The sequence below is a fragment of the Oncorhynchus masou genome, chromosome 23 (genome assembly GCF_036934945.1).
Source record: "Oncorhynchus masou masou isolate Uvic2021 chromosome 23, UVic_Omas_1.1, whole genome shotgun sequence".
Classification (NCBI taxonomy): domain Eukaryota; kingdom Metazoa; phylum Chordata; class Actinopteri; order Salmoniformes; family Salmonidae; genus Oncorhynchus; species Oncorhynchus masou.
The window spans coordinates 15,518,038-15,590,126 of record NC_088234.1 but is presented as its reverse complement, the minus strand read 5'-3'; the positions used below and the strand labels follow the sequence as shown (position 1 = coordinate 15,590,126).

General features: G+C 44.3%; 1 protein-coding gene and 1 long non-coding RNA gene across 4 annotated transcripts; both read left to right on the top strand.

Annotated features, from left to right (window-relative positions):
- The first annotated feature begins 17,620 nt into the window (after positions 1–17,620).
- On the top strand, positions 17,621–22,173 carry LOC135509917 (uncharacterized). Of its 2 annotated transcripts, XR_010451015.1 has the most exons (5): positions 17,621–17,833; positions 18,474–18,661; positions 19,727–19,881; positions 20,552–20,630; positions 21,725–22,173. It is a non-coding gene; the product is annotated as an uncharacterized LOC135509917 (long non-coding RNA). The 2 variants fall into 2 exon arrangements; XR_010451014.1 differs by lacking the exon at positions 21,725–22,173 and having other exon boundaries at positions 20,552–21,572.
- A 14,376-nt stretch (positions 22,174–36,549) lies between these two features.
- LOC135510406 (zinc finger protein 219-like) lies at positions 36,550–64,252 on the top strand. 2 transcript variants are annotated; one of them, XM_064931288.1, is made up of 7 exons: positions 36,550–36,707; positions 50,880–50,943; positions 51,384–52,904; positions 53,014–53,836; positions 54,257–54,403; positions 57,635–58,514; positions 58,665–64,252. In XM_064931288.1, the coding sequence occupies exons 3-7, from the start codon at positions 51,387–51,389 to the stop codon at positions 59,026–59,028; spliced, it is 3,732 nt and encodes a 1,243-aa protein (XP_064787360.1). In that variant the 5' UTR covers positions 36,550–36,707; positions 50,880–50,943; positions 51,384–51,386; the 3' UTR covers positions 59,029–64,252. The 2 variants fall into 2 exon arrangements, with proteins under 2 accessions (XP_064787360.1, XP_064787361.1); XM_064931289.1 differs by lacking the exon at positions 54,257–54,403.
- Positions 64,253–72,089: the final 7,837 nt, after the last annotated feature.

Genomic DNA, 72,089 nt, shown 5'->3' with positions numbered 1-72,089 from the left:
ACTGGGAAAGATAGGTGGCTGGTAACCTAAACTACACTCAAACGGAGAGAGACCCGTGGCTGCCACTGGCAACGAATTGTGAGCGTACTCAACCATAGAGAGTTGTTGACTCCAGGAAGAGGGATTCTTAGAAACCAAACATCGCAACACTCTCTCCAAATCTTGGTTGGCCCTCTCCGTTTGACCGTTGCTCTGGGGATGAAACCCTGAAGACAGGCTGACACTCGCTCCCAGTAACCTACAAAACTCTTGCCAAAACTTGGACACAAATTGGGGCCCCCGGTCAGAAACTACGTCCATCGGCAGGCCATGTAAGCAAAAGACGTGATCCACGACAGTTACCGCTGTCTCCTTGGCAGATGGTAATTTAGGCAAGGGAATAAAATGAGCCGCCTTCGAGAACCGGTCCACCACGGTCAAAACAACCGTCTTGCCCTGGGAGGGCGGGAGGCCGGTAACAAAATCTAGCGCGATGTGGGACCAGGGTCTCGAAGGGACCGACAGCGGTTGGAGTAACCCATCTGGGGGTCGATTAGAAGTCTTCCCAGTGGCACAAACCGAGCAAGCCAAGACAAAACTGTGAATGTCACGAGCCATCAGTGGCCACCAAAAGCGTTGCTTAACCAAAAAGCTAGTGCGGCTGACTCCTGGATGAAACGCTACGTTGGAGCAGTGCCCCCACCGAATAACATCGGACCGACACCCCTCCGGCACAAACAACCGATTAGGCGGACAACCGGGCGGAGGCGTTACCCCTTCTAAGGCCGTTTTGACCCTCGATTCAACCTCCCATGTGAGTGTGGAGACCACTAGGGCCCCGGGTAGGATGCACTCGGGAGTGGATGGGTGTTCGGAATGGTCAAAAATGCGAGAAAGGGAATCGGGTTTGACATTCTTGGAACCCGGGCGATACGAGAGAGAGAAGTCAAAACGTCCGAAAAAGAATGCCCACCGCGCCTGCCTGGAGTTGAGTCGTTTGGCGGTTCTGATATATTCCAAATTTTTGTGATCGGTCCAAACTATAAAAGGTACCCCCGAACCCTCTAACCAATGGCGCCACTCCTCCAGTGCTAACTTCACTGCCAACAACTCTCTGTTGCCAATGTCGTAGTTGCGTTCTGCAGGTGATAACCGATGGGAAAGGAACGCGCAAGGGTGCATCTTGTCGTCAGAAGAGGAACGTTGGGAAAGTACCGCACCTACCCCCACCTCTGAAGCATCCACTTCCACCACGAACTGACGCGAGGGATCGGGAGCTATGAGGATGGGAGCCGAAACAAAGCGGCTCTTGAGTTTGGCGAATGCAGCCTCGGCTGTATCGGACCACCTGAACGTCACTCTGGGGGAGGTTAAGGCGGTAAGAGGAGCGACTATCTGGCTAAAGTTGCGAACGAAACGGCGGTAGAAATTGGAGAATCCCAGAAACCTCTGTAGGGCCTTACGAGAATCTGGGCTTGGCCAATCCACCACAGCCTTAACCTTGTCAGGATCCATGCGAATACCTTCAGTCGAGACGATGTAACCTAGGAATGGAACGGATTGTGCATGAAAAATGCATTTCTCCGCCTTGACAAAAAGTCCATTCTCCAACAACCTCTGAAGCACTCGTCTGACGTGCTGAACGTGTTCCTGGAGAGAAGAAGAAAAAATCAGTATGTCATCCAGGTAAACATATATGAACTGATCAATCATATCTCTCAGCACGTCATTGACGAGTGCCTGGAAAACCGTTGGGGAGTTGGATAGCCCAAAAGGCATGACCAAATATTCGAAGTGCCCTCTGGGGGTGTTAAACGTGGTCTTCCATTCGTCCCCCTCCCTTATGCGAACCAAATGATATGCATTACGTAAATCCAACTTAGTGAACACGGATGCTCCCTGTAACCTTTCAAAGGCTGGGGACATCAACGGTAAGGGATAGGTATTCTTCACTCTGATGTTATTCAACCCACGGTAATCAATGCAAGGACGCAGAGATCCGTCCTTCTTGCCCACAAAGAAGAACCCCGCCCCCGCTGGAGAAGAGGAAGGACGAATGAATCCAGATGCCAGAGAACCAGAGATGTATCTCTCCATAGCCTCCCTCTCAGGAACAGAGAGTGAATATAACTTGCATTTAGGCAGAGACTCACCTGGCAATAATTCTATTGCACAGTCATAGGGACGATGCGGAGGAAGAGAAGCAGCACGGGACTTACTGAACACCTCCTTCAGGTCGAGGTATTCAACGGGCACGTTAGACAAATCCATTGCCTCCTCTAGAAACACAGAATCAGACACAGACGAACAAGCAGACACTAAACAGGACTCAAGACACTTGTTACTCCACATGGATATAGAGTTCTGACCCCAGTCAACTCTGGGGTTGTGTTGGGTGAGCCAATGGTGGCCGAGAACTAATGGTGCAAGGGGTGAGTCCATGAGTAGGAATGATAGTGTCTCAGTGTGATTGCCAGAAGTGATGAGTGTGATAGGTTCAGTGGTGTGAGAAATGTTGGGGAGTTCTTGACCATTGAGAGCGTTGACGGATATCTTGTGCATGAGTGAGGTGATAGGGATCTGGAGTTTGTGAGCGAGCTTGAAGTCCATGAAATTACCCTCTGCTCCTGAGTCCAGTAAGGCTTGGGTGTCGTGCGTGTGAGTGGCCCATCTTAGTCTTACTGGGAGGAGAGTAGATGATGAGGTCTTCTCTGTGGTGACACCACCCGATAGTAGCCTCATGTTTACTACCGGGCCTGATCTTTTACCGGGCAGGAGTGGATAAAGTGGCCTGCTCTACCACAGTAGAGACAGAGTCCTTGGGATCTCCGCCTCTCCCTCTCTTCCTGGGAGAGGCGAGCTCTCCCCAGCTGCATGGGTTCGTGAGCGGAGGCTGAACTGGCCGTGTTCCCACCGCTGGCATGCCAGCCCTCCGTGTCGTTATACGGTCTGTTAGGGCATGCTCGGCGGCCAATACGACTCAGACGAGCGTCGACCCTCAAGGCTAGTTCCACTAGTCCATTTAAACTCCTGGGAAGGTCCAGAACATAAATCTCCTTCTGGATCCGGTCCTCCAGCCCATGCAGGAACATGTCCCACTGCGCCTCCTCGTTCCACTGACACTCTGCGGCCAGAGTGCGGAATTGGATGGAGTATTCCGATACTGAACGGTCTCCTTGGCGAAGGTCAGCGAGTAGTCTGGCCGCCTCCCTACCCGCCACGGCCCGATCGAAGACCCTTCTCATCTCCTCGGAGAGTGTCTGGAAAGAGGTGCAGCATGGGTCCTGGTTCGCCAACACCGCCGTTCCCCAAAGAGCCGCTTTGCCTGATAGCAGTGTGAGTACGAATGCTACCTTAGACTGTTCACGGTTGAAGGTCCGTGGCTGCAACGAGAAATGCATGGAACATCTCGTAAGAAAAGCTCTGCAATAGTCAGGATCACCTGAATAACACTCTGGTGTCGGTAGCCGTGGCTCTAGCTGGGAATCCGGCTCTGGCGGGGCGGGTTGAACTGCCGGTGTAGGTGGCGCAGCGGAACCCCTCAGATGTTGCAATTGTTGGGTCAGCTGGGATACCTGCGTCGCAAGGGCTTGTACTGCCCGACCTGTGCTGGAGATGTTCTCCTCTTGTTGATCCATTCTCGTGATACTGCGGGAAATGAATTCGGTCAGACTCGTTGAACTCGCTGCATCCATGGTCTGGTCAGATCGTTCTGTGACAATACAGAGGCGGATGCAAGATGCAAGCAACGATGGTTTAATGAATATAGTTTACAGCAGCAACAGGACAGACAGACTGTACTCAGACGGAATCCGACCCAGGGACTCGGGCGCATCTTCCGATGATAGCGTGCTGAGAAAACCAGGGGAGTGTGTCCGGATGGGTAGGAAGGAGCACAGCAGATAATCCACACAAGGGAGGTGAGAGAAGAGCACGGACACACAACACAACCTCAGGGAAGAAACAACGATCTGACAACAAGAAACACTGGTTACAGAACATATAAAGGGAAGATAAGTGGTTCCAGCTGGCGCAGACAATCAGGCCGAGATTGGGAACCACGCCCACACAAACACGAGAGAGAGAGAGAGAGAGAGAGAGAGAGAGAAAGAGAGAGGGAGGGAGGCAGTGGATTCATGAACCGTGACAGTATTTGGATTGGGATTTGTAGTATTTCTATTGGTATGTTGATTGGGACTGGTAGCTTTTGGATTGAGACTGATAGTGTTTGGATTGAGACTGATAGTGTTTGGATTGAGACTGGTAGTATTTGCATTGGGACTGGTAGTATTTGCATTGGGACTGGTAGTATTTGCATTGGGACTGGTAGTATTTGGATTGGGACTGGTAGTATTTGGATTGGGACTGGTAGTATTTGGATTGGGACTGGTAGTATTTGGATTGGGACTGGTAGTATTTGGATTGGGACTGGTAGTATTTGGATTGGTATTTTGATTGGGACTGGTAGTATTTGCATTGGGACTGGTAGTATTTGCATTGGGACTGGTAATATTTGCATTGGGACTGGTAGTATTTGGATTGCTATTTTGATTGGGACTGGTAGTATTTGCATTGGGACTGGTAGTATTTGCATTGGGACTGGTAGTATTTGGATTGCTATTTTGATTGGGACTGGTAGTATTTGGATTGGGACCGGTAGTATTTGGATTGGTATTTTGATTGGGACTGGTAATATTTGGGTTGGGACTGGTAGTATTTGGATTGGTATGTTGATTGGGACTGGTAACTTTGGATTGAGACTGATAGTATTTGGATTGAGACTGGTAGTATTTGCATTGGGACTGGTAGTATTTGGATTGGGACTGGTAGTATTTGGATTGGGACTGGTAGTATTTGGATTGGGACTGGTAGTATTTGGATTGGGACTGGTAGTATTTGGATTGGGACTGGTAGTATTTGGATTGGGACTGGTAGTATTTGGATTGGGACTGGTAGTATTTGCATTGGGACTGGTAGTATTTGGATTGGGACTGGTAGTGTTTGGATTCGGATTGGTAGTATTTTGATCGGGACTGGTAGTATTTGCATTGGGACTGGTAGTATTTGGATAGGTATTTTGATTGGGACTGGTAGTATTTGGATTTGGACCGGTAGTATTTGGATTGGTATTTTGATTGGGACTGGTAGTATTTGGGTTGGGACTGGTAGTAATTGGATTGGGACCGGTAGTATTTGGATTGGGACTGGTAGTATTTGGATTGGGATTGGTAGTATTTGAATTGGGACCGGTAGTATTTGGATTGGTATTTTGACTGGGACTGGTAGTATTTGGATTGGTATTTTGATTGGGACTGGTAGTATTTGGATTGGGACCGGTAGTATTTGGATTGGGACCGGTAGTATTTGGATTGGGACCGGTAGTATTTGCATTGGGACCGGTAGTATTTGGATTGGTATTTTGACTGGGACTGGTAGTATTTGGATTGGTATTTTGATTGGGACTGGTAGTATTTGTGTGACGTAGAAGTCCGTCACTGGCCGCGGGCAGCATTTGGTTCTTTAACGCGCACACATATTCATCACTCCTCCCTGCGCCATTATAAGATAAGTTAACAATGTGGGTCGACACACAAATTAACTTCTGTCTTGGTGCATGCATTTCACAATTGTCAATGTTCATATTTGAGAGATACAATAATTATTATACTTATCAATGTTGTGGATGAGCGCATTGTTTGTTTGTTCTGTTCCTCTCTCTCCATCTCTGTAGCTTCCGGGTATGCTGGAAAAGGACCCGAGCTAAGGGAATTGGGTTGGCTTTATAGTGCCTGTCCCAAATGGCTCATTAATGCATATTGGCATATTGAAAGATATTGTCAGTAGTGATGTAATGTTGTAAATGTTATGTTGTGATATTGTTTAAAACTGTGTTGCAATGTATATCCTTTAGTATGTTTAGTTCATGGAAAATGTAGGTTTCTATTGTTAATTGATTAATTAATTAGGGTTAATTGTTCTGAGGGGAGGGGCTAGCCCTACAAAAGGAGCCTCTCTTTCAGTCATGGAGAGGCAGTTTTGGATTGAGCTGTGGATGGAGCAGCATTGTTTTTAAGCTGTCCCATAAGGTAGACGTTGATGGCAGTACTGTTGTTTTTTGTTCCGGAATCACTTGTAAATAAACACCTTTGCACAGAAGAACTTTTGCGGTTCCGCCATCTTTTTATTTTGATTGAGGTTAGGTTATCCAGTTTAGCCTTCTGGCCTACTCTACGTGACAATTTGGATTGGGACTGGTAGTATTTGGATTGAGACTGGTAGTATTTGCATTGGGACTGGTAGTATTTGGATTGAGACTGGTAGTATTTGCATTGGGACTGGTAGTATTTGCATTGGGACTGGTAGTATTTGCATTGGGACTGGTAGTATTTGGATTGGGACGGGTAGTATTTGCATTGGGACGAGTAGTATTTTGATCGGGACTGGTAGTATTTTGATCGGGACTGGTAGTATTTGCATTGGGACTGGTAGTATTTGGATAGGTATTTTGATTGGGACTGGTAGTATTTGGATTTGGACCGGTAGTTTTTGGATTGGTATTTGGGTTGGGACTGGTAGTATTTGGGTTGGGACCGGTAGTATTTGGGTTGGGACCGGTAGTATTTGGGTTGGGACCGGTAGTATTTGGATTGGGACCGGTAGTATTTGGATTGGGACTGGTAGTATTTGGATTGGGATTGGTAGTATTTGAATTGGGACCGGTAGTATTTGGATTGGTATTTTGATTGGGACTGGTAGTATTTGCATTGGGACCGGTAGTATTTGCATTGGGACTGGTAGTATTTGGATTGGGACGAGTAGTATTTGCATTGGGACGAGTAGTATTTTGATCGGGACTGGTAGTATTTTGATCGGGACTGGTAGTATTTGCATTGGGACTGGTAGTATTTGGATAGGTATTTTGATTGGGACTGGTAGTATTTGGATTTGGACCGGTAGTTTTTGGATTGGTATTTGGGTTGGGACCGGTAGTATTTGGGTTGGGACCGGTAGTATTTGGGTTGGGACCGGTAGTATTTGGGTTGGGACCGGTAGTATTTGGATTGGGACCGGTAGTATTTGGATTGGGACCGGTAGTATTTGGATTGGGACTGGTAGTATTTGGATTGGGATTGGTAGTATTTGAATTGGGACCGGTAGTATTTGGATTGGTATTTTGATTGGGACTGGTAGTATTTGGATTGGGACCGGTAGTATTTGGATTGGGACCGGTAGTATTTGGATTGGGACCGGTAGTATTTGGATTGGGACCGGTAGTATTTGCATTGGGACGAGTAGTATTTGCATTGGGACGAGTAGTATTTTGATCGGGACTGGTAGTATTTTGATCGGGACTGGTAGTATTTTGATCGGGACTGGTAGTATTTGCATTGGGACTGGTAGTATTTGGATAGGTATTTTGATTGGGACTGGTAGTATTTGGATTTGGACCGGTAGTTTTTGGATTGGTATTTGGGTTGGGACTGGTAGTATTTGGGTTGGGACCGGTAGTATTTGGGTTGGGACCGGTAGTATTTGGGTTGGGACCGGTAGTATTTGGATTGGGACTGGTAGTATTTGGATTGGGATTGGTAGTATTTGAATTGGGACCGGTAGTATTTGGATTGGTATTTTGATTGGGACTGGTAGTATTTGGATTGGGACCGGTAGTATTTGGATTGGGACCGGTAGTATTTGGATTGGGACCGGTAGTATTTGGATTGGGACGAGTAGTATTTGCATTGGGACGAGTAGTATTTTGATCGGGACTGGTAGTATTTTGATCGGGACTGGTAGTATTTGAATTGGGACCGGTAGTATTTGGATTGGTATTTTGATTGGGACTGGTAGTATTTGGATTGGGACCGGTAGTATTTGGATTGGGACGGTAGTATTTGGATTGGGACGGTAGTATTTGGATTGGGACGAGTAGTATTTGCATTGGGACGAGTAGTATTTTGATCGGGACTGGTAGTATTTTGATCGGGACTGGTAGTATTTGAATTGGGACCGGTAGTATTTGGATTGGTATTTTGATTGGGACTGGTAGTATTTGGATTGGGACCGGTAGTATTTGGATTGGGACCGGTAGTATTTGGATTGGGACCGGTAGTATTTGGATTGGGACGAGTAGTATTTGCATTGGGACGAGTAGTATTTTGATCGGGACTGGTAGTATTTTGATCGGGACTGGTAGTATTTGCATTGGGACTGGTAGTATTTGGATAGGTATTTTGATTGGGACTGGTAGTATTTGGATTTGGACGGTAGTTTTTGGATTGGTATTTGGGTTGGGACTGGTAGTATTTGGGTTGGGACCGGTAGTATTTGGGTTGGGACGTAGTATTTGGGTTGGGACCGGTAGTATTTGGATTGGGACCGGTAGTATTTGGATTGGGACTGGTAGTATTTGGATTGGGATTGGTAGTATTTGAATTGGGACCGGTAGTATTTGGATTGGTATTTTGATTGGGACCGGTAGTATTTGGATTGGGACCGGTAGTATTTGGATTGGGACCGGTAGTATTTGGATTGGGACCGGTAGTATTTGGATTGGGACCGGTAGTATTTGGATTGGGACCGGTAGTATTTGGATTGGGACCGGTAGTATTTGCATTGGGACGAGTAGTATTTTGATCGGGACTGGTAGTATTTTGATCGGGACTGGTAGTATTTGCATTGGGACTGGTAGTATTTGGATAGGTATTTTGATTGGGACTGGTAGTATTTGGATTTGGACCGGTAGTTTTTGGATTGGTATTTGGGTTGGGACTGGTAGTATTTGGGTTGGGACCGGTAGTATTTGGGTTGGGACCGGTAGTATTTGGGTTGGGACCGGTAGTATTTGGATTGGGACCGGTAGTATTTGGATTGGGACCGGTAGTATTTGGATTGGGACCGGTAGTATTTGGATTGGGATTGGTAGTATTTGAATTGGGACCGGTAGTATTTGGATTGGTATTTTGATTGGGACTGGTAGTATTTGGATTGGGACCGGTAGTATTTGGATTGGGACCGGTAGTATTTGGATTGGGACCGGTAGTATTTGGATTGGGACCGGTAGTATTTGGATTGGGACCGGTAGTATTTGGATTGGGACCGGTAGTATTTGGATTGGTATTTTGACAAGGACTGGTAGTATTTGGACTGATAGTATTTGAATTGGGACCGGTAGTATTTGGATTGGTATTTTGACTGGGACTGGTAGTATTTGGATTGGTATTTTGACTGGGACTGGTAGTATTTGGATTGGTATTTTGACTGGGACTGGTAGTATTTGGATTGGTATTTTGACTGGGACTGGTAGTATTTGGATTGGTATTTTGACTGGGACTGGTAGTATTTGGATTGGTATTTTGATTTGGACCGGTAGTATTTGGATTGGTATTTTGATTTGCACTGGTAGTATTTGGATTTGGACCGGTAGTATTTGGATTGGTATTTTGGTTGGGACTGGTAGTATTTGGGTTGGGACTGGTAGTATTTGGGTTGGGACCGGTAGTATTTGGATTGGTATTTTGATTGGGACTGGTAGTATTTGGGTTGGGACTGGTAGTAATTGGATTTGGACCGGTAGTATTTGGATTGGTATTTTGATTTGCACTGGTAGTATTTGGATTTGGACCGGTAGTATTTGGATTGGTATTTTGATTGGGACTGGTAGTATTTGGGTTGGGACTGGTAGTATTTGGGTTGGGACTGGTAGTATTTGGGTTGGGACTGGTAGTATTTGGGTTGGGACTGGTAGTATTTGGGTTGGGACTGGTAGTATTTGGGTTGGGACTGGTAGTATTTGGGTTGGGACTGGTAGTATTTGGGTTGGGACTGGTAGTATTTGGGTTGGGACTGGTAGTATTTGGGTTGGGACTGGTAGTATTTGGGTTGGGACTGGTAGTATTTGGGTTGGGACTGGTAGTATTTGCGTTGGGACCGGTAGTATTTGGATTGGTATTTTGATTGGGACTGGTAGTATTTGGATTGGGAGTTTACATTTATTCAAAGGGTAAAAATCTCAGAGTAGTCAGCAGTAGGTAGATACTGTACCCTTGATAATATATCTATGGTCCTACACTATGTATCTCTGCTTAGAGCATACCTGATTACAGTCCTTCATCCGCACTGGGACCATTTGACATTGATTATATCTTATTGACCTGCTTCTTTCTAGAGAGGGGAGAGGATTAAAACTGGTCCCAGATCTGTTTGTGCTGTCATGCATAATAGCACAAACCCATCTGGGACTAGGTTTACGTTGACTCAATCAGTCAGTCAGTAAATCTTTCCAGACTCTAAAGCCAGTCATTAAGGCCACATTACCGGTGATCCATGAACTCTAGTTACAATCATCAAGGATTAAACCACCTCTTCTCAGAAAATCACTCGGTTCTACAGCTTTAAGAGTGGATTTGGAGTTGTTTTTGTTTCTTAAGATCAGCGGAATCATCCATGCTACTGACCCCAGACAGCCTCTGCTGACCTATTAGTTACACTAGTTTGCGAGATGAGAAATCCTGTGGTGCAACTGTCATTTTATGTAACACAGTTTGTGCGCGCATTGTATCGCTGTTCTCTTGCGTTCAGTCTCCCTCTCTTTTTTTCTGCCTCATCTCACCTTCCTTCACCCTCTCTTCCTCTCTGCCTCTCATCTCACCTTCCTTCACCCTCTCTCTTCCTCTGTCTCTCATCTCACCTTCCTTCACCCTCTCTCTTCCTCTGTCTCTCATCTCACCTTCCTTCACCCTCTCTCTTCCTCTCTGCCTCTCATCTCACCTTCCTTCACCCTCTCTCTTCCTCTGTCTCTCATCTCACCTTCCTTCACCCTCTCTCTTCCTCTCTGCCTCTCATCTCACCTTCCTTCACCCTCTCTCTTCCTCTCTGTCTCTCATCTCACCTTCCTTCACCCTCTCTCTTCCTCTCTGTCTCTCATCTCACCTTCCTTCACCCTCTCTCTTCCTCTCTGCCTCTCATCTCACCTTCCTTCACCCTCTCTCTTCCTCTCTGCCTCTCATCTCACCTTCCTTCACCCTCTCTCTTCCTCTCTGCCTCTCATCTCACCTTCCTTCACCCTCTCTCTTCCTCTCTGCCTCTCATCTCACCTTCCTTCACCCTCTCTCTTCCTCTCTGCCTCTCATCTCACCTTCCTTCACCTCTCTCTTCCTCTCTGCCTCTCATCTCACCTTCCTTCACCCTCTCTCTTCCTCTCTGCCTCTCATCTCACCTTCCTTCACCCTCTCTCTTCCTCTCTGCCTCTCATCTCACCTTCCTTCACCCTCTCTTCCTCTCTGCCTCTCATCTCACCTTCCTTCACCCTCTCTTCCTCTCTGCCTCTCATCTCACCTTCCTTCACCCTCTCTCTTCCTCTCTGCCTCTCATCTCACCTTCCTTCACCCTCTCTCTTCCTCTCTGCCTCTCATCTCACCTTCCTTCACCCTCTCTCTCCCTCTCTTCCTCTCTGCCTCTCATCTCACCTTCCTTCACCCTCTCTCTCCCTCTCTTCCTCTCTGCCTCTCATCTCACCTTCCTTCACCCTCTCTCTTCCTCTGTCTCTCATCTCACCTTCCTTCACCCTCTCTCTTCCTCTCTGCCTCTCATCTCACCTTCCTTCACCCTCTCTCTTCCTCTCTGCCTCTCATCTCACCTTCCTTCACCCTCTCTCTTCCTCTCTGCCTCTCATCTCACCTTCCTTCACCCTCTCTCTGCCTCTCATCTCACCTTCCTTCACCCTCTCTCTGCCTCTCATCTCACCTTCCTTCACCCTCTCTCTTCCTCTCTGCCTCTCATCTCACCTTCCTTCACCCTCTCTCTTCCTCTCTGCCTCTCTGACTCTCATTGGACTGTTAGTCCTCTCCACTTCCAACCTTTTCTGTATGTTCAGACATATTCTTTCATAGTTTGTTTTTCTTTCCCTCCCTCCCTCTACGGTCCCCCTTTCCACTCTTTATCTCCCAGAAACCCCCTCTCTCCCCAGCCATCCTTTTCTTTTTCCAGACACAAATTTAACCATCCGTCCTTTCTTTCTTTGTGTCTTTCTTTCTTTGTCTTTTTTAAAACTAAAATCTCTACATGTTTTCAACCTCTCTGCATAATATGCTTTTTTCCTGTGAGGGGGGGGGGATCTCACTATAATTATTGTCAGATGACTTTGAGAAAGAAAGTAGGAGAGAGGTAAAATAGAGTATGGAGAAAAGAGGGGACATTATGAAATGAGAGAGGTAAAACAGAGTATGGAGAAAAGAGGGGGCATTATGAAAGGAGAGAGGTAAAAGAGAGTATGGAGAAAAGAGGGGACATTATGAAAGGAGAGAGGTAAAACAGAGTATGGAGAAAAGAGGGGACATTATGAAATGAGAGAGGTAAAGAGTATGGAGAAAAGAGGGGACATTATGAAATTAGAGAGGTAAAGAGAGTATGGAGAAAAGAGGGGACATTATGAAATGAGAGAGGTAAAACAGAGTATGGAGAAAAGAGGGGGCATTATGAAATGAGAGAGGTAAAACAGAGTATGGAGAAAAGAGGGGACATTATGAAAGGAGAGAGGTAAAACAGAGTATGGAGAAAAGAGGGGACATTATGAAAGGAGAGAGTTAAAGAGAGTATGGAGAAAAGAGGGGACATTATAAAATGAGAGAGGTAAAGAGAGTATGGAGAAAAGAGGGGACATTATGAAAGGAGAGAGGTAAAACAGAGTATGGAGAAAATAGGGGACATTATGAAAGGAGAGAGGTAAAGAGAGTATGGAGAAAAGAGGGGACATTATGAAAGGAGAGAGGTAAAGAGAAAACATGGATAGGAAGAAAATGTTTGGGGTTGCCTTGCCAACAGTCCTGTAGAAAAATAAAGACTGTGTTGTTGTGTGCTCTCTTCTCTGTCACCTTCCACCTCTTTGGCAGAACTACATGGTGTGTGTGTGTGTGTGTGTGTGTGTTTTTGTGTGTGTGTGAGGGTGCATAAGTGTGTGCGTGCGGTGCAGTTGCCATACTAGGTTGTGATACAGCCCGACAGGATGCTCTCGATTGTGCATCTGTAAAAGTTTGTCAGGATTTTCGGTGACAAGCCACATTTCTTCAGCCTCCTTCTTCACCACACTATCTGTGTAGGTGGAACATTTCAGTTTGTCTGTGATGTGTACACCCAGGAACATAAAATGTTCCAGCTTCTCAACTGCTGTCCCTTCGATGTGGATAGGGGGGGTGCTCCCTCTGCTGTTTCTTGAAGTCCACGATCATCTCCGTTTTGTTGTCTGAGAGCTTGTTTTCCTGACACCACACTCCGAGTGCCCTCACCTCCTCCCTGTAGGCCGTCTCGTCGTTGTTGGTGATCAAGCCCACTATTGTTGTGTCGTCTGCAAACTTGATGATTGAGTTGGAGGTGTGCGTGGCCACGCAGTCGTGGGTGAACAGGGAGTACAGGAGAGGACTGAGAGCACACACACTTGTGGGGCTCCAGTGTTGAGGATCATCGAAGTGGAGATGTTGTTTCCTACCTTCACCACCTGGGGGCGGCCCGTCAGAAACTCCAGGACCCAGTTGCACCGGGAGGGGTTGAGACCCAGGGCCTCCAGCTTGATGATGAGCTTGGAGGGTACTATGGTGTTGAATGCTGAGCTGTAATCAATGAACAGCATTCTTACGTAGGTATTGTTTTTGTCCAGATGGGACAGGGCAGTGTGCAGTGCGATGGCGATTGCGATTGCGATCTGTGGACCTGTTGGGGCGGCAGCTAGCCTAGTAGCTAGAGTGTTAGACTTGTAACCGAAAAGTTGCTAGATTGAATCCCCGAGCTGACAAGGTAAACATTCGTCTTTCTGCCCCTGAACTAGGTAGTTAACCCACTGTTCCAAGGCCGTCATTGAAAATAAGAACTGACTTGCCTAGTTAAATGAAGGAAAAAAAACACACAAAAAACAACGGTGCACCTTGCGCTGGGTACAAAAAAAGGCCACTCAAAAGTGTGCCGTTTTGCCATGTCAATGCCCCAGAAAAAAACTGAAATGGGTCTAGGGTGGCAGTGAAATGATCCTTAACTAGCCTCGCAAAGCACTTCATGATGATGGCTGAAATGTGTCTTCCGCATTTAACCCAACCAGGGAGGTGCGGGGGTGCGGGGGACTGCACCAGAGAGGTGCGGGGGTACGGGGGACTGCACCAGAGAAGTGCGGGGGTGCGGGGAACTGCACCAGAGAGATGCGGGGGTGCGGGGGACTATACCAGAGAGGTGCGGGGGACTGCGCCAGAGAGGTGTGGGGCTGCGGGGGACTATACCAGAGAGGTGCGGGGGACTGCACCAGAGAGGTGCGGGGACTGCAACCTTTTGGTTACTGGCCCAACGCTCTAACCACTAGGCAACCTGCTGTATAGACTGAATAAACATGTATAGACTGGATAAACATTTGTAGACTGGATAAACATTTATAAACTGTATGTATCGAATTGAATAAAAGTTCATTCATCACATGCACAGGATACGGCAGGTATAAACGGTACAGTGAAATATTTACTTGCGAGCTCCCCTCAACAGTGCAGTACAAATATCAATATTAATATTAATCACTTGTAATCAATAGTAATCAATAGTCAAATCCCCAAAATATTAAGTTGTAATAAAAGTAGCGTACAATGTTTACGTGTAGAGATTTGTTTATGTCTGTGTCACAGGACGTTGGTGGCACCTTAAGATGGGCTCGTGGTAATGGTTAAGATGGGCTTGTGGTAATGGCTAGGACGGGCTCGTGGGAATGGCTAGGACGGGCTCGTGGTAATGGTTAAGATGGGCTCGTGGTAATGGCTAGGATGGGCTCGTGGTAATGGCTAGGACGGGCTCGTGGTAATGGCTAGGACGGGCTCGTGGTAATGGTTAAGATGGGCTCGTGGTAATGGCTAGATGGGACGGGCTCGTGGTAATGGCTAGGACGGGCTCGTGGTAATGGTTAAGATGGGCTCGTGGTAATGGCTAGGACGGGCTCGTGGTAATGGTTAAGATGGGCTCGTGGTAATGGTTAAGATGGGCTCGTGGTAATGGTTAGGACGGGCTCTTGGTAATGGCTAGGACGGGCTCGTGGTAATGGCTAGGACGGGCTCGTGGTAATGGCTAGGACGGGCTCGTGATAATGGTTAAGATGGGCTCGTGGTCATGGCTAGGACGGGCTCGTGGTAATGGCTAGGACGGGCTCGTGGTAATGGTTAAGATGGGCTTGTGGTAATGGTTAAGATGGGCTCATGGTAATGGCTAGGACGGGCTCGTGGTAATGGTTAAGATGGGCTCGTGGTAATGGTTAAGATGGGCTCATGGTAATGGCTAGGACGGGCTCGTGGTAATGGTTAAGATGAGCTCATGGTAATGGTTAATAAGGGCTCGTGGTAATAGCTGGAGCGGAATAAATGGAATGGTATCAAGTATATCAACCACATGGTTTCCTTTCCTTTCGCTCCGTTCCAACCATTATTATGAGCCGTTTTCCCCTCAGAAGCCTCATGTGGTCAGTGTGTATTTGCCTTTCTGTACATGTTTGTGTGTGTGTCAAATCAAATCAAAGTCTATGTGTCACATGCGCCGAATACAACAGTGAAATACTTACTTACAAGCTCTAACCAACAATGCAGTTAAAAAAATATATATAAAAAAATACCTTAAAAAAAAGAATAAGAAATAAAAGTAACAAATAATTCAACAGCAGCAGTAAGACAACAATAGCAAGGCTATATACAGGTAATGAGCAAGCAATATAGCCACCGGTCTAATGTCTATTGCTCATGTTTCTTGGCCCAAGCAAGTCTCTTCTTATTGTTGGTGTCCTTTAGTTGTGGTTTCTTTGCAGCAATTCGATCATGAAGGCCTTATTCACGCAGTCACACACTCACTCTCCTCCTCTATCCCCCCACACACACACACACTCACTCTCCTCCTCTATCCCCCCTTCAACCACACACTCACTCTCCTCCTCTATCCCCCCCCCCCACACACACACACACTCACTCATTCAGAGTGGTCTCTCTTTTCATTGTCAGCGGAGCATGAGTCATGATACTATATTTTTCCATATGTGACTCCTGTGCACTTGGAGAAAGGGAGAAGAGAGGGAGCGGATGAGGAGAGAGAGAGAGAGAGAGAGGAGTTGGGTGCAGGTCGTTTCACTGTGTTAGTGGGAAAGTGTGTCATGACTCATGCTCCGCTGACAATGAAAAGAGAGACCACTCTGAATGAGTGAGTGAGTGTGTGTGTGGGGGGGGGGGGATAGAGGAGGAGAGTGAGTGTGTGGGTGAAGGGGGAGATAGAGGAGAGTGAGTGTGTGGTTGAAGGGGGAGATAGAGGAGAGTGAGTGTGTGGTTGAAGGGGGAGATAGAGGAGAGTGAGTGTGTGGGTGAAGGGGGAGATAGAGGAGAGTGAGTGTGTGGTTGAAGGGGAGGATAGAGGAGAGTGAGTGTGTGGTTGAAGGGGAGGATAGAGGAGAGTGAGTGTGTGGTTGAAGGGGAGGATAGAGGAGAGTGAGTGTGTGGTTGAAGGGGAGGATAGAGGAGAGTGAGTGTGTGGTTGAAGGGGAGGATAGAGGATATCCTGTCACAGAAGTGGCCATTGCAAAGATAGATGAGCTCTCTAGTACATATCCATGACCCTGTCCCATCAGTGTGCCAAATTAAAATGTAATTAAAATTGCTGATCCTATCATGGAGATAACGTGTGAGAAATGTATTTGAAAACAGTTCCTATTATAAGACATCAATCTTCTATCTCTTTCATTAAATCAATTAATCCTAACTTACACTAAGTAAAATATTAACTGAGTCATGTGATGTCAATGGGAGTGAAAATTTGACTGAAGTGGAAGGATTCACTCCTATATAATCATATCCTTTATGACCTTTGAACCCTGTGCCCCTCAGGGCTGCGACCTCTAACCTCTATGATAGTGTGGACAATGCCCTCCACCGCCTCGTACATGTGTCCAATCACAGAGGTAGCGACCTGGAAGTGCTCGTCGATTGGCTGCCATGGTGGACAAACTGGAAAAGGTAGGAGAGAGGGAGGGAAGATCTGAATGAAATGGAACACTAGTATAGCGTTGTACTGTGTTGTGTTGTATCACAGAGGGAAGACTGGAGAGAGAGGGAGTAGGTGGGGGGATGGGGGAGGAGGAGTGCAGGGGGATCCCTCTCTTTACTCCTTCCCTCCACTTTCTCTCTTTCCCCAATCTGTCATCCCTTCCTCTATCTCCCTCCATCTCTTTCGCTATTCCTCTTCCCTTCTTTCCCACTTCCTCTCTCTTTCTGATTCCCCCTATTTACCTTTCTCCCCAACCCCTTCTTTCTCCTCCTCATCCACTCCCTTCATCCTCTACCCCCCCGTCTTTCTCCCCACAGCAAGCTCTATCTATTATGGTGTAGGATGCTGAGTTCAGGGAGGCAGTATGTGGCCATGTTAACGGGTGTGGAGGAGACCTACCTGCCCCTCTTGGAGGGTCCAGGCACCCCGTCCCCCCTCCGGGGGGAAGCAGACATCCTTTTCCACAACTTGGCCAGCTTCAGCGCCTTCCACTCGCAGTACCTCCTCCCAGCCATGGAGGGAGCTCTACTGCAGAGTCTGCTGAAACAGGACCTCTTCAGTAAATGCGTGAGTGGGTCGCATAGAGTTGGATAGAGGGATGTTTTAGCATGGGCAGCGCCATCGAGAAGTAGAAGAAGAAGAAATTGACTACTTTATTCTGTCTCTCCCCCTCTTTCTCTCTGGCTCTCGCTCACTCTTTATCCCTCTTTCTCCCTCTCATACAAAGAGAGGTGTTTCTCCAGTACCCTCACTGCATATAGTACTGACCAAACCAGAAGTGGACTCCTTGTTGGTCACTTAGGCTGCAGATTTCTTCAAGGTAAGAAAACGTTCCATTCAAAAAACATTATTACAGCATCAATGGAGGCTGGTGAGGGGAGGAAAGCTCATAATAATGGCTGGGATTTTGAGCTGTTTCATATAGTAAAGGCAATTAGCACTGCATTGTATACCCTAAAATAACTCATTAATATTGGATTACCCTAAAACCAATCAGCAGACTTTCAATATATTATAATAGCCCGTCTGATACACACACAGGGCAACGTCTGATCACAGCTTTAAACTGAGTAAACAAGGAGAACATCACACAGATGGTATTAGCAGAGATCTGAGGGTAGAATGTTCACTGTAGTTATCTAAAACGACCACAGGGTGGCAGTAGAAGATGCCTAAAAGTACTGTATCATGAAAATGATGATGTGAAAACAATGATGATGATGATGATGATGATGATTTGGTGGGAGGCTTGGCCAAATCTGTATATTTAAAAGGATTTCTTTTGCATTTGTAGTTTTGTTGTATGGACTGGAGTTGCATGTATTGCACTGTGTTTGTTATGTCTGTACTGTTTGTTGATAATTTTTATGTTATGTGAAGAAAAAAATTAGATTGATGATAATGACCATAGATGTCTGAAGTCCTCTCCTTCCCCTCTCCTCCTCCTCGTCCCTCCCCAGCTCAGACTCCTTGCCACCCCTCCTCTCTCCCTCCTGTTCTTCCCCCACTGTCCCCAGTCCCCTATACAGACTGGAACAGTACTGTGATATTTCTGGAGGAGCTGGGAGGGCTAAACCACGCCTCTGACTCCTTCCTCTCCGTCGTCAGACACGCCCAGCGGGCCAGCGACCTCATCGTCGGGTGTCCGGTGAGAATGCCAGATTTAGATTAATCTAGATTAGATTAGATTTAGATTAGTATAGATTAGTCCCAACACTGGTATAACGCTCCCAGACTAGTGACAAGGTTTCAACCCTAAACTATTGTGTCTCAAATGGCACCATATTCCCTATATAGTGCCCTTCTTTTGATCATAGGGCTCTGGTCAACAGTAATGCTCTATATAGGGAATAGGGTGCACACAAACACTCACACACATACATACACTCACGCACATGCATAAACATAGGATGGCGTGTTAACACACACTCACACATGAAGACATTGAGACTCTCACACAGAGAGGTAGCTAGCTAAAGAACTGAGTGGTGGAGAAAGTTTGACACACAGATCTCCGAGAGGTAGCTAGCTAAATAACTGAGTGGTGGAGGAAGTTTGACACACAGCTCTCTGAGAGGTAGCTAGCTAAAGAACTGAGTGGTGGAGGAAGTTTGACACACATATCTCTGAGAGGTAGCTAGCTAAAGAACTGAGTGGTGGAGGAAGTTTGACACACAGATCTCTGAGAGGTAGCTAGCTAAATAACTGAGTGGTGGAGGAAGTTTGACACACAGCTCTCTGAGAGGTAGCTAGCTAAATAACTGAGTGGTGGAGGAAGTTTGACACAGCTCTCTGAGCGGTAGCTAGCTAAAGAACTGAGTGGTGGAGGAGGTTTGACACACAGCTCTCTGAGAGGTAGCTAGCTAAATAACTGAGTGGTGGAGGTTTGACACACAGCTCTCTGAGAGGTAGCTAGCTAAAGAACTGAGTGGTGGAGGAGGTTTGACACACAGCTCATATTACATGACCCTCACATCACTGGACAGGTGAAAATATAACATAAAGCGGTTTGGGGGACAGTAAACTGTGCATGTCTGTGTGTGTAAGTGTGGTAAATTATAGGTCATGATCTGACAGTCAGTATGTTGTTGTAGTGTTTACATGACACGTGTGTGTGTTTTTGTGTGTGTGTGTGTGTGTGTGTGTGTGTGTGTGTGTGTGTGTGGGCGTTCCCTTACGTGCGTGTGCTTGCCTATGTGTGTGCGTCTGTTAGGTCCCGGTGGCGGAGCGTGGAGAGCTGGTGAGTCAGGTGTGTGGGAGGACCAGCAGGAAGAAGACCGGGGTGTGTTCCTCTATCAACCCCTCATCGTCTTCACCAAGCAGAAGAGCCTGGGACACACCGCCTACAGCTTCAAACACAGCACCAAGGTAACAGACACCGACTCAGACATAGGAACGCTGTATGCAAACACACACACATACATGCAGTACAGATCCACGTGCATACGCACACATTCACAATGACACACATGCTCACACACACATATGTTCATAAATAAACACGACACCTACAGAGAAATGACAGAGTAAATCCATAACTTCAAAACTGCAGTTATATGAGAAAAAGATGCATCCACTGTATGTATGTCCCTCTCTCTCTCTATCTCTCGCTATCTCTCTCTCTCTCTCTCTCTCTATCTATCTATCTATCTATCTATCTATCTATCTATCTATCTATCTATCTATCTATCTATCTATCTATCTATCTATCTATCTATCTATCTATATCTATCTATCTATCTATCTCTCTCTCTCTCCATCTCTCTCTCTCTCTCTCTATCTATCGCTCTCTCTCTCTCTCTATCTCTCTATCTATCTATCTATCTATCTATCTATCTATCTATCTATCTATCTATCTATCTATCTATCTATCTATCTATCTATCTATCTATCTATCTATCTATCTATCTATCTATCTATATCTCTCTCTCTCTCTCTCTCTCTCCCTATCTCTATCTATCTCTCTCTTTCTCTCCATCTCTATCTCTATCTCTCTCTTTCTCTCCATATCCATATCCGGGACTGCCTGACCCTGCAGTGTCAGAGTGGAGAGGAGAGGGCAGCCTGGACACACGATATCACTCAGCTCCTTTGGACCCACACCATACACAACACAGGTACGACCTCTAAACCCTGGCTTTACCCTCTCAGTCACACTGTTGTCATGACTGGCCTGCTCGTGTCAGGTTACCGTGGACCACAATCCAACAGAGAGATCTCTGACACTCATCAGAGGGAAAGAGATCGAGAGCCATTGAGGTGGGGGGGTTTTATGACACCTCACGCCCATTGTAAATCTTAAGGCAGCAGGCAAAATTCCTTTGTCCTCTCGGTATGGAGAACCGGCCTCAGAACATTAACATGCAATAACTGGACTTTGGGACAATAGGTTTCGTCAGCCACAATGGTGGTAATGACGATAGATGGAATACGAAAATGAATGTCATTTTGTTATATTATTAAAAGTTAAAGGACGACGTTATAATGAAAACTTTGTAACTAAGAGTTTTCCTAATATGTGCCTGATGTTTGCATATCGTACAGTTGTGTGGAAAATGTTCAGAAAAAATATTATGTTTTTGTAAAGAACAAATGTGAAGTTAGTTGTCTAAATTGGAGCTGAGTAAAATCCAGACCTTGCCTCATAACTTGGTACGCCCAGAGAATTGCCCTGAAGGGGGAAATGCCCATTTCTGACCCAAGGGTATAAAACCTGTGGGTTAAGAATTAACATATTAGACTAAGTGACCCTGAGCTGCAGCCAAGGTCTGAGTGGTCAGCAAACCCAAAACGCAACACAAGGTTGAGGAGGACAAAATAACCTTTTTACAACCTATTCCACGGACAAGTAGCCGTATCTAAAGGGGGTGAATTCAAGCAGGACCACCCGGTCACCACTCTCCAAGGAATCGTGTGTCTACACTGTTTTCCTTCCCACGCTGGAACCATCCACACTAAAAGAAAGGACACTGACATCGTGAGGAGAAACAGAGAGTTACACCCGGTAACCGAAGATGTATGTATATTGTATGTATAAGTCTCTCTCTCTCTCTCTCTCCCTCTCCTCTCTCTCCCTCTCCCTCTCCTCTCTCTCTCTCTCTCTCTCTCTCTCTCTCTCTCTCTCTCTCTCTCTCTCTCTCTCTCTCTCTCTCTCTCTCTCTCTCTCTCTCTCTCTCTCTCTCTCTCTCTCTCTCTCTCTCTCTTCTGATAGAGACCATGTGTATTGGTCTGTCCAGTAAGATACTGCTAGATGTCACAGGAGCACCAGAAACATCTGAAATGGACTCTATCTACAGTCTGAATGACAGTGTCATGTCTTGTTATGTCTGTTCCTGTCCTTTCTCTTCACTCTGTCTCTCTCTGCTGGTCTTTTTAGGTTACCTTCTCTGTCTCTCATTCTTCAGCTGTTCTACATCTCCCCTAACTAGCTCATTCACTCTTTCACACCTGTTCTCTCTTCCCCCTCTGATTAGGTCTCTATTTCTCTCTCTGTTCCTGCTACTTTCAGTGTCTGATTCTTGTTTGTGTTTTTGATGCCAGAAGCAAGCTGTCGTCCCGTTTGCTTCCACCTTGTCCTATCCTGTCGGAGTCTGCCTGGCAGGTGCATCCTGCATTATTCTAACGTTCTTTTTGTTCCATTGACTACGTTGGAAGAGGATTTATGCCATTCCTGTTTTTCATTAAAGAACTCTGTTTTCTGTTAAAACCGCTTTTGGGTCTTCACTCAAGTACATAACAGACAGAGGTACAAATGCACTCACACACACCTTAATGGACCATATGATTACCTTATGTGTATTGTAACTCTATCCACAGTAAAACAAGATACTTTACCTACACCTTAGCCAACTACATTTAAACTCAGTTTTTCACAATTCCTGACATTCAATCTGAGTCAAATTCCCTGTCTTAGGTCAGGTAGGATCACCACTTTATTTTAAGAATGTAAAATGTCAGAATAATAGTAGAGAGAATGATTCATTTCAGCTTTTATTTATTTCATCACATTCCCAGTGGGTCAGAAGTTTACATACCCTCAATTAGTATTTGATAGCATTGCCTTTAAATTGTTTAACTTGGGTCAAACGTTTCGGGTAGCCTTCCACAAGCTTCCCACAATAAGTTGGGTGAATTCTGGCCCATTCCTCCTGACAGAGCTGGTGTAACTGAGTCAGGTTTGAAGGCCTCCTTGCTCGCCCACACATGTTCTATAGGATAGAGGTCAGGGCTTTGTGACGGCCACTCCAATAGCTTGACTTTGTTGTTCATTTTGCCACAACTTTGGAGGTATGCTTGGGGTCATTGTCCATTTGCAAAACCCATTTGCGACCAAGCTTTTCCTTCCTTACTTCCTTCCTTTCCTCCAAACATAATGATGGTCATTATGGCCAAACAGTTCTATTTTTGTTTCATCAGAGCAGAGGACAATTCTGCAAAAAGTACGATATGTGCAGTTGCAAACCGTGGTCTGGCTTTTTTATGGTGGTTTTAGAGCGGTGGCTTCTTCCTTGCTGAGCGACCTATCAGGTTATGTTGATATATCGATACTTTTGTAAGTTTCCTCCAGCATCTTTACAAGGTCCTTTGCTGTTGTTCTGGGATTGATTTGCACTTTTCGCACAAAAGTACATTCATCTCTAGGAGACAAAACGCGTCTCCTTCCTGAGCGGTATGACGGCTGCTTGGTCCCATGGTGTTTATACTTGCGTACTTTTATTTTTATTTTTACCTTTATTTAACCAGGCAAGTCAGTTAAGAACAAATTCTTATTTTCAATGACGGCCTAGGAACAGTGGGTTAACTGCCTGTTCAGGGGCAGAATGACAGATTTGTAACTTGTCAGCTCGGGGGTTTGAACTTGCAACCTTCTGGTTACTAGTCCAACGCTCTAACCACTAGGCTACCCTGTCGCCCCTACTATTGGTTATACAGATGAACGTGGTACCTTCAGGCATTTGGTATTTGCTCCCAAGGATGAACCAGACTTGTGGAGGTCTTGGATGATTTCTTTTGATTTTCCCATGATGTCAAGCAAAGAGGCACTGAGTTTGAAGGTAGGCCTTGAAATACATCCACAGGTACACCTCCAATTGACTCAAATGATGTCAATCAGCCTATCAGAAGCTTCTAAAGCCATGACATCCTTTTCTTGAATTGTAAGGGGTGCGTACTCGCGGGCAGAGAAGTTGCAGGAGGGCAAAAACGGTGTTTCTAACTGCGCAGTTTAATAATAAAAACCACCGGAAAACAGAACAATCAATAAATGGGTACAAAACCAGACGCACACCAGACATAACGTGCACAGGCATTTACAATAAACAGTACCGGACAAGGACATGGAGGGGGGGGTGGCAGAGGGTTAAATACACAACATGTAATTGATGGAATTGAAACCAGGTGAGTGGGAAGACAAGACAAAACAAATGGAAAATTAAAGGTGGATCGGCGATGGCTAGAAGACCGGTGACGTCGACCGCCAAGCTTCGCCCGAACAAGGAGAGGGACCAACTTCGGAGGAAGTCATGACAGGAATTTTCCAAGCTGTTTAAAGGCACAGTCAATTTAGTGTATGTAAATCTCTGACCCACTGGAATTGTGATACAGTGAAATAATCTGAAAAGTACTAGTGTCATGCACAAAGTTGATGTCCTAACCGACTTGCCAAAACTATAGTTTGTTAACAAGAAAATTGTGGAGTGGTTGAGAAACGAGTTTTAATGACTGCAACCTAAGTGTATGTAAACTTCTGACTTCAACTGTATCTCCCTGTGAATAGTAATATTTCACTATAGAATTGTCCTCTGTCTTTCTGCGGTGATCCAATTTTTATTTCATTATAAACACCACCTCTCTATCTCTTTTTCTTTCCCTCCCTCCCTCCCTCCCTCCCTCCCTCCCTCCCTCCCTCCCTCCCTCCCTCCCTCCCTCCCTCCCTCCCTCCCTCCCTCCCTCGCTCCCTCCCTCCCTCCCTCCCTCCCTCCCTCCCTCTGTTTCTCTTGCTCTCTCTCTGTCTCTCTCTCCATATCCCTCTTTATCTCCCTTTCTCATTCACTCATTCGCTCTCTTGCTCTCCCTCTCTTTCTCTCACTCGCTCTCTATAGTTCACAGTAGCTGTTCAGACTCCTCCTCTGTTGGCAGTCAGAAGGAGGGGGAATCCCCAGCATCTGGGAGGGGACACACACAGGTGAGTTACACACACTCATACCCACACTCCCTCACTCACTCACACACACATACACACACATATACACACGCAACCACATTCACACTGTGCTTTAAATGCTATGGTTGCTGTTTGTCTCTACAGCATCAGTCTCCTTCCACTGCAGTGTAATCTTGATCTCAGCGATCTTATCTTACACCTACTGTCATCTCTTTCTGTTCCTCTATATCTCATTTTCTCTTCCTTTCCTTCTGCCCTGTCAACCCGCCATCCCCCCCTCTCCTTTTAACTTCCAAACCAGCTGCCTTGTAATCTACATTCTCTTCTAGAGAAGACTGTATTGAGATGACTCAATCCTACTCTACCTGAATACACACATGATGTGCCACAGAACTCTTTCTGGCAAACATCTAACACCCAAGCCTTTCTCAACCTCTCTCTGTTAACTCTCATCCCTTTCTGTCCAGAAACTGGATTCCGGACTCCAAAACAACTTACATTTTACATTTACATAAGGGTGAAACTGAACATAAAGCAAACAAAGAGACATTACGGCTCTAACTAACCCAGGATCTAGCATCAACAGAGCCTGCTGTGGGTGGCCATGTTGGATCGGCCGGACACAGTTGCTCGCAGAGTCATTGATACCGTGGACACTCCAGCCACACAGAAGGAGCATTGTCCTCCCTCTGCGGCTCCCCGCTAGGCCAAACCACTCTGTCTGAACCACTGACTGGCAGCCATGGCCTAGTGTGTGTATGTGTGTGTGTGTATGCGTGTGTGTGTATGCGTGTGTATGCGTGTGTGTGTGTGTGTGTATGCGTGTGTATGCGTGTGTGTTTGTGTGTGTATGCGTGTGTATGTGTATGTGTGTATGCGTGTGTGTTTGTGTGTGTATGCGTGTGTATGTGTGTGTGTGTGTGTGTGCACTATAGCGTATAGTGGCTTTATTGGACTTCATTAAAATATATCCTTTCACGATGCCGTTTATACAGTGCAGGTTGGTTGGGATGTTAGTAGTGTAGATTCTGTCTGTGTGACCGTATATGTGGTATAGCCTAGACTAGGTGCGATTGGGATCTATGCAAATTAGTATGTCCGGCCCTGGATGCATGAGCACACACAGTATGCAGAGTGTGGAACACACACACACACACACACACACACACACACACTGCCGACAGTCTTATTGTGGTATAGACAGTAGAGTACTGTTCTGACACTGTGGCCATCGTACAGCTCAGTACAGTAGCCTATAGACCAACCAGGTGACATATATGAACCAACGACAGGAAGGGCACTCTACTATCCATAGGCCTAGCCTGGACCAAATAATAACACGGAAAGATAATGTAAACATTGTATAAGAACCGAACTATTCATCCAAGCACCTAGAATCAAATCAGCTGTTAAGGCTGTGAGGAGAGACTACCGAACTATTCATCCAAGCACCTAGAATCAAATCAGCTGTTAAGGTTGTGAGGAGAGACTACCGAACTATTCATCCAAGCACCTAGAATCAAATCAGCTGTTAAGGTTGTGAGGAGAGACTACCGAACTATTCATCCAAGCACCTAGAATCAAATCAGCTGTTAAGGTTGTGAGGAGAGACTACCGAACTATTCATCCAAGCACCTAGAATCAAATCAGCTGTTAAGGTTGTGAGGAGAGACTACCGAACTATTCATCCAAGCACCTAGAATCAAATCAGCTGTTAAGGTTGTGAGGAGAGACTACCAAACTATTCATCCAAGCACCTAGAATCAAATCAGCTGTTAAGGCTGTGAGGAGAGACTACCGAACTATTCATCCAAGCACCTAGAATCAAATCAGCTGTTAAGGTTGTGAGGAGAGACTACCGAACTATTCATCCAAGCACCTAGAATCAAATCAGCTGTTAAGGTTGTGAAGAGAGACTACCGAACTATTCATCCAAGCACCTAGAATCAAATCAGCTGTTAAGGTTGTGAGGAGAGACTACCGAACTATTCATCCAAGCACCTAGAATCAAATCAGCTGTTAAGGTTGTGAGGAGAGACTACCAAACTATTCATCCAAGCACCTAGAATCAAATCAGCTGTTAAGGCTGTGAGGAGAAACTACCAAACTATGTTTCTTCAACTGGTTTGTTAGAGTGTTGGGTCTTTTCAGTGACTATTTGGTTGATTGATTTTGTTATCCTTCTCTTCCATATATGCTATACTTTTGTATTCAGCAAATGTACAAACGTTTTGTTTGCGATCATGAGCTAATAACGCAATATGACGTTGGTTAGGTATAGTGTGTAAAATGTGTAATGTGTTATTCTAAATAATACGCTTGCAGCTTTTATTCACAGTTTGCACCTCTGTCACTTGCCCACGTCGTTGCTTTTGTCATCAATGTTCTACAGATGCCGTAGCCATATTGATCCCCAACGCAGATTGAGGCACAGTCATACTGAACGGGGGCTGATCTAACGTACACTATAGTGGTTTGGAAATACGATGACAATGCTGAAGTAGGCAAGTGATTAGTAGGAAACAACTTTGCCATCATTATGATGTTGTCAAATTGACTTTAGAGAGACAACGATGTTGCCATTAACTAGCAAGTTTGTAAAAAATAGCTAGCAATGCTAACATTAGCAAGCTAAAATGCGGTGCTGTCCCCTTAATCTTAGCTAGCTAGCTAAAGTTATATTGCATCTAAAGCCAATCTGGTAACATCCCAATGATGACAAAAGGTTTTCCTATTTATTATTTGCCTCCTTTTGAGATGTCGTTGTGTTTCAAAGCCACTGTACTGCACTTTTGATTAAATCTTCATTAGCAGCAATTGACAATGCATTGAGTAGAACAGTCAGTCGGGCTTTAGTCCTAAAACAAATGTTCAAAACAATAGTGACAAAAAAATGTACTCCATGATGACGTTATTCAAAATGAATGAAAGTTTTCCACGAAATAGAGATGTAGGTTATTGGCCTTAATATTGTGTCATGAATTTATAGATTGTGTATTTTTGAAGGCAATATGCACAACTAGCCTATGCCTTCAACTTGTATTTATTTATTTTTTTATTTTACCTTTATTTAACTAGGCAAGGCAGTTAAGAACAAATTCTTATTTTCAATGATGGCCTAGGAACAGTGTGTTAACTGCCTGTTCAGGGGCAGAACAACAGATTTGTACCTTGTCAGCTCGGGGTTTGAACTTGCAAGCTTCCGGTTACTCGTCCAACGATCTAGCCGCTAGGCTACCCTGCCGCCCCAACTCAATACAATACAACGTGGGTTGGGTTCAGTTACAATAACTTACATGTATAATTAAGTATAAAAGTAATTCTAAGCTAGTTAAAGTTGGCACCAAACAGTATTTAAATCATGTTATTGTACAATATGCAGTAAGCTATTGATTGGAGACCATACTTAGGCAGCCCTTTTCCCTCCACGCCTAACATCCTCAGATAGCAGCCAGCTATCTGTCTCTCTCATTGTCTGGTTTCATGGGTCTCATAGGAACTCTCCATATCTAAATTCAAAAAGGATATTGAACCCATTGAATCGATATCTACAGTAATTTGTCAAACTGGAAGTCATGCAGTACCACACTACTAACTGGGTGCTACAAAATATATACTACATTATATTGGGAGAGGTATGTACTACACAATATACAATTCATTATATTGGGAGAGGTATGTACTACAGAATATATACTACATTATATTGGGAGAGGTATGTACTACAGAATATATTTTACATTATATTGGGAGAGGTATGTACTACAGAATATATATTACATTATATTGGGAAAGGTATGTACTACAGAATATACAATTAATTATATTGGGAGAGGTATGTACTACAGAATATATACTACATTATATTGGGAAAGGTATGTACTACAGAATATAAAATTAATTATATTGGGAGAGGTATGTACTACAGAATATATACTACATTATATTGGGAGAGGTATGTACTACAGAATATATACTACATTATATTGGGAGAGGTATGTACTACAGAATATATACTACATTATATTGGGAGAGGTATGTACTACAGAATATATACTACATTATATTGGGAGAGGTATGTACTACAGAATATATATTACATTATATTGGGAGAGGTATGTACTACAGAATATATACTACATTATATTGGGAAAGGTATGTACTACAGAATATATACTACATTATATTGGGAAAGGTATGTACTACAGAATATACAATTAATTATATTGGGAGAGGTATGTACTACAGAATATATACTACATTATATTGGGAGACGTATGTACTACAGAATATATACTACATTATATTGGGAAAGGTATGTACTACAGAATATATATTACATTATATTGGGAGAGATATGTACTACAGAATATATACTACATTATATTGGGAGAGGTATGTACTACAGAATATATACTACATTATATTGGGAGAGGTATGTACTACAGACTATATACTACATTATATTGGGAGAGGTATGTACTACAGAATATACAATTAATTATATTGGGAGAGGTATGTACTACAGAATATATACTACATTATATTGGGAGAGGTATGTACTACAGAATATATACTACATTATATTGGGAGAGGTATGTACTACAGAATATATACTACATTATATTGGGAGAGATATGTACTACAGAATATATACTACATTATATTGGGAGAGATATGTACTACAGACTATATACTACATTATATTGGGAGAGGTATGTACTACAGAATATACAATTAATTATATTGGGAGAGGTATGTACTACAGAATATATACTACATTATATTGGGAGAGGTATGTACTACAGAATATATACTACATTATATTGGGAGAGGTATGTACTACAGAATATATACTACATTATATTGGGAGAGGTATGTACTACAGAATATATACTACATTATATTGGGAGAGGTATGTACTACAGAATATATACTACATTATATTGGGAGAGGTATGTACTACAGAATATATACTACATTATATTGGGAGAGGTATGTACTACAGAATATATACTACATTATATTGGGAGAGGTATGTACTACAGAATATATACTACATTATATTGGGAGAGGTATGTACTACAGAATATATATTACATTATATTGGGAGAGGTATGTACTACAGACTATTTACTACATTATATTGGTAGAGGTATGTACTACAGAATATATACTACATTATATTGGAAAAGGTATGTACTACAGAATATATACTACATTATATTGGGAGAGGTATGTACCACAGAATATATACTACATTATATTGGGAGAGGTATGTACTACAGAATATATACTACATTATATTGGGAGAGGTATGTACTACAGAATATATACTACATTATATTGGGAGAGGTATGTACTACAGAATATATACTACATTATTTTGGGAGACGTATGTACTACAAAATATATACTACATTATATTGGGAGAGGTATGTACTACAGACTATATACTACATTATATTGGGAGAGGTATGTACTACAGAATATATACTACATTATATTGGGAGAGGTATGTACTACAGACTATATACTACATTATATTGGGAGAGGTATGTACTACAGAATATACAATTAATTATATTGGGAGAGGTATGTACTACAGAATATATACTACATTATATTGGGAGAGGTATGTACTACAGACTATATACTACATTATATTGGGAGAGGTATGTACTACAGAATATACAATTAATTATATTGGGAGAGGTATGTACTACAGAATATATACTACATTATATTGGGAGAGGTATGTACTACAGACTATATACTACATTATATTGGGAGAGGTATGTACTACAGAATATACAATTAATTATATTGGGAGAGGTATGTACTACAGAATATATACTACATTATATTGGGAGAGGTATGTACTACAGACTATATACTACATTATATTGGGAGAGGTATGTACTACAGAATATACAATTAATTATATTGGGAGAGGTATGTACTACAGAATATATACTACATTATATTGGGAGAGGTATGTACTACAGAATATATACTACATTATATTGGGAGAGGTATGTACTACAGAATATATACTACATTATTTTGGGAGACGTATGTACTACAAAATATATACTACATTATATTGGGAGAGGTATGTACTACAGACTATATACTACATTATATTGGGAGAGGTATGTACTACAGAATATATACTACATTATATTGGGAGAGGTATGTACTACAGACTATATACTACATTATATTGTGAGAGGTATGTACTACAGAATATACAATTAATTATATTGGGAGAGGTATGTACTACAGAATATATACTACATTATATTGGGAGAGGTATGTACTACAGAATATATACTACATTATATTGGGAGAGGTATGTACTACAGTATATATACTACATTATATTGGGAGAGGTATGTACTACAGAATATATACTACATTATATTGGGAGAGGTATGTACTACAGAATATATACTACATTATATTGGGAGAGGTATGTACTACAGAATATACAATTAATTATATTGGGAGAGGTATGTACTACAGAATATATACTACATTATATTGGGAGAGGTATGTACTACAGAATATATACTACATTATATTGGGAGAGGTATGTACTACAGAATATATACTACATTATATTGGGAGAGATATGTACTACAGAATATATACTACATTATATTGGGAGAGGTATGTACTACAGAATATATACTACATTATCTTGGGAGAGGTATGTACTACAGACTATATACTACATTATATTGGGAGAGGTATGTACTACAGAATATACAATTAATTATATTGGGAGAGGTATGTACTACAGAATATATACTACATTATATTGGGAGAGGTATGTACTACAGAATATATACTACATTATATTGGGAGAGGTATGTACTACAGAATATATACTACATTATATTGGGAGAGATATGTACTACAGAATATATACTACATTATATCGGGAGAGGTACACTACTGTTCAAAAGATATTCCATAAAAAAATCAGCCGTTTCCAGTTACAATAGCCATTTCCAACATTAACAATGTCTACACTGTATTTCTGATCAATTTGATGGGACAAATAAAGTGCTTTTCTTTCAAAAACAAGACCATTTCTCAGTGACATTTCTAAGTGACCCCAGACTTTTCAACGGTAGTGTAAATAAAAGTTGTTTTTTTCATGTGTTTTTGTAAGTGCCATCTTACATATGCAGTTTTAAGCACAAAATAGACTTATGTTTTTAAAAGAATTAGGAAATGCTTGTTCTGTTTGTGGTTCAATGTTTGCATGCTATGTGGTTGCAGGTATCGGACTTCAATTTTACTTACACCATTTGTACCTGTATTATTAAATTAAAACTGGAAGGAAGCCATTCAACTCAAATACCTGTATTGCTTGGTATCAGAAAATGTTGTCATGGGGGTCATACTTTGCATTCAAAGTGACATAAACCAATGTACAGTATTAACATTTTAGTAAAATAGGCAGGCACAGTGTATTTACAGTGTAGCTAAACATTGTTACATATGGTTACTACCGTAATAATATCTGTTTCCAGTTTGTGTACTTGAACAATCAATGCACAGAAATGCACTAATGTTTTTACAAGTGTATTTACTGTATTCACTGTGACTTCATCCCCATAGACCAGCAGCAGTTAAACACCAAACCCATCAACAAAACCTGACTAGACAACTATGCAGAGGGAGTGAAGAGAAAAAGGGGGAGAGAGAGAGAGAGAAAGTGGAGCGAAACAGGAAGGGGCTGATCGTCTGAGTGAAAGGGGGTCGCGACAGAGGAGAGGAGGAGAGGGACAGAAGACAGTAGAGGGGTATGATGGGAAAGGGGAGAGAAAGGAGAGAGGGCGAGGGGCAGACAGAGAGGCACAGAGAGGGGTGAAGAAAATGAGGGAGACGGGAGAAAAGAGAGGGGACTTTATAGAAACCCAGAGAGAGAACAGGGGAAGACACAAAGAACCAGGGTGGTATAGAGGTATAGGCAGGCAGAAAGAAAGTGGAGAGAGTTAGATAAAGTTTTTCTTTTTGCAAGGCAGAAATGAGCAGGGGGGAGAAGGAGGCGAGAGAGGGAGAGAGAGACTACGTGAGAAAGGGGCAGAGGGAGAGAGTGTGAGGCAGAGAGAGAGAGAGAGAGGGGCAGAGGGAGAGAGTGTGAGGCAGAGAGAGAGAGGGGGGAAGAGAGAGGGGCAGAGGGAGCGAGTGTGAGGCAGAGAGAGAGGGGCAGAGGGAGAGAGTGTGAGGCAGAGAGAGAGAGGGGGAAGAGAGAGGGGCAGAGGGAACGAGTGTGAGGCAGAGAGAGAGAGAGGGGCAGAGGGAGAGAGTGTGAGGCAGAGAGAGAGAGGGGGGAAGAGAGAGGGGCAGAGGGAGCGAGTGTGAGGCAGAGAGAGAGAGAGGGGCAGAGGGAGAGAGTGTGAGGCAGAGAGAGAGAGGGGGGAAGAGAGAGGGGCAGAGGGGTAAAGGGGGATGTTGACAAAGCAGAGAGAGTCTAGTTGAACAAAGAGAACGTGGAGAGAATGAGCCGGGTGCAACATCAAAGGGATTTTTCAGGCCTGGTTACCGGGACAACAGACATTTGCATGCGATTAGCTTTTTACATCATATTAAGAAGGGGAGGAGGGAGTAGGGGGGAGGGAGGAAAGGGGGGGCAGGGAGCTATAGATCATACAGGGTGAGTGAGAGAACAAGATGGTGTGGGTAAAAAGAGAGAGAGAAACATTGGTCATCTCCTGTGGTAAAACTGATTTATAGACTGCCAACAGAGAGAACCGTTTTTAAACCAGCATGCATGATTTATGCCATCAACACTTGGGTTGCATCTGAAAAGGCACACTTCTCCTGTGTAGTGCACTATATTTGACTGGGACCAATAGAGATCTGGTCAAAAATAGTGCACTATATAGTGATTAGGAATCTATTTGGGATGGATACCTGGAGAGATACGGTATATGCTAAAAGACATGTCAGCATTGATAAACATCACTGCCAGAGACAGTCTGACTGGCCAATGACCCAAACAATGCTCTGAGATAGGAAAAAGCACTATACTGTAAACCTGTATACTGCATACTGTAATACATAAGTGCACACACACACACACACACACACACACACACACACACACACACACACACACACACACACACACACACACACACACACACACACACACACACACACACACACACACACACACACACACAACCTGTTCATGGTACACAAATCCAGACATTAACCAAATAATCAGACATCTTTCCTTCTCACTATACCTCCATTCTTTCTCTCCTCTCCATCACCACTTCTCTCTCATATATCTCTCCATCTCTCTTTCTCTCTCCGCCATCTCTCTGTCTCTCCATCAATCCCTTGCTTCTCCCCCTTCCTCCATCTTTCCTCTCCATCTCTCCCTTTCTCTATCTGATTCTTATTTTCTTCACCTCCATTTCCCACTTTCTCTCTATCCCTCTTTCTCCTCTCCCTCCCTCTTTCTCCTCTCCCTCCCTCCCTCTTTCTCCTCTCCCTCCCTCTTTCTCCTCTCCCTCCTTCTGTCTCTCTGTCCCATGTTGCCAGTGTGTGTGATGCCTCAGTGCCCTCAGTATTGTGGCTGGCTGCATTATGCCGGTGGGCGTCACTCTGCCAGTTGTCACGGCAGCATTGTGATGGGGGGGGATATTACAGTATCAATACCCTTCCACTGCAACAAAAGGACAGCAGCCACAGCCCATATATCAATCCACCTCTGCACTCCTTCTCTCATCCCTTGTTCCGTCTCTCTCCTTTTCTCACCCCTCCCTTCCCCCATCCCTCTCTACTGCACGTCAATTCCCCCCACCTATCAATTGATTTCCTTCCATCTCCCCTCTAAATATGTAGATATTGATCCTCCACCCCACTCCCTCCTTTATCTCTTTTTTTATTCTCGTTTTCTACTTCAGCATCTATCAGATTTCATTCTCTCCACCCAGAGACCTCCCCTCCACTCCTCATTCCTTATCTAACTTAATCTCTCTCTCTTTCCCTCCTCCTCCCACCTTCTCTCCCTCATCTCTCATTTCATCACCCATCCATTCTCTCTCACTCTTCCTCTCTCTCCTCCCCGCCTGTATTTTTTTGTTTGTCTCGTCTCAGTCACTCTCTGCATATTAATTGGTGTGTTTCTTCTGCAGCGGAGAAAACAATCAAAGTATCTCTCACACACAGACACAGACACACACACACACATACACACACACAGACACACACACACACACACGAAATCAAAGCATCAGAGGTGGGTGATGATGCCATTGTGGCAGACATAAACATGTACACATATGCTATACAAAATAGACACACAATCAGAAAGACACAATACAGACACACATATGCCGTGACTGTACACACACACTCACCTACACACACATAGTCACGTCCATTCACACAACAAATACATGTGTACTGCACATATGCCAATCGCAATAGATGGCAAGGTGATAGTAGATTATCATAGACAGCTGCACCTTCTCTAATAAATATATATACATGTAAAACTCTTATTACTATTATAGATCATTGCGGTGACTGTGATCTCTGGTTGTTTTACCTACACCTTAGTTGAATGCACTTACTGTATGTTTGCTCTCAATAGAGTGTCTGCTAAAAGACCAAAATGTAAATGTCAATTAGTTTATAGAATATTTTACAATCAAGAGCAGGTTTTATTAGTGTATATACTGAAGTTCCCTCATGGAACAAATAAGTCATAATATTCTATCCTATGCCATTATCTTCTATTCTATAGGTTTGTGAGAAAATAAGAGGGCTGTGTGATAAGAGCAGGAGAAATGACATGGTCAGTCTGCTATTTACAGTAGCACGCCACTAGACCTTAAGGGCACATCAGGTGAATGAAATGAGATGGAAAATACTCCTGTGTGTGCCCATGTGTTTAGGGGGTGATGAGGGGTAAAGTTCAACCTCACCATTGAATGTCATCTTGACTCCTGTCTTTTAAATATAGGTATTATTACAGTGTTATACATAATAGCAGAGAACTTACCCCAGTACCTGTTTTTATTGATATGCATGATAATAAAACATCTCAGACAGATGGTGAAGTCGCTGACTACCGGCTTCCGTGCAGGTATGCTCTTCAAGAGGTGCATTGTGATGGAGTGGCCTGTTAAAGGCAATGCACCTGCGCCTCCAGGAGCGCGAGCCCACGTGGGGTGAAGTTGCTTTTACCCACGTGTTGTGCTTCGGTGTGAGTTAGAATAGAAGCATGATTCAGAGAAATTCCGAGTTTAACGGGAAACTTCCGATTCGAATCATGATGAAAACGATTAATAGCCATACTTTTGGGTGGGAAACGTTTGTTTCAATTCATAGTGAAAGACACTTGTTAGTCACTTATACAATGAGTAAACCAAAACATTTATAAAACAGTGATAACCATATACATCTCCCTTCAACTTGTGTAACTATAAAACCACACGCTTCCGGGGTGGGTTATCAAAACAACATTTGGATACATCGCGTCAAACACATACTTTATAACATTTACGCACTTCGATAAGACACTTTCCCCAAAACTTATGTAGGCTATTTTTATATGTATGCTGTCAAATAGAGATCACTTGATAGTGGTGCTATATTGTGTCGTTATTTTGGACTGCAACTGAACTGTGCCCGAGCTGATAGACAGCCGCCCGCGTGTCAATGTTCTAAAATGGTGCTGTGAGATTATAATTACATCTGCAACCTACATCACTCTCACTCCCTCTCTCATCGCTCCCCTCTCTCTCGCTCTCTTTCCCTATCTTATTCTCTCACTCATTCACTCACTACTGCACAATAAATGGATCTTTGGAAAAAATGCGAGAGAGGGAGAAAGGGAGGAGAAGAGGGTGAGCTAAGGGAGGGGGGAAACGGCGTATGCTTGTATACAGCAACCCTGATTTCCATTTTTTCCCCCAACTCGTAATGTATTTAATTCAAGTGAAACGTAATCATGACGTGTCGTGTCATTAATCCGCCCGCCGCCTTTCCCGTAAGTACATAGAGTCTTACTTTCATCATAAATATCTAGTTAATTTACAATATATACTATCCACACGTTTACATGTGCACTTTTATATAGGGTGGTATGGAACTGCGGTTGTGTAGCACTATAGTAAAACCTCTCCAAAATTGTTGTATTTATCGCGAATGTTGTTGTCTTCATGAACAACAAATATGTGGCGACGACTTTTTTCTTTTTGGCGGGGGGGGGGGGGGGGTCAGATTCGGGTAATCATCATATAACGTTAGTTGCTGTGATTGAAGCTTATTACGTCCATTTTTATCTAGCATTTCATTTACACCTTGCAGTTTCCATGCGTTAGTATAGTGGGTGGATTGTTCAAAGTGATTGGCGTGTTGTACTCGGTATGGTGTGGTGTGTGTGTGCTGCATGTATGTTGCAGCACTTCGGCACTTTACTGTGTCATGTATGAGGCCGGTGTTGTATATGCGCGCGTGGCCGACGGTCTGCATGCGATAGCCCTATAAGCTACGGTATATCATGATGGAATAGTTTCAGCTATAACTTGGGGCCTAAAATGTCCTACTTGCAATGCCGGATAACATATTCGCCTACACTGTAAATTACTTTATTAGGTTTGAAGTGCACTAAAAGTCCACTAAAGTGAACGCACAAGTGTAGCCTATTAAAGCCTATTAATTGTACAACTTTGATTAAGTTCTATATTTGATGTATTGCTCTAAGTAGGCCTATTAAAATCGTACCCTAAATGCCAATTGCATTCAACCATGCATGCGCATCGAGTTTGGTTCACATTAAAACATAAAAACTCAGTTTTGACATAAATAAATTGCATATCAGGATCAAGCAGCATATATTTGATTCGCGTCTTAACGCTCGAGAACCTTTGATCTCCGCGGACATATTTCTTGGTTAACTGCATGTTCCAGTGTGATTTACAAAGCTGCAACGCGAGTACATTCCATTCAGAGACATTTAGACAGGTTTCTTATTTTGTTGGAGACACATTGCGTACGGCACATTTTTAAGATGACCAGTTTAACCAAATGTAGGTAGCCTCTATGTGTGCAGGCTAGGCTACACCTATCCAACTTTACCAAACGGTTTAAAAAAAATATCGTCCTCACTAGCCTACTACTATATTTACCAGGACGATTCGTAGGCTATACTATTACAACCGGTAAACTTGTTCTAGCCTCACCTTTCATGAGTATGAGCTTCACTGTAGCTATTGGCTACCTTTCACCTTCTTCGGACTACAGTTATTTCGCAAGAAAGTAGCAAGTGTGTTGCGTGCAACATTGTAGCACATTCTGAAAACGCAAGTTGATATAAAATAGGGGGATTATTTTACGTAGTCTTCCGTACGTGTACTAGACAAAATGTGAGAAGGTCTGATTTAGTTTTAGGGTGATGGAGGGGGGAGATTGGCAGCGAAATTCAAGATGAAATCCATGATGGCACTTTTCTCGTCCCCCGATCCCTCGTCGCAACACTCATGTCTTATATCTCCTCCCTTTCAATCTTTTGTTATAGAAAATGTAGGAACAAAATGGATGAAGCATGGGGGAGAGATAGAATAGCTACATGACAAACACAGAATAGACAAGGATCGCGACTCCTCAACGGTTTTGAGATTTAAAACAATCGCGTTACTATGTTCACTTAGAAGATTTTAAGATCATATGTTACAAGCTTAATGTCTGGAGACCAGCTGCGAACGGGACGCGTTTTTTTGGGGGGGACATTACGTGTGTAGGCTGTGCACCCGGGCATTGTTTATTGGTAGTTATTTATTTCATTACTGTGGCTTTTTAATTGAGATGGCCGCGAGAGAGAAGGCAGGGGTAAAGAACGACTGAAAATGGTTGCACGTTATTGACGCAAATCATCATAAAGGGCGAGGAGGAAATTCCTCTCCAGATAAGAGGCAGACGTGTCATCTGCGATGACCGGAGTAGCACAAAACACTCCGGTCGCAGCCGTTTCAAATCCCACAAATGTCCCGTTTTCACCCTACCTACCATAGTTTTATTGCACACTGAAACTATTGTAATATGATATAAGGTAGACTAACAGGCTACTGTAACACATTCCCTTCCTGTCCTTTTTGAATTTTCAGCTTGTAGTTTTTGATTTCCCCTCAATCAAACTATGTAGATGGATTTATAAACATGCTTCTGCAACCTAAAATATATTTTATAATTTCACATTTCTATACTTTTTTCAAGAAGTGTCAGTTTGAGGGAAAGAGTGTGTCATCTTTAGATGCTGTTATAAATCTAGATAGAATATTAGGGAAGGGATTCATTGGGAAGGTGACTTTTTATCGTCTTGCAGCCTACATTAAAGAGATTCTGCAGAACGTTTGTATACATTTCAGCCACTAGTTCTGAAACTAACTCCTGAGCCAAAAGTGGTCCCTGAAAATTTCGTACTACTTTACATCCCAGCTAGCACAGTGGATCTGGGCCAATTTCGGCTGAGAGTCCGACTCTGCCGATGTCATGTGGCCCGAGTCTGGGCCGCTTTTGGCAGTATTACTAATGGCTAGGATTTGGGGATTGCGCTTGGGCCGATTCCGGTGTGAGTTATCTGGCCCAAATGTATTACTTGGGGCTCGGGCCGATTCCGGTGTGAGTTATCTGGCCCAAATGTATTACTTGGGGTTTAGGCCGATTCCGTTGTGAGTTATCTGGCCCAAATGTATTACTTGGGGCTCGGGCCAATTCCGGTGTGAGTTATCTGGCCCAAATGTATTACTTGGGGTTTGGGCCGATTCCGGTGTGAGTTATCTGGCCCAAATGTATTACTTGGGGCTCGGGCCGATTCCGGTGTGAGTTATCTGGCCCAAATGTATTACTTGGGGTTTGGGCCAATTCCGGTGTGAATTATCTGTCCCAAATGTATTACTTGGGGCTCGGGCCGATTCCGGTGTGAGTTATCTGGCCCAAATGTATTACTTGGGGCTCGGGCCGATTCCGGTGTGAGTTATCTGGCCCAAATGTATTACTTGGGGTTTGGGCCGATTCCGGTGTGAGTTATCTGTCCCAAATGTATTCCTTGGGGCTCGGGCCGATTCCGGTGTGAGTTATCTGGCCCAAATGTATTACTTGGGGTTTGGGCCGAGGCTCCTCTCTGGCAGATGATTACACGGGCTGCTTTATACAATTAACATTTCATTATTTATTTTTCCATATTTTCTCATTGTTTCTATGATCAAAAAATACAATTAACATTTAAACAAAATTCTTTAAGAGTCCTGTATAGTATTTTAGTATTTTGATACTTTGTCCAAGTCAATTAATAAGCATGAAAACCTTTGTGGATGGAGCCTCCTGAGTAGGGCAGCAGTCTAAGACACTCTGCTCCGCAGTACAAACTGCACTGCTACAGATGCTGGTTCGAGACCTATGCCTGCCGCGACCGGGAGAACCATTGAAACGACTCACAATTGGCCTAGAGTCGTCCGAGTTAGGGGAGGGTTTGGCCGGCTGAGATATCCTTGTCACATGCGCCATAGCGACTCCTGTGGTGAGCCAGGCACATGCACGCTGACACAAAATGTTTTTTTGTTTTTTGTGGATGGGTATAATTTGTATGTATAAAATGTAAAATAGTCATATTTAAAATGACTAAAGTACACTGTAATTAAATGTGCATCGGGCCGCTTCTGGGGGGATTCTGGTAAGATGCCGGCAAAGTCGGCTGAATTCCAGTAGATGGATACGGCCTGATGTACTTGGGCCCATTCTGGGCAGTCATTCATTTTGATTCCCGGCCGAGCCCGACACCCGATTCCGGCCCGATTCAATCAGTTCCAGCCCCCCGGAAGAGGGCCGATTCCTCATTGCTAGCTGGGATATGTGCAGATATGTGCACCATGTCATTACTCTCTTGTTCTGCTGTGTGTGCTAGCAATCAGTCAAATGGCAAGGGGCTGAAGCTGATTGGCTAGAACTTGAATTGCTTGAGGTCTGGCCCATATGGGGACAAATGGAGGGACAGCTTCCAGAAAAACTGTCACTTTCAAACTAGGGATTTCGTGGCTAATTGAGAGAAGACAGTAATTCTGCTCATAGATTATGCATGTATGAACTACACATTTGACACATCCAGCCCAAAGCGAGAGGTTTAAAAGATACTTAGTAGTCGTCAAAGTTCTTGGAGCATGTATTTAATGCAGTGCATCTCCTCAGAACAGCACTTTAGGGGTGCAACATCTAGGTGCTCTCTCTCTCTCTCTCTCTCTCTCTCTCTCTATCTCTCTATCTCTCTATCTCTCTATCTCTCTATCTATCTATCTATCTATCTATCTATCTATCTATCTATCTATCTATCTATCTATCTATCTATCTATCTATCTATCTATTTATCTATCTATCTATCGGAGCGTCCCAACCAAGTGACTGATTTAATTGGGTCATGAAGGGTCTGTGGGATAGATAGATAGATAAACACCTGCTCGGCCTCCTTAGTGGCATTTAAAACACTTACAAGCAATAATTCTTAGCCCTTCACCAAGTTTAGAGTAGCATATTCCATCAACATTTTCAGCTCTCAAACCTTGTAAATGTTTTTGTAGAAAACAAGAAACCTAAGAAACCGTAATGGTGCAAGTAGACCTCTTAGAGTTAGTATTTCATAAGGTCTGAGATAACACATCCGAGAGAGAAAGTAACTAGTAATTACACTGTAATGAAGTTAATCTTACGTGTAGCCTCTACTCACCACATAACTGATGACTAAGTGTGGTGAGCGAAATATATGCTTGCGTACCAAATGGCACCCTATGTGGTAATAGGGAATAGGGTACCCTTTGGGATACAATCTATAAGTCAGTGTATGTTCACCGTTATAAGGGACATTAATTACAAGGGGCTCCCGAGTGGCACAGGCGTCTTAAGGCACTGCATCTCAGTGCTAGAGGCGTCACTACAGACCCTGGTTCGATTCCAGGCTATCACAACTGGCCGTGATAGGGAGTCCCATAGGGCCCAGAGTTGTTCTGGTTAGGGTTTGGCTGGGTTAGGCCGTCATTGTAAATAATAATTTGTTCTTAACTGACTTGCCTTATTACATAAAGGTTAAATTAATACAAATAAACTTACTCAAGCAGCAAGCTAGAGGCCAGCTTGCTGCTTGACCACCCAGTCTCCCAGACAGTGTCAATATTCATGATGTAATGGAATCTGTCTGGTCTGGCAGGCCAGTGGGGCTCAAACTACCAGTTGATTCAGCCCTTAAGACACACACATTCATGTTACAGAAGATGTAACACTTGTAACACATAAAAGTTACAAGGACACTTTTGAGGTTAGATTGGCCTAATTGCTATCATTTTATGAAGCGTTATGCCTTGATAGAGATGAGATCTGCACATTTGAAGTCTTGAGTGAGAGACTCATCTATGGAAGGTCTGCTAAGGAATCTGAGGTTTTTAATGCACACTAACATCTGCTTATAGTGTTACACTTCCAGTTCATACTCAGTCTACTTGTTACTTCTGCGTCATCGTATGTCCCTTTGCATACTTCCCTGGATGACAACTATAAAGAGGAAAAGGAGAAGAGGCAAGAACAGGGTCCTGTCCAGTAGACATAAATGTTGGCTTTTCTCTATTGAAAAAACGTTTTCTACGTTGTGTCCTACTGATCACCACCCAGTGGAAGGGGAAAGACCGAGTGAGAAGAGAGGAGGTGAAGAGGAGTAGAAGAGGTGAGACGAGGCCAAGAGGCAAGAATCAGAAGACTGAGTCAGAGAAGTCAGATACCCTCCCTCCTTCTTTGTGACGGGGGGGGGTAGCGAAAGAGTCCGATACAGATAGTTAGAGGAAGCGAGGTAGGGAGTAAAACAGAGAGAGGGGGTTCAGGGAAAGGTGAAATACAGGAAATTAATCCCGTCTGTGGGGAAGTTTTTCCGCGTGACCACGGCGATAAAAAACACACCAGGCTCTGAGTTACTGTTCCACACAGAGAGAACACACATACACACACACTTTCACTAATGCATTCACACTTAAACACATACGCTCTCAGGCAGACACTCTTTCACACTAACACACACTTAAACACAGGATCGATCACACACACCCTTAAAAACATCGGCCCTCACACACGTACACACACACACAGTACACACACACAAACTCTTAATTCTAAGACACATGTAAGCTTTAATGACACGCACACACACAAATCAAAATCAAATAAAATGTTATTTGTCACATACACATGGTTAACAGATGTTAATGCGAGTGTAGCGAAATGCTTGTGCTTCTAGTTCCGACAATGCAGTAATAACCAACAAGTAATCTAACTAACAATTCCTAAACTACTGTCTTATACACAGTGTAAGGGGATAAAGAATATGTACATAAAGATATATGAATGAGTGATGGTACAGAGCAGCATAGGCAAGATACAGTAGATGGTATCGAGTACAGTATATATATATATATGAGATGAGTATGTAAACAAAGTGGCGTAGTTAAAGTGGCTAGTGATACATGTATTACATAAGGATGCAGTCGATGATATAGAGTACAGTATATACGTATGCATATGAGATGAATAATGTAGGGTAAGTAACATTATATAAGGTAGCATTGTTTAAAGTGGCTAGTGATATATTTACATCATTTCCCATCAATTCCCATTATTAAAGTGGCTGGAGTTGAGTCAGTGTCAGTGTGTTGGCAGCAGCCACTCAATGTTAGTGGTGGCTGTTTAACAGTCTGATGGCCTTGAGATAGAAACTGTTTTTCAGTCTCTCAGTCCCAGCTTTGATGCACCTGTACTGACCTCGCCTTCTGGATGATAGCGGGGTGAACAGGCAGTGGCTCGGGTGGTTGATGTCCTTGATGATCTTTATGGCCTTCCTGTAACATCGGGTGGTGTAGGTGTCCTGGAGGCCAGGTAGTTTGCCCCCGGTGATGCGTTGTGCAGACCTCACTACCCTCTGGAGAGCCTTACGGTTGAGGGCGGAGCAGTTGCCGTACCAGGCGGTGATACAGCCCGCCAGGATGCTCTCGATTGTGCATCTGTAGAAGTTTGTGAGTGCTTTTGTTGACAAGCCGAATTTCTTCAGCCTCCTGAGGTTGAAGAGGCGCTGCTGCGCCATCTTCACATATGCTGTCTGTGTGAGTGGACCAATTCAGTTTGTCTGTGATGTGTATGCCGAGGAACTTAAAACTTGCTACTCTCTCCACTACTGTTCCATCGATGTGGATAGGGGGGTGTTCCCTCTGCTGTTTCCTGAAGTCCACAATCATCTTCTTAGTTTTGTTGACGTTGAGTGTGAGGTTATTTTCCTGACACCACACTCCGAGGGCCCTCACCTCCTCCCTGTAGGCCGTCTCGTCGTTGTTGGTAATCAAGCCTACCATTGTTGTGTCGTCCGCAAACTTGATGATTGAGTTGGAGGCGTGCGTGGCCACGCAGTCGTGGGTGAACAGGGAGTACAGGAGAGGGCTCAGAACGCACCCTTGTGGGGCCCCAGTGTTGAGGATCAGCGGGGAGGAGATGTTGTTACCTACCCTCACCACCTGGGGGCGGCCCGTCAGGAAGTCCAGTACCCAGTTGCACAGGGCGGGGTCGAGACCCAGGGTCTCGAGCTTGATGACGAGCTTGGAGGGTACTATGGTGTTGAATGCCGAGCTGTAGTCGATGAACAGCATTCTCACATAGGTATTCCTCTTGTCCAGATGGGTTAGGGCAGTGTGCAGTGTGGTTGAGATTGCATCGTCTGTGGACCTATTTGGGCGGTAAGCAAATTGGAGTGGGTCTAGGGTGTCAGGTAGGGTGGAGGTGATATGGTCCTTGACTAGTCTCTCAAAGCACTTCATGATGACGGAAGTGAGTGCTACGGGGCGGTAGTCGTTTAGCTCAGTTACCTTTCTCAGTTACCTTTCTTGGGAACAGGAACAATGGTGGCCCTCTTGAAGCATGTGGGAACAGCAGACTGGTATATGGATTGATTGAATATGTCCGTAAACACACCAGCCAGCTGGTCTGCGCATGATCTGAGGGCGCGGCTGGGGATGCCGTCTGGGCCTGCAGCCCTGCGAGGGTTAACACGTTTAAATATTTTACTCACCTCGGCTGCAGTGAAGGAGAGACCGCATGTTTCCGTTGCAGGCCGTGTCAGTGGCACTGTATTGTCCTCAAAGCGGGCAAAAAAGTTATTTAGTCTGCCTGGGAGCAAGACATCCTGGTCCGTGACTGGGCTGGATTTCTTCCTGTAGTCCGTGATTGACTGTAGACCCTGCCATATGCCTCTTGTGTCTGAGCCGTTGAATTGAGATTCTACTTTGTCTCTGTACTGACGCTTAGCTTGTTTGATAGCCTTACGGAGGGAATAGCTGCACTGTTTGTGTTCAGTCATGTTACCAGACACCTTGCCCTGATTAAAAGCAGTGGTTCGCGCTTTCAGTTTCACGCGAATGCTGTCATCAATCCACGGTTTCTGGTTAGGGAATATTTTATTCATTGCTATGGGAACGACATCTTCAACGCACGTTCTAATGAACTCGCACACCGAATCAGCGTATTCGTCAATGTTGTTATCTGACGCAATACGAAACACAGTCCACGTGATGGAAGCAGTCTTGGAGTGTGGAGTCAGCTTGGTCGGACCAGCGTTGGACAGACCTCAGCGTGGGAGTTTCTTTTTTTAGTTTTTGTCTGTAGGCAGGTATCAGCAAAATGGAGTTGTGGTCAGCTTTTCCGAAAGGGGGGCGGGGCAGGGCCTTATATGCATCGCGGAAGTTAGAGTAACAGTGATCCAAGGTTTTTCCACCACTGGTTGCACAATCGATATGCTGATAAAATTTAGGGAGTCTTGTTTTCAGATTAGCCTTGTTAAAATCCCCAGCAACAATGAATGCAGCCTCCGGATAAATGGTTTCCAGTTTGCAAAGAGTTAAATAAAGTTCGTTCAGAGCCATCGATGTGTCTGCTTGGGGGGGATATATACGGCTGTGATTATAATCGAAGAGAATTCTCTTGGTAGATAATGCGGTCTACATTTGATTGTGAGGAATTCTAAATCAGGTGAACAGAAGGATTTGAGTTCCTGTATGTTTCTTTCATCGCACCATGCCTCGTTAGCCATAAGGCATACGCCCCCACCCCTCTTCTTACCAGAAAGGTGTTTGTTTCTGTCGGCGCGATGCGTGGAGAAACCCGTTGGCTGCACCGCTTCGGATAGCGTCTCTCCAGTGAGCCATGTTTCCGTGAAGCACAGAACGTTACAGTCTCTGATGTCCCTCTGGAATGCTACCCTTGCTCGGATTTCATCAACCTTGTTGTCAAGAGACTGGACATTGCCAAGAAGAATGCTAGGGAGTGGTGCACGGTGTGCCCGTCTCCGGAGTCTGACCAGAAGACCGCCTCGTTTCCCTCTTTTTCGGAGGCGTTTTTTTGGGTCGCTGCATGCGATCCATTCCGTTGTCCTGTTAGTAAGGCAGAACACAGGATCCGCGTCGCGAAAAACATATTCTTGGTCGTACTGATGGTGAGTTGACGCTGATCTTATATACAGTAGTTCTTCTCGACTGTATGTAATGAAACCTAAGATGACCTGGGGTACTAATGTAAGAAATAACACGTAAAAAAAACAAAAAACTGCATAGTTTCCTAGGAACGCGAAGCGAGGCGGCCATCTCTGTCGGCGCCGGAAGAGCCGACATACCAACATACTTTGACTATAACGTGTAACTAAAGGCCATTAAGAAACTAGATGCAGAAGTCTCATACAACCCCTTTATCAAACATCTATCCATAGAAATCCTGATTCTCAGCTGCCTTCAGTAAACATGATGAGCCTCTAGACAATATTATAAATACATTAGGATCCACACCCTCGTATGAAGAATCGTAACGGCCATGCATGAACTTGCCTGATCGGTGTCCAGCTCACAACCACAAATACAGTACCAGTCAAAAGTTCAAGGGTTCAAGAAAAACATTTGAATGAGTAGGTGTACTTTATACATAGGTACATTTGTACATTCTTTCTACACTGAGATATAGTCTTTCAAATACACATACTGAGTTGTTAACACGCTGTACCGACACAGTCGTAGTGATATGATTGCATTGCATCTTTGATACTTGCAAACATGTACTGTATATGGCCCAAAAACTTGTCAACCTGAACAATAAAATTAGTTCATTCACAGTGGTGATTTAAATATTTTACTGTATTGTGTGCGTGTGTGTGATACTTGGGAAAACATGAGTATAATTTGAAGCTTTCACAAGTCTTTGTAAAATCAGTCAGTTAAGTGTATGCTTTATTACGGTTCCATTGGGATCATCTGCAATCCGATCAAGCACACATTCCTCATTCCTCAACAGAACAATTCAACAGATATTCATATTACAATGCCATCACATCAGACGATGCGAACACAGACACAGACACACTGTCTGCCATCTATCTCCACACCACCACTATGAATAGCCACCTACAACAAAACTCAGTTCACTATCTACCTGTCTCTTTTTTTCATATTTGAAAAGGACAAATCACATCACCATCAAATCACCATCTGATCTTTTAATTCAGTTACGGTTCATTATCTTTTTCTGTCTCTCTCTTTCTCTTCTAACTCCCTCCTCTCTCTATATATCTCTCTTTCTCTTCTAACTCCCTCCTCTCTCTATCTCTCTCTTTCTCTTCTAACTCCCTCCTCTCTCTCTATATCTCTCTTTCTCTTCTAACTCCCTCCTCTCTCTCTATCTCTCTCTTTCTCTTCTAACTCCCTCCTCTCTCTCTATCTCTCTCTTTCTCTTCTAACTCCCTCCTCTCTCTTCTATCTCTCTCTTTCTCTTCTAACTCCCTCCTCTCTCTCTATCTCTCTCTTTCTCTTCTAACTCCCTCCTCTCTCTCTATCTCTCTCTTTCTCTTCTAACTCCCTCCTCTCTCTATCTCTCTCTTTCTCTTCTAACTCCCTCCTCTCTCTCTATCTCTCTCTTTCTCTTCTAACTCCCTCCTCTCTCTCTATCTCTCTCTTTCTCTTCTAACTCCCTCCTCTCTCTCTATCTCTCTCTTTCTCTTCTAACTCCCTCCTCTCTCCCTATCTCTCTCTTTCTCTTCTAACTCCCTCCTCTCTATCTCTCTCTTTCGCTGTCTACCTCGGCCCTTCTTTCTCTCCTCGCCATTTTGGCAGGCCCCAATCTACCAGCTGATATCAGCATTCCCTGGCACCGTGCCAACTGGCTCCACCGCAGGACAGAAAGACAGAGGGAGTGAGAGAATGAAAGAAAATGAGTGAATAATAGAAGGAGGAGGGAGCGAGAGAGAGAATGAGAGAGAAAGAGAGGGGGATGGGAGGAGAATGGAATCACAATGAGGGAAGGAAACAGAGAAAGAAAGAAAGAGAGACGGGGAAAAGAAGGAACAACAATGGTGGATTAAGAAGGAGAGAGAGAAGAGAGGGAGCAGAGGGAAGAGAAGGGGGAGAAGGAAGAGACAGAGTATGATTGATACGGTGTGATATCCCTGTTTGTTATGGCGGAGCTAAAATGTCAACTGGCTTTTTGTGGTCCTGGCCCGCTGAGACACACACTCACACCGTATATGTGAACACACAGACGTACAGAGCGTACACAGATCTGCACACACAGATTGTTTAGCCATAATGATGATGACCTTGTATACGACCGTGTGTTTCAAGTGCTTCTTCTCTGATCTGTTACTAAAGTTGCGGGTGAAAACATGCCTGACATATAATTGGCGTCTGTTCTTGTAAACATTCAAATGCAGTGGCTTGTGTGTTTTTTGTGTGTTCGTATGTGTTCAGATTTGTGTGTGTGGTTGCTTGTGATTCTGTAGATTCTGGTTGCTTGTGATTCTCTGTGTGTGTGTGTGTGTGTGTGTGTGTGTGTGTGTGTGTGTGTGTGTGTGTGTGTGTGTGTGTGTGTGTGTGTGTGTGTGTGTGTGTGTGTGTGTGTGTGTGTGTGTGTGTGTGTGTGTGTGTGTGTGTGTGTGTGTGTGTGTGTGTGTGTGTGTGTGTGTGTGTGTGTGTGTGTGTGTGTGTGTGTGTGTGTGTGTGTGTCTGAATAATACCTGTGCATCAATCTAAGTAACATAATAAAAATGAAAAAGCTGTCCGTTTCTTTGCATGGGCTGCATCTGAATTCACTGCATCCGTCTTTGTCGGCCTTCCTCATCCCTGGTTGAAGGTTTACAAATGCTTATGCTTCTAGATCCAACAGTGCCGCAGTATCGAACAGGTCATATCTAACAATTCCACAACAAAAACTTATACACACAATCTAGTAAAGGAATGGGATAAGAATATGTCAAATATATGGATGAGTAGTGACAGAGCGGCTGAGATGCAATAGATAGTTAAGAATAGACAGTGAAGGATACAGTATATTATATACAGATGAGATGAGTAATGCGAGATATGTAAACATTCTTCAAGTAGCATTATTAAAGTGACTAGTGTTCCATTTATTTATTAAAGTGGCCAAAGATACAAAGTCTGTAGGTAGGCAGCCGCCTCTCTGCTAGTAGTGGCTGTCTAACAATCTGATGGCCTTGAGATAGAAGTTGTTTTTCAATCTCTCTGTCCCAGCTTTGATGCACCTGTACTGACCTCGCCTGCTGGATGGAAGCGGGGTGAACAGGTAGTGGCTCGGGTGGTTGTGGTCCTTGATGATCTTTTTGCCTTCCTGTGACATCGGGTGCTGTAGGTGTCCTGGAGGGCAGGTAGTTTGCTATGTTGTTTAATGCTGAGCTGTAGTCAATGAACAGCATTCTTACATAGTTATTCCTCTTGTCCAGATGGGATAGGGCAGTGGGCAGTGTGATGGCGATTGTATAGTCTGTGGACCTATTGGGGCGGTAAGCAAATTGAAGTGGGTCTAGGGTGTCAGGTAGGGTGGAGGTGATATGATCTTTGACTAGTCTCTCAAAGCACTTCATGCTGACAGAAGTGAGTGCTATGGGGCGATAGTCATTTAGTTCAGTTACCTTCGCTTTCTTGGGTACAGGAACAATGGTGGCCCTCTTGAAGCATTGGGGACAGCAGACTGGGATAAGGATTGATTGAATATGTCCATACACACACCAGCCAGCTGGTCTGCGCATGCTCTGAGGACGTGGCTGGGGATGCCGTCTGGGCCTGCTGCCTTGCGAGGGTTAACACATTTAAATGTTTTACGATCACTCTATGGAAAGAGACTCTCACAGGACTTGTCTGAATGTAACCGGTACTGGTATAAATAAAAAATGAATGGAAGTACGAAGGTCGTTTTGTGCCCACCCCCGAAAAAAGGGGTTGAATATGTGTCCAAAAAACAAAAATATTTCCTGAGCTTTATTTTATCTTCTAGATATAGGAAATACACTTAAAAACCTTATTCCTTATGATTTATTTATTGACTGTCTGTTTTGCCATTTATGACATCAGTACATTTCTATAGTAGTAAATGCCAAATTCAATATTATATCAAATAATGTTTAAAGTTAAAATATATTTTTTAATACTTACAGGGGTCCTGAAATTCTAAATCAAATTGCTAAATGATCATTGGTATCATCATCCTAAAACAATTCCATATGTTAGTTAAAGTAGGCTTGGACTTTTTTAAGCTGCTACTGTATGAGTACAGAGGAAGGGTGTGTGGGGAAGTCAAAACATCTCGCGCCCATCCTGTTTGGGACAGTCCGTGTCCTGTGGTGTGCTTAGCTCACACACACAATACACACGGCGTGAAATGAAAACACACACACACACACACACACACACACACACACACACACACACACACACACACACACACACACACACACACACACACACACACACACACACACACCCCAGTTCATATACACAGACATCAAACATATGGTTACGTTAACATCAAACAGGTGACCAACTGTTACATGTTTAAGCACACACCTGTAAAAAAGAGAGATAGACAGACTGACGCATGATACGCGCGCACACACACACACACACACACACACACACACACACACACACACACACGCACACACACGCGCACACACACACACACACCACATGGATGAACAATATGTTGTTGTTTTTTCGGTGTAATGGAGTATGCAGCAGGTGGAGTTATAATGTAAAATATGTGTGTTTTAACATATTTTTTAAACATGTGTGATAACATATTGACTGTGTGTGTTTCTCAGAGCACTAAAGGAGGCCCCCTCTGCCAAGAAACTGAAGCATGGCATAGCATCACACATACTACTGGTGAGTTCTGTACAGAACACCGGAAGAATTATCACTGAATCATCACAGTGAATTAGTGTAAAGTAGGTTTATGTTTAAATGAATCCCAAAAGGGATGGGTTGCCAACTAGCGATTTAACACGAAAATAAAATGTAATTCATTCGCTCTCCATACTGTCCAGCAATGAAGCGGTATGAGAACAAACTGTTCTTCATTGCCTTGCATCATGTAAATCAATATCCAGATATGAGGCATGATACCCTCTCCTGTACTTTCTTTCTGAATATGTAAAAATAATACAAATCAAGTCCTTTCCTTGTTGATCTCTAATGACAATTTGAAATTTTTCACTCTCTCAATCCGATACTGCCATGTCATCACCTGACTCTCTCTCTCTCTCTCTCTCTCTCTCTCTCTCTCTCTCTCTCTCTCTCTCTCTCTCTCTCTCTCTCTCTTTCAGAGAATGGATTCTCCTCCTGAGTGTGTGTCGACTCTGTCCTGTGAGCCGTCCCAGTCACCCCCTACACTACCATCTCTGGACCACAGTCCCCTGGCCTCCCTTCACTCTTGCTCCCAACTCTCCCCTTTACACAGCCTCCTGGACCTGCCTGTCCCCCTCAGTCCCACAGCCCTGTCCCACACCCCGACCTCCGACACCCCAGACACCACCCCCTACTCCCCCCTCTCCCCCTTCCCCCTCAATCACCACAATGAAGAAGAGGATGAAGAGAGGCTGTCAGTCCCTCTGTCCCCCACCCCAGCCATTGCTCTCTTCCCAGGAGGTCTTCGGGAGGTGTGTAGCCCCTCTCTGGAGAGCTCTCATCCGGCCACTCCGACATCATCAGCCCCTCTCTCAGGGTTCGGGGCCCTGGAGCTGGCTCTGTCCTCCGGGCAGCCGGGTGCCACCTGTAGTGATGAGCTGGACCTCCAGCTCTTCCATAAGGAAGGGGGGTGTCTGTCAGGATCAATTCCTGGGGTGGTGGGTGTTTCTGGGGGTGTGGCCGGGCTCAAGTTCCCCTGCTTGGTGTGTGGGAAGAAGTTCCGCTTTCAGAGTATCCTGTCGCTCCACGCCCGCGCTCACAGTCTAGACAGGGACCGCCGCGCCTCAGCTCTATACCGAACTGGTACCGCGTCCGGTAGCTTCATTGGGACGGGGTCCAAGACACAGCTCAAGACCCACCAGAACCACAAGGATGTCGGGCAGAACCACTACATCCACCGCCAGAGCCCCCCGCTGTCTAGATCTCTCACCCAGGGCCATAGAGGGGAGGACAGGGACGGGGAAGCCCTAGAGGAGGCTCTCCAGATGGATCACCAGACCCTCCAGCAGTTCCTGATGGACGACAGCACACAGCTGACCCCTCTGCTGACCGAGGAGGTGCCCCTCTCTCTCTCCCTCACCTCCCCCTACTCCTCCTGCGGCCTGGATGGTGTGGGTCCCACCATCTTGGAAAAAGCTACCGCCGTCACAGCGGCAGCACCCGCGTTCCGCTGCCATGCCTGCAAAGGTAAATTCCGCACCGCCTCGGAGCTGTCTCGCCACGTCCGGATCCTCCACAACCCATACAAGTGCACACTGTGTCCCTTCTCTGCCAGCCAGGAAGAGCGCCTGGCCGCACACCTCCAGGACTGCCACCCCTCCCTGTCCTCCCTGTCCTCCCTGTCCCTCTCCCCACCTGTGGACCTCCCCACCCTGCCCCCCTACACCCCCAGACACATCCCTATTGTAACCACCACTACCATCATCGCCACCCCCATTCCAGACGCACCGCTGCCCACCCCCACTATCACCCCAACCACAGCCCCGACCCCAGGGGCATCCCCTCTGCCTGCCTTCTGCTGTGAGACATGCGGCCAGCGCTTTACCCAGTCCTGGTTCCTGAAGGGCCACATGAGGAAGCACAAGGACTCTCTGGACCACAAGTGTCAGGTGTGCGGCCGTGGCTTCAAGGAGCCCTGGTTCCTCAAGAACCACATGAAGGTGTGTGACCTAGTGTGTGTGTGTGTGTGTGTGTGTGTGTGTCAGTATATTCTGTATTAGCAGCTGTCAAACTATTGAAGATGTGTTGTGACTTTAAACTTTGTTACAGGTGCACCTCAACAAGTTGGGCCTGAAGGCCGGTCTGGTGGGGCAGGTGGCCCCTGGGGCCGGGGCTGAACAAGGAGGGCCTAAAGGCTCAGTCACCAACCAGGGCCTCAACGCTCTCTACTCCAGCCTCCTGCTGGCTCGTGGTGGGGGTGGAGGTGGTGGTGGAGGAGGGAGAGGCGGACGAGGAAGGGGCGACAGGGACGGCGCCGGAGTCTCTAGTAAATCTGCCATCTTAGGCTACCTGGGGTTGCCTAGCGACGGCGGCGCCAGCTGCATGGAACGACTCCAGGCAGTGGCTCAGGTTGCGGAGATGGGGAACGGTAACGGGGGAGGAGGAAGAGGAGGAGGAGGAAGAGAGACAACAAATGGAGGAGACCAGATAGCCATGTGGCAGTTTGTAGCTCGTAGCCTGGTAGCAGCTCAACAGGCCCAGCAGCAGCAGCACCGAGCCCCATCCAGGAGCACCGTGGTGGGGGAATCTGAGCAGGTCAGGGCCTACCTTGGAGGTCTGGATCCCCGGGAGGAGCCGTCGTCTTCCGGAGCCCCATGGGAGTGCCCCGACTGTGGGAAGCTGTTCCGGAGCCTACAGCAGGTGGTGGCGCACGCCCGCGTCCACGTCCAGCGGCCCCAGAAGAGCCACGGTCACCCTCCGCGCCACACCGGGGGAGGAGAGGAGGATGGAGGGGGGAGCCGGGTTGCAGAAGGACGAGGAGGAGGGAGAGGAAGTAGTACTGAAAGAAGACAGGAGTCCAAACTTCAAAGTGGATCTCAGCATCAACAAGCAGTCGTCGGAGGGTTCCACTCAGTGATGTCACAGTTCCAAGGTACGGTGACATGACTTCACCCCACAAAACGTCTCCAATATGTCTTCCGTTTGTTTTACATTTTCATTAGAGAAAAACAGGACACAAATAAAAAGCTTGTAGAAAGAGTGGGTGAGTGTAGATAATAGCAACTCAATTATCTATCAATATCACTCGCTAAATTTCTCCCATTGTCAAATCTCTGATCCGTCTTTCTTATTCTCCCTTCTTCTCCCTCCCTTTTTCTCCCTCTCTCTCTCTCTCTCTCTCTCTCTCTCTCTCTCCCACTCTATCCTCCATTCTTCCCTCTCTCGCTCTCTCTTTCCCCCTCCCTTCTTCTCTTGCTCTCCCCCTCTTTCTCTCTCTCTGTCCCATCCTCTCACTCTCTCTCTCCCTTCCCCACCCTCCCCCCATCCTCTCCCTCCCTCTCTCTCTCTCCAGGAGAGAATGGTCTGTCTGGCTCTTCGTCAGGCTCTTCGGTGAGCTCTAGGGAGCGCGTGCGAGGCACGGGGGTGAAAGACTGCCCCTATTGCAGTAAAGCTTTCCGCTCTTCCCATCACCTTAAAGTGCATCTGAGAGTTCACACAGGTGAGCCTGCCACTAGCCCCCCCCCCCCACCAACTCACCTAACAATGGCTGGATCTCAAATCAACCCCTAGTCCGTAAACCCTACACTCTAGGGCCTTATGCGTTTCTATCCAACTTAGGGCCTAGGCACTCCTGTAGATCTGAGTTGATTGGATAAGATACAGTATAAGCGTTACGGTAATAACTTCATCTCACTTTCTGATTGGCTGTGTGGAAATGTCGCCATATCTTCCATCTTCCGCTTCCACCTGTTCAATGAGTACTCAAAGTGGCTAGAAAGTAAGGGGCTAGACATCCATTTGGATTTCAGACGAATAATAACTAACACTACAGTCTACTCTAGCACACTAAACTTCAACTAACCATAACTAACCCTAACCCTATATTGGGGACTTAACATCTAATTAAGTGCATACACCATTCATTAAATTCCTACTATTAAAGTTGCTGATTCTTAGACACAATCCTCTGCTCTGTCTGTTCAAATTAATTTGGCAAATAATTATACTTCAGTAAATTGTCACTAGCAGTATTTGCTTTTAACACCTCCTTTTGAGACTGATGGGGTATTACATGGAATGTCCTCCATGTCACTCTAGTAGGGACTCCCGAGTGGCGCAGCTGTCTAAGGCACTGCATCTCAGTGTAACAGGTGTCACTGTAGTCCATGGGCTGAATCCAGGCTGCATCACATCTGGCTGTGATAGGGCGGCGCAAAATTGGCGCAGCGTCGCCGGGGTAGGCCGTCATTGTAAATAAGTATTTGTTCATAACTGACTTGCCTAGTTAAGTACAATTGAAGCCAGTCAGGGTTCTAGATTGTGATGGAGCACTGCCATCTGTTGTTTGATATGTGTAACTACAACCTCATTTAATACTTTAATAACCATGTAGTTTCCTCTCATGTACTCTATTGGCTCTATTTTAATGAACCTAATGCAATGGTCAATCGAAGCGCTGGGCAGTAGCACTGTAGGTTCGGGGATGTGTAAGAAATATTTTTTCTATTTTCACAAGCACAATTATCGGCGCAGATGCTAATGTTGCCGCGAAAGGGTTGGGTTTTTCATGAGAAAACAAGTTGTGGGTGTGTCGAGGCGTTGCCAATCAGAAAGTGCTCCATGGCTGAATATGTGGTTGCTTCAAGTTGTGTATTTACGGTCTTTACATATTGACTTGGAATCAACTCTAATTCCAATGTTAGTCCATTATAGTTAGTTAAAGAGCTTACAGAAAAAATGTTAAAATGTAGACCTATCCCGTCTTTGCTAAATATATTATTTTGAATCTGTTTGCAGTCCACATTGTTCTAAGTATTTGCATGGCTTCAATGTCGATATATATATATATATATATATATATATATATATATATATATATATATATATATATATATATATATTCAATATATAATTTGATTTACACAACATGCCTACCACTTTGAAGATGCAAAATATTTTTTCTTGTGTAACAAATAAGGAATAAGACAATAAAAACAGAAAACTTGAGCGTACATAACTGTTCATCCCCCCAAAGTCAGTACTTTGTAGAGACACCTTCTGCAGCAATTACAGCTGCAGGTCTCTTGGGATAAGTCTCTATAAACTTGGCACATCTATCCGCTGGGATTTTTGCCCATTCTTCAAGGCAAAACTGCTCCAGCTCCTTCAAGTTGGATGGGTTTTGCTGGTGTACAGCAATCTTTAAGTCATACCACAGAATCTCAATTGGATTTTCTTTTTATTCTTTCTTTATTTAACTAGGCAAGTCAGTTAAAAACAAATTCTTATTTTCAATGACGGCCTAGGAACAGTGGGATAACTGCCTTGTTCAGGGGCAGAACAACATATGTTTACCTTGTCTGCTCAGGGATTCAATCTTGCAACCTTTCGGTTTATTAGTCCAACACTAACCACCAGGCTACCTGCCACCCCAAAGCCCAGATTGAGGTCTGGGCTTTGACGAGGCCATTCCAAGACATATAAATGTTTCCCTTAAACCACTCGAGTGTTGCTTTAGTAGTGTGCTTCAGGTCATTGTCATGCTGGAAGGTGAACCTCCGTCCCAGTCTCAAATCTCTGGAAGACTGAAACAGGTTTCCCTCAAGAATTTCCCTGTATTTAGCGTCATCCAGCGTTCCTTCAATTCTGACCAGTTTCCCAGTCCCTGCCAATGAAAAACATCCCCACAGCATGATGCTGCCACCACCATGCTTCACTGGATGGGGTGTTTGGGGTGATGAGAGGTGTTAGGTTTGCGCCAGACATAGCGTTTTCCTTGATTGCCAAACATTCTAAATGTTATTCTCATATGACTAGAGTACCTTCTTCCATATGTTTGGGAGTCTCCCACATCTCTTTTGGCGAACAGCAAACATATTTGCTTATTTTTGTCTTTAAGCAATATTTTTTTCTGGACACTTTTCCGTAAAGCTCAGCTCTGTGGAGTGCTCCAAGGGGGATGAAGGTAGGCTAGTGGTTAGAGTGTTGGGCCAGTAACTGAAAGGTTGCTAGATCAAATCTCTGAGCTGACAATATAAAAAACTGCTGTTCTGCCCCTGAACAAGGCAGTTATCCCACTGTTCCTAGGCAGTCATTGTAAATAAGATTTAGTTCTTGCCTAGTTAAATAAAGGTATGCAAATTAAAACATTGTTTGTCGTTGCAAGTCAAAACCTGGATAGGCTGTTTTTCCGCTGTCGAAATTCATGAAATAGCAACTGTGTTACCACTAGAACCAGCTTTTGGTTGGGCTTAAAATATCTCTACCAACCCTGCCTGAAATTAGCACTTTGGATCATGTGTTTAAGGACACGCCTAAAATATTTCCTTCCATCTGAGAGAAAGAGTGCTGACATAAGACAGGTCAAACCTGGCGTTAGGGATGGAAAATGCCAGTGCATCAGTTTTTACATGACGAAATTGCAAACTAACGTGCATTTGACACTAGTGTCACCTTAACGGCAGCCCAAAAAAGTGCCCTATATCAGAAATCCGGGCCTCAAGGTCCACAGAATTGTTGTTTTTCTTTACTCTGTGGAAAGAAACAGACTGTCCATAGTGAAGTTTGGGCAAATGCCAGATGGGCTGCTCCATCTTTAGTTCAGTGGTCTTTTCTAAATGTGGGTTTTTGAGCAGAATTATAATTATACAAATGTTACTATCCATCTACTGACATTCCTCCATTGTACCAGTGCCCTGATAACCACAACTTGTGTATGTATCTCTTTCAGGGGAGAGACCGTATAAATGTCCCCACTGTGACTACGCTGGCACCCAGTCAGGCTCTCTAAAGTACCACCTCCAGAGGCACCACAGAGAACAGAGGAACACCATGGGAGCCTCATCATCCACCGCCTCCTCACCAGGCCTCACCACCGCCTCCCTGGGCAGAGGGGGAGCTCCACAGGGGGAGGGGAGGGAGGGGATGGCCAAACAGCGCCGGCCCCAGAGCCTCAACCACAGCTCGGCCACCAGAGGCCCAGAGGAGACGCCTTCCTCCAGGCACAATCAGCACCAGCCCTGGATACTGGGCCTCCCCGAGCAGAGAGACAGGGAACACGCGAAGGCCATGGCGGGACTGAGAGAGGCAGATCTGGAGAGCCAGTACCGGTATCTGTCCGGGGTGATGGGAGCTTTGTACCAGGGAGGGATGGAGGGAGGGTGGACGGGGGAGTCACCAACCTCCACCCCCACCCCAACCCCACCAAAGGCGCCCAAAGTGTCCCGCCGCAAACCGCTCACCACCAGCCGTATGGTGCCAGCTAATGGGAGGGAGCGGAAGGGAGGGGGGTCAGCTCCTCGGGGTTCCCAGGAGGGAGGGTTGTTGTCCCAGCCCCTGGACCTCTCCCGCCGCCCCTCCCCTGGGCTCGGAGGTCTGGAGGAGGATGGAGTACCAGGAGGAGGTGGAGGAGCAGGGGATACCCTCAACCAGTGCCTGTTCTGTCCCTTCCGCACCTCCTCGGCCGAGCTCATGGCCATGCACCTCCAGGTCAACCACACCAGCAAGTCCAGGCGTAAGAGGAGGGCCCCCATCCCCACCGCCCTGGGTGACCATGGGCCTCAGAGGCCTCCCCAACCCCGGGCCGACCCCAACCCCCTGGCCCTGTGGAGGTAAGAGATGCTTTTAGTAGACACTCTTATCCAGAGCAACTTATAATCAGTGCATAGGAAAAAACACAATAGACTCTCAAGTAGACTCTTCTACTTATGACGTGTATGACATGGGTAACACTTCCTAAAGTTGATCCTGTCCCATCCTAGGTATCTGAGCGAGGCTGAAGACCGGGCCCCCCTGGAGGAGTGGGCCTCATCCAGGATGGAGAGGGAGAGGGGGACGGAGAACGGCCTCACACCAGAGGAAGGGGACCTCGAGGGTCGCTACGACCACCACCACCCCGAGGCTTCTAACCGGGCCTCCACCACAATCAGGAAAAAACAGAGTGGCCTCGCCGGTAGTAGGAAGTTGGATGAGGAAGAGGAGGAAGAAGAAGAGGATTTGGAAGGGGAGAGCATTAGTCCTGGGGATTCTCCTAGAGAGCATGGGATGAGGATGTCTCTCACCATGTCACCTTCCCTCGGCTCTGACCGTCTAACCAGAGGGGAGGAAGGAGTGATGGGGGACTAAACAACAACAACAATGTCATCCTGCAGAGTGAAGGGAAAAAGCGGTTCAACTAGACATGAAGGAAGTTGTTTGGGGGTCATAGGTTGGATGTCAAGTTCATATCACCTCTTTTATATAGTTCAAGGTCATTGTCAAGGTCACGACCCCTGACCCTTGACTTTCAAGGGCCACGGACTGAGAACCATGTCCATGGAGAGGGTCATGTAAACAACAGCTCACACACCTCTTTAGGAACCCCTTTTAAACATCCTCAATTTTTATCTCTCTTCTTTTAATATTTACATCCCGGGAGTTCAGTGCAGTCCTCTCCATTTTCCCAACCAACCAAAACCCCCCTTGTACAAACACACAGTACAGTGTAGGACTTTTGAGGCCTTCTCTTCTATATTTCAACGTTTCCTGTTTTCCATTCCATCTCCTACCAAGAGGGCTAATTGTGATGATTTGATCGAGATTGTCCTCTTGCTGCTCTGAGTCTTAATATTAGTATGTGAGCAAAAAGAAACTGTGACCTCCTACTATTCCAGAGAACACAAAAAGGATTTTATCAGACCTTATACTTCATGTTTCGAGAATAATAATACTTATAAGAGTAACGTTGTTGATTAGTTATACAACCCACCGCTGTGAATGGAGGAAATCTTTAACAGAACCAGTGTCAAAATAAGCCAAACTTCATCACAACTGCCGTTTAAATAAGATACCACTTTTTATGGTCTGTTCAAGAGCACCGATTCGGAACCGCGGTTCAACCCGGAACCATTCAAGCTGTCAACTCAAGCTAAGCTATCCAGCTGTCTGCAACAACAACAAAAAACACAACAGGAGCAACTTTTTAACAGACAACTATTGACATGACAATGATCAAGGACAAGATGATCCTGGACCCTGTTATCACTGGCTCTCATTGGTCGGATGGCTGTTCCAAAGTCACCATGGGAACAGAGGAGCAGTTTGTCATTTCCTATTTTCCCCTCAGTTTAGTGCCTGTCTATGTATGGTATGTCGTCAAGGGAGATCTACAGTATAGACCAGTGTTTCTGGGCTCTTATAGAACAATGATATCTGAGTATACAGTATAAAGCTAAAGTATATATGTTTAAAAAATGGTTCTAGGGTATTGTGAATAGAAAGCTGTAGTGGTAATACAAAGTGGTGTGGATCAGTCTCTCGTTACAAGAGACCGATAGCATCTCTCTGTGGCTTCTGTGAAAAGAAAAAGATAAAGCACTTAGTTGATGATGATGAAACAATAGATATACATATGAATCAAAAAAGATCAAGGTGAAAGGTCAAGAAGTGAAAATGTAGGTGAAAGGTCTGAGGTCAGTGTTTACAGCAGAAATGCCAGCATGTTCAGAGTCGGACGTGGGATAGCGGTTATTTCTTACGTTGTCGTGGTGACCAACTGACAACTGAACAAACATAAGACTGTTTTGGTGGACACGGGACCGACAGACAGACTGTACATCCCGAACACAATCAGCTGACACGTCTGGTCAGGTGACCAAGGCTCCACGACCGTGTCACACTCTTTCATTTCATTCCTTTTACCAGAAAAATAAAAAAAACAAGGGGGAGGAAAAATGGAGGAGAGAAAAGAGTAAGTTCCCTCACAGAGCGAGGGACCGAAGCTGAGAAAGGAAACTGTTGTGCTCTTGGGGTACGCCGTCTTTTAGATGACTAGATTCATTTCTTTTTAAGAGAAGAAGAAGAACAGTAGAAAAGAGTAAGCATTAAAAAAAACTAACAAATCCATAGATACATTCCGGTAGAATGTGTGTGTAGCTTTTGTAAAGACAAGAAGATAAGAAAAAAATCACTTTGTTTATTTTCATTTCAAGAAGAGAAGCTTACAGAGAAGGTTATGAATATAGGTAATAATAATAAATATAAGGCTTGTTGTTGTGAGGAAAACACTAGTTGGAATGTCTGTCTATCAGGGTTAGGGTCAATTCCCTTTCAATTCCAGTCAATTCAGAAAGTCAACCCGATTCCAATTCCAAATTTTCCCCATTGAAGAGAATTGGAATTTCAGTGTACTTCCTGAATTGACTGGAAGTTAAATGGAATTGACCCCAACCCTGCTGTCTATAAAGAGCACTGTGCAAGGTTTATCATTTCCCAAAGTAGTCATTTTATTCTGACTTTATCGATAGACCAAACCTATATCTTATGAAAATGTAATGAGTCACATTCTGTTGGAGTAAAAAGCTGCCGTTTCCATCCCCTTGCCCCGATCAATCAATCAATCAATCAATAATCAAATCAATCAATAATCCAATCAAAACTTTATTGTCATGTTATTATTAAGTGCTTGTATGAGATTCAAGTTGACATCACAAAATATAATTTGATATCAAAATATGAACCTATACCTAGTATCACATACCATAGCCATGGTATTGTCTTAGAGCATCATACCACACACAGTTCTGCACACAGTGAACATGCAAATATAAAAAAATATAAAAAATCCCTACTCATGATTGTAAACATCACTAAACTATTTGATTGGATAAGTCCTGCCTTCTCGCGCTCTTTGCCCATTGGTTGACGGCGAGAGCCTGGGATCGGAACCGCAGCCTTACGTGTTTTACTTCTATCCTCATTAGAGCGCCTTATATGAGTTTAGAAGTTCCCTAAGTGGTGTTTCCTTAAAGACAGGCTACATCCATAACGGCACTCTATTCCCTATATAGTCTGTTACTTTTGACCAGGACCATTGAGCCCCGGTCAAAACTAGTGCTATGAACCCTGATCGGAAGTAGTGTACTATTTAGGGAATAGAGTGCCCGTTTGGATGTAGACTGTAGTGTCAAAGCCACCGTGCCTTCTGTGTCAAGCACTTCCTGGATTTGGTATTTTGTAAGCTCACCAAAAGCACTTAGCCCACATCTGTCTTTCTCTCTCTTTCTCTCTCTCTCTCTCTCTCTCTCTCTCTCTCTCTCTCTCTCTCTCTCTCATCCTCTTTCTCTCTCATCCTCTTTGTGACCTTCCAATTTTGTTCTGTCCACTCCCTCCCCCCTTTCAATCCCTTTATCCTTTCATGTCTGTGTGCATGTCTCGCTCTCTTTTCTTCCTCTCTTTCGTAACCTGTTACTCTCTCTCTCTCTTCTCTACCTCCCTTCCGTACCCTCTCTCTCTCTTCTTCCTCTCTTCTGTAACCTGTCACTCTCTCTCTCTGTGGCACAATTAGAAGGTGATGATGTGTACTATTTGGTATTGAGGCCTTTTATTCTTAGATTTGTATTGTCAGTTTGTGTGATGTTCGTACGTTTGTTTGACATTTGATGCCTGATGAGATGGAGTAACATGATGAGATGGAGTCTTCTTCTTATAATTATTATTATTATTGCTTTGGCATTATTATGGAGAAGAAAGAAAGAAAAAAAGAAAAAAATGTGTTGTTTAATGTTGTACAGAACATTATAGCACTAGAGATGTTGTGTTTTTAAAAAGAGAGCATAAACCCAAGTGCTAGTCCCGCCCACTCCTCCCTCCCATTGGCAGATAGGACAAGTGCCCTGCCAACGATAGGAGAAGTGACCTAAAGGTAACTGACTTGCCCTCAAACTGACAAACATGTTCGATCCAATGAATCTAATCCACATCGTACTCTTAAATTACCCACAGAATATGTCATATATTTATTTAAATGCTTTAACCAGGCAAGTCAGTTAAGACCAAATTCTTATTTACAATGACGGCCTACCCCAGCGATGCTGGGCCAATTGTGTGTCGCCCTATGGTACTCCCAATCACGGCCAGTTGTAATACAGCCTGGAATCAAACCAAGGTCTTTAGTGACGCCTCTAGCACTGAGATGCAGTGTCTTAGACCACTGCACCAATTTGGAGCACTATATATAATGTGATAATATGTGATAATATGAATGTCCCAGACAGGCAACAGGCAATCTTAAATATTTCCTCAATTGCTTTTTGCACTGAAAATCTCCCTGAAACATGCTTGAAATGTTTTAATTGGTGCCTAGCTACACTCACCAGACAGTTTATTAGGTACACCTATCTAGCACCAGTTCGGATCCCCCTTTTCCTCCAGAACAGACTAAATTCTTGGGTCATTCTACAAGGTGTCAGAAACGTTCAAAAGGAGATTGGTCCATGCTGACACGATGGCATCACGCAGCTGCTGCAGATTGGACGGCGGTACAGCCTGTTCCTTCTCATCCCAAATATGTTCTCTTTGGTTGATGTCTGGGGACTGCGCAGTCCACTCAAGTACAACTCACTGTCATGTTCCAGGCAATGTTTTTCCACTCCTCAGTTGTCCAGAGTTGGTGGTTGATCACTGGAGCCGTTTCTTCTTGTTCTTAGCTGATAGGAGTGGAACACTTGGTGGTCGTCTGCTGCAACAGCCCATCTGTGACAAGAATCAACGAGTTGTGCGTTCCGAGATGCTGTTCTGCACACCACTATTGTAGTGCAGCGTTATTTGTCTGTTTTTGGCCCACCTGTTAGTTTGCATGATTCTTGCCATTTTCCTTCGACCTCTCATCAACGAGCTGTTTTTGCCCACAGAACTACCGCTGACTGGATGTTTTTTTATTTGTAGCAACCATTCTCAGTAAACCCTAGACACTGTCATGACTGAAAAGCCCAGGACTGCAGCCGTTTCTGAGATACTGGATCTGGCACAACGATCATACCACGCTCAAAGTTGCTTAGGTCACTCGTTTTGCCCATTCTAACGTTCAGTCGAGCAGTAACTGAATGCCTTGGTGCCTGTCTGCCTGATTTATATAGCAAGCCATTGCCACATGATTCACTGTCTATAGGAGCAATCCATTTTCGTGAAAGGGGTGGTGTACCTAATAAACTGTCCAGTTAGTGTATATTGTTGACCCTTAATTTCTTAGTTGTTTTTTTCAAAGAAGAAAAACTATAGTGGTGTGTGAGGGCATCCTATAGTGATAGGTTGTGTCCCAAATGGCACCGTATTCCCTATTAAATGCCCTGCTTTTCACCAGGGCCATAGGGCTCTGGTCCAAAGCAGTGCACTATAGGGTGTCATTTGGTCCAACACCACTGTCTGTTGGAGAGGTGGAGGGAAGTGCTGGGTTTGGGCTCTTGTGTAGATTACTGCCATTGCAGTGGGGGGAAAAATGTACCTAACATAGTAGTAACTAATAATATGAGTTTGTGGACAGATTAAAAAAAACAACATTAGAGATGAATAAACGCAAAGAAAAACAAGGTTTGACGATTTATTTTTGTGAGTCCTGTGTCATTCTCTAATGCTCTCTTACAGTGTTGTTATTTCAAAGTCAGTACCTGAGAAGGATTGAAGGGGGACAGAGGTCAAGAAAAAGACAGAACACAAAGAGAGGAACCAGAGCCCATATCCACAAAACCTCTCGGAGTCGGAGCACTGATCTGGGATCAGTTCTTCCTTTTGGATCATAATGAATAATAGATATTATATGTATCACGCAGGACATGAACCTGGGTTCATCACTAGTTTTGAAATTTGTAGGTGGGGCTACCTCATCACATGACCCTGACCGATTTGGTATATAGCATCACATTTTGGTATATAGCATCACCATTTTCCAAAACTAGCTGAAAAAGTATGGCCGCTATGAGGCAATGAGGTTGAATAAATTATTTTACCTGTCCAACAGCACCACAATGTGGAGAAACTCAACCATATTTTACGGGTTAGCTAGACTATCCTTGAACGTGTGTGCCAAATTTCATCACTTTGAGTCAAACAGATCAAGAGATATAAAAATGTGCCCGTTATAGCGCTACCATGTGGTCAATATGAATGTGCTGAGCTATGTTCACTCTTCACACTTTTTGGAACATGTGTAACAAGTTTCGTTACAATACAAATATATGTGACTGATTTATATACATTTATTTGACAAACCACGCCCACGTGAATGTTTATTGGTCCATTGCGGCCATGTTGTTTGATGTACTAGCCTGGGTTATAGTGTGTTAACTGACCTTGGTCCATAGATGCCATATATCAATTTTTCTAAAGATCGGTCATTCGGTGCCAGAGTAGCATTTGAAGTGTTTTTGACAACATTCAAAATGATGGAGAATCCATCAGGGTGGACTTTATGGGTTCTTGAGACAAATCTGTTCAATGTGAGGAAACTATGGACAAAATTTCATGAATCTAGGTCAAACGGGGTGCAGAGGCTGATCTTTCAAACTTTGCATTTTTTATTGCTTGTTAAAGCGACACCATGTGGCCAATTGGCATGATATTGCATGAGAGGGTGTGGCCCTTGGGACTTTACCATGTTGCTAAATTGCACAATCCTGAGCCTTTTCATCTCACTGGAATTTGCTTATTTCCCACCGAAACGGCAGAAAAATGGACATATTAATAACAATAATCAACTGGACCGATCTGAACCAAATTCGGTAAATAGCATCAAAAGCACTATTTTCCAAAACTCTAGCTGAAACAATATGGCCGCTATGGAACAATGAGCTTGCATGAATAACAATAATGAACGTCAACAAACACAACAGGGTTTCACCAGCTTTGCTGCTGAACCCCTAATTAACACACAAGATTAAAACTTGATGGGACTTCACCATGCCTTCACTAAAGGGTTACGACATCCCTGTGACTATACACTGTTGAACCATCATGGCGCAGTGTGCCATGATAAATGATATTGTCATATGAGAGTGTCTAGTCATACTGGCCTATAACAGTGGTGGCCTATAACAGTGCTGGAGCACCGGAGGACTCCACCCTTCACCTCTCACAACTTGGTAACATCCAAAATGGCACCATATTCCCTAATTAGTGCACTACTTTTGAACAGGGCTCTTGTCTATAGTACTATATAGTGCCATTTGGCATGCACGTCTTGACTGTAAAAATAGACGGTGGAGCTCTATCGTCCTCTAGTGGGTATAACAGGCACATCTAGATTCTCAGGTATCATTAATGTGATTCTGTGACTGGAGGGATATGAATGTGATTATGATAGAGGGGGGCCACGCTGTCTGTTTTCCTGGCTGATACAATTAAAACATCGTAAGGAAAATGTGTGGTTCCCATTCCTCTAAGGGGAACGATAGCACAATGTAGGTCTAATGGTCACGTACCCACACATTTTCCTGACATAGGATGAACAGAACATATATTAGATAACATCACTGTATGTCATTAAATATGATACGACGATTGATGATGTCATGTCGGCCTATTTTGAGATCTATGCTTCTCATAGCGCATGCACCAGTCATCAAATATGACGCATTTTTGGAGTTCATCTCAATGGTGCAATTTGTACATTAACATCTGATAAAACTTCTCTAGTTTTAATTGTTTTGTTAGAAATGTTACTTTATCTATTCCCAAGTGATTTATTCAAAGATTCATGTACAGGAGTAAGCGTCAGCGCATCACCGCTCAGTTGGCACAAGGGCAAGTCTCCAGTGAGTGGGTGAGAGCGCTCTTGAGTGGGCGAGCAAGAAAGAGTAGAAGGGAGGGTGGGGGGAGGCAGAGAGGTACCGAAGATTCTGACGTTCTCTGTTGCACAAAACCGCACTGCTTGCTCTGACTGCACTGTCCATGCTGATGTATCCTAGACTGTCTGCTTGAGACGGAGTCCGTTTACTCCACTCTACACCCGACTCTTCTGTCTTTGGCGCATCATTTTAGTTTATCTTTAAAACCTTTGATCGACTGAAGTGTTTTTCCAAGGAAAGAGACCGTTGAAACTGCCAGTATAACCGGTTATAAAAACGTGAAGAAGTCACTTGTTTGAATAACTCTCTCCCCACTGCACGTACTCAACATGAGCGAGGTAGGTGTGCAGATCAACTATATCTGTTTCTAACAGTTGGAGCCGCAGTTGTTGTTAGGATATATTAATGAGGTGATTATTATTATTCTGCCATTATTGTACTGATTGGGTTTAAGGCTATGCGCTATGAGAATGCACAATATAACTCCCATTTGTTATATAATCCGCACCATTCAATAAATCCCATGGTTATGCTTGGATGGAAATTATAGCCAATTTTTGATTCACTTTAACATGGAAACGTATTCATTTTTACCCTGCTCACATAACTGTCTATCTGAGTATTTTTAAGATGATACCACCATGACACACCGCACCTCCACCCCATGGCCGCAACCCATGCAAGGTGCGGTAAAAAAAAAAAAAAACATTTTTAAAAGTCTCGTTTTCAGAGCGCAGCTCTGTCTCCATCTTCTTGCGACTATTGTTTGGCTCCGGGCCCAAATCAAACGGGCACTGTACCGAGAGCGCGAGGCGAGAATCACTGGACGTCCGCACACAAATACCTGGCTGTTACCGGCTCTACGTTGTAGACTACCGAGGCCTGCATCGCCGATGGGCATTGTGAACAGCCGTTCATGCCCAGTGATGGGTGGCAAAAGTCTCCTCCGCCGCCGGTGTGAATTGTCACGCAGATGTCAGACACACCTGTTTCTCTGGAATAGAGATGATTTTATTACGAAACATCTGGGCTATATGACTACGCGGTCTATCATGGACTTAAACCATGATGTAGCACGTCCATTTCTTTTCTAATTGATCAAATAAACGTGAGTCTTTATGGTTTAGCCTACCTGTTTTGTCTCTATCCATTTTGTCTCTGGAATCCATTTAGTAAGTAAGTAAAATGAAATTTAAGTAAATGTAATTTGCCATTTGACTATTCAAAATGTTATTATTAGGCCTACAGTAATCGAGACTAAATTGGACACCCTTTATGATGTTTCAGACTCGTAAGTGGCACCCTATTCCCAGGGCTCATAGGACTGGAGTAGGGTGCCAATGGGCCCTCGTCGAAAGTAGTGCACTAAATAGGGAATACCATTTGGGACATATCCAAATATTATAGTTTTATGCCAAGTTTGCTTTGGTTCATGGTGAATCTGTTTTTTCACTTTTAGTTAATGGTTTATATTGGATCATATACTGTATGTTCACGTATTAGAGATATATTTTTCTACATTTATTTACCTAGGGAAGTCAGTTAAGAACAAATTCTTATTTATAACGGCAGCCTAGGAACAGTGGGTTAACTGCCTTGTTCAGGGGAAGAACAACAGCTTTTTACCTTGTCAGCTCAGGGATCTTTCAACCTTTTAGTTACTAGTCCAACACTCTAACCATTAGGCTACCTGCCACCACATAATTCAGGTTTGAAATGTTCTTGAACTACAATTATTCATATCTTTCAAAGTTTGCCTACAACTTATTAAGAGCAATAATCACAATACTTATTAGTGATACTATTAATCGGTTTTGCCATTTCGATTTTAATAAATAATTTTATACTGAACAAAAATATAAATGCATCATGCAACAATTTCCTTGTTTTTACTGAGTTACAGTTCATATAAGGAAATCAGTCACTTGAAATAAATGCATTAAGCCCTAATCTATGGATTTCACATGACTGAGATATGCATCTAATGGTCACATAATACCTTTGAAAAAAATGGGCCTCAAAACTGGCCTCAGGATCTCGTCATGGTATTTTTGTGCATTCAATTTGTCACTGATAAAATGCAACTGTGTTCATTGTCTGTAGTTTATACCTGCCCATACTATAACCCCACCACCACTATGGAGCACAACATAGACATCAGCAAACCGCTAGCCCACACAAGGCCATACATGTGGCTTGCGGTTGTGAGACCGGTTGGATGTACTGACAAATTCTCTAAAATGACATTGGTGGTGGCCTATGGTAGAGAAATTAACATTTAATGCTCTGGGAACAGCTCTGGTGGATATTCCAATTCCATGCTCCCTCCAAACACATCTGCAGCATTGTGTTGTGCACAAATGGCACATTTTAGGCCTTTTATTGTCACAGCACAAGGAGCACCTGTGTAATGATCATGCTGTTTAATCAGCTTCTTGAAATGCCACACCTGTCTGATGGAAGGATTATCTTGGCAATGGAGAAATGCTCACTAACAGGGATGTAAACATATTTGTGCAGAACATTTGAGAGAAATACGCTTTTTGCGTGTATGGAAAATGTATTGGATGTTCAATTTCAGCTCATGAAACATGGGACCCAGACATTTCAATGCTCTTTTTATATTTTTGTTCGGTGTATATGGACATGTAGAGGGATCTGAACCTTGATCAGCTCTCCTACTCTGAGTCACTTTGTGAATACGGGCCCTGCACTGCAGTTGCACTGTTGGCTAACTTACTCGGTGCCACTTGGTGCTCTTGTGGTTGTGTTGGATAAGTAGTGTGGACAGATGGCTCTTCTATTTGCCTCCGTTTCGCGACCCCCCTGTCGGCTTTATCTTTTTTTCAAATCTACTTTCCACCCAAGGCTGACATGTTTTATGGTGTTCCTGCTATTCTTCATCCCTTTAGTGAAACCACACAATATTCCCCTTAGCAACAGCGCGAGAACATACTGTACAGCCAGGGTATTAAAACTCGTGCGCACATATCCGGGAGCGCCAATATGCGCAGCGCATTTGCAAGCCTCTGAAGACAAGAGTTGAGTAGCATGTAATGAAACGAGTTGCCTTATGTAAGTTATGTTTGGCGCCAGAATTGACACAGCTGCTTGTTTTTACGACTTTCTTTTCATTTTGTACATGTCGCCTCTCTTGTCAAGTTCAGACTCGTTGGAATTTGTGAGTGATTATTTATTCATAAAATATAAAATTATATAGACTAGGCTGTAGCACAGATAGATATAAGAAATTACATTTGCGCAACGGTCGCAAGTGCCTGCAGGCAGCCTACACACGCACACATGCTTGCAATTAACAGTTAGCAGGTTTCCTCCTCACTAAACACGTTCTATTTTAGTCATGTGAGGCTAATTAGCAGGTCTTAATTGCAGCGCGAGGCCAATCCTCCAGCCACTGAGGCAAAAAGTGAAAAAGTGCCAATTACCCCTCCATCTCTCAACCTATCTCCCTTATCTCTCTGCCTTCCTGACTCTATCTCTCCCCCTTTCGTCTTCTTGACTGGGATGTTAGAATATTATTGGCTTTTTGCGCGGTCCCCTAAACTTCTCCTTTCCCCCTCTCCCCCGACAGGGAGATAATCCCTTTATTTCTATCTATAAATAAAGACATTTTACTGCTGAGGAGGGTAGTTCCTCTTTCTCTCTCCTCTCCCGTGGACCCGATGCGGTTTTAAGCCTTCCTGTAGGCTTATACACTACTATACAAAAGTTTGGGGTCACTTAGAAATGTCCTTGTTGTTGAAAGAAAAATACATTTATTTTCCACTAAAATAACATCAAATTGATCAGAAATACAGTGTAGACATTGTTAACGTTGTAAATGACTATTGTAGCTGGAAACGGCTACAGAGGCCCATTATCAACAACCATCACTCCTGTATTCCAATGGCACTTTGTGTTAGCTAATCCAAGTTTGTCATTTTAAAAGGCTAATTGATCATTAGAAAACCCTTTTGCAACTATGTTAGCAAAAATAAGCAATAAAAAAATAAGCAATAAAACTGTCCTTCTTTAGACTAGTTGGATAAGTCCATGGAGAACAAGAGCATCTCCTCCCAGCTGCGCACTGCTCTGAGGCTAGGTAACACGGTCACACCACCGATAAATCCATGATAATCGAACATTTCAAGAAGCATTTCTCTATGGATGGCCATGCTTTCCTCCTGGTTACCCCAACCCCGGCCATCAGCTCCCCCCCCACAGCTACTTGCTCAAGCCTCCCCAGCTTCTCCTTCACCGAAATCCAGATAGCAGATGTTCTGAAAGAGCAGAACCTGGACCCGTACAAATCAGCTGGGTTAGGCAATCTGGACACTCTCTTTCTAAAACTATCTGCCGCCATTGTTGCAACCCCTATCAGCAGTCTGTGCAACCTCTCTTTCGTATCGTCCGAGATCCCTAAAGATTGGAAAGCTGCCACGGTCATCCCCCTCTTCAAAGGGGGTGACACTCTAGAACCAAACTGTTATAGACCTATATCCATCCTGCACTGCCTCTAAAGTCTTCGAAAGCCAAGTTAATAAACAGATCACTGACCATTTCGAATCCCACCGTACCTTCTCCGCTGTGCAATCCAGTTTCCAAGCTGGTCACGGGTGCACCTCAGCCACGCTCATGGTACTAAACAATATCATAACTGCCATCATTAAAAAATAGTACTGTGCAGCCGTCTTCATTTACCTGGCCAAATCTTTCGACTCTGTCAATCACCGTATTATTATCGGCAGACTCAACAGCCTTGGTTTCTCAAATGACTGCCTCGCCTGGTTCACCAACTACTTCTCAGTTCGAGTTCAGTGTGTCAAATCAGAGGGCCTGTTGTCCGGACCTCTGGCAGTCACTATGGGGGTACCACAGGGTTCAATTCTCGGGCCGACTCTTTTCTCTGTATATATCAATGGTGTTGCTCTTGCTGCGGGTGATTCCCCGATCCACCTCTACGCAGACGACACCATTCTGTATACATCTGACCCTTCTTTGGACTCTGTGTTAACTAACCTCAAACTGTCTCTAACCAGAATAGAAATAGGAGTGGGAGGCCCTGGTGTGCTCCCAGCATCCCGGAGTCGCCTCTTCACTGTTGACGATGAGACTGGTGTTTTGCGGTTACTATTTAATGAAGCTGCCATTTGAGGACTTGTGAGGCATTTCTTTCTCAAACTAGACCCTGTAATGTACTTGTCCTCTTGCTCAGTTTCTATTCTGGTTAGAGCCAGTTTGTGCTGTTCTGTGAAGGGAGTAGTACACAGCATTGTGCGAGATCTTCAGTTTCTTGGCAATTTCTCACATGGAATAGCCTTAATTTCTCAGAACAAGAATAGACTGACGAGATTCAGAAGAAAGGTCTTTGTTTCTGACCATTTTGAGCCTGTAATCGAACGCACAAATGCTGATGTTCCAGATACTCAACTCGTCCAAAGAAGGCCAGTTGTATTGCTTCTTTAATCAGGACAACAGTTTTTAGCTGTGCTAACATAATTTCAAACGGGTTTTCTAATGATCAATTAACCTTTTAAAATGATCAACTTGGATTAGCTAACACAACGTGCCATTGGAACACAGGAGTGA

Coding starts and splice junctions, on each gene's coding strand:
- LOC135510406 (XM_064931288.1), top strand. CDS start 51,387: ATGGATTCTCCTCCTGAGTGTGTGTCGACTCTGTCCTGTGAGCCGTCC. Junction 52,905..53,013: donor TCCTCAAGAACCACATGAAG/GTGTGTGACCTA, acceptor ACTTTGTTACAG/GTGCACCTCAACAAGTTGGG. Junction 53,837..54,256: donor AGTGATGTCACAGTTCCAAG/GTACGGTGACAT, acceptor CTCTCTCTCCAG/GAGAGAATGGTCTGTCTGGC.